Genomic DNA, 72,089 nt, shown 5'->3' with positions numbered 1-72,089 from the left:
TCAAGCTGAGCTATGTATAACATATGAAGCCACTGTAACTGGATTTCCTGGCTGAGTGGACATTCACTTAACTTATATCACAGTTACATTGTGTTAAAAAACATGTCTCATACATTAATGGAGTCAAACCATATGTAGAGTGGGAATTTACTTGTTTTTCTGTTGTTGCACACTTAGGGCCTGATTTACTAAGATCCCAAATAGTGGGTACTAAATTGCGTGCACAGTGCAATAGATTTTGCGGGTTTTGTGGGTGATCTACTAAGAATAAATGATAAATGAAAACAGGTGCACTTGCTTTTATCCGGTGTAACAGGCGTGTAGTGTAGAGCGTTTAGGTGGCATCATGGCTGCTGAACTGCTGCATGCTAACTCAAATTCACCACAACTTCACCACCACAGACAGGTTGTAGCTACTGTGGCAGTGGGCCAATCACATGTCGCATTAAACCGAAGAACACTTGCGTTGATTGGCTGTGAGCAAGTCCATACAAATAGTCATATTTTTTAGCTCTGGGTGCAAAAAGGATCGATTGCAGGTATCATTTGACGGGAGATTTTACTACGATGCCTTAAAGGTATCAAGTACTGATACCCAGCCCTAGATGCAGTAAATTCTCATAGCAGATGAAGATTAATTGTTTAGCCAGATTAGCTATCACTTTATACCATGTCCAATCATCTGACTGCTCCTGTTGACCTTTTTCGAATGACATCACTATCTTCCCACAGCTCAGCATTTAACTCAGGAATGATGGTCAGAGCTGCAAACACAAACTGCAGTTTGTAATGAACATCCTTTAAGTGCTCATTGGGACAAGCCTATAATTTTATACACTGTATTTCATGTGACCCAAAGGGAAAATTCCAACATTCTGACATTTTTTCAGAGCTCCTTCTTCACTGGCTTTATCAGATCAGCAGTGTCTTTTGTCAGAGTGCTAACAGATCAGTCATTGCAAAGGATTGGAGACAAATCAAAGAGTTCATCACTGTGATCTGTCTTCCAGAGACAGTTATCGTTTTTTGGCTCAGCTCCACGTCAACAAGACCTCGTCCTGTCTATAACTCTCTCCTGTCCCAGCACGGCTTTGGCACCTGGCACTGTACGCTTCCACATCCAGTTTCTAATTATAAGAACTCTAATTATAATGCTGAGGTCACCTTGCAAATACATGAAAGTCTGCAATGTTTAGGACTGTTGTTACATTACTAAAATAAATAACTGGAGGAGCTGAGGACAGACAGTTTGTCTCTGACTCTGTTGCCAGCAATTTGAGCCAACACCTGAAAGTAGCTTCTTTCAATACCAGGTTTGATTTTAAGGATAATTTGCATTGTGTTTATTTGTAGAGACTATCATTAGAAATGAATCATTAGTGTCAGCAATGGAGAAAGAGAAGAAGTCAATAAACAAGTTGGTGACATTTTATCAACTAAATGTCAGGTTTTTTCTCATTTCTATTTCAACTCATGTAGAACAATAGTGATTCTTTTAGAGATTTTTGTATATTCTATTATTAACACCTGCTATTAGGTTGGCCTCATAGTTACAATCTTTCTATACACAGGAAGTGATGTGTTTTACATTTTTCCGAGTTGTTTGGAATAACCGGGTAGTTAGCATGATTAGTGTTAGCCACCTTGGCTGCACAAACAAAGAAAAAAGGCTCTGGTTACAGAAAGTCTGAGTCTGATCAAATTCAGTCTTCTCCATAAAGTATTAGTGACCTACAATATTGCAATGTCTTTATGTGCTCTCTGTCTACGGTGTCTCGTCAGGACTGGTCTCCATCTCCACTTGCCATCATGCCTCTGTGATTTGATCATTACCTCATACAAAAGTGAGAGGCTTGAGCCCTTCAACAGGCGCTTGCGGTGCTGAATTTATGAGTCTTGATGTTGATACAGACATTAAAGATATATATCACTCGGAGACACAAGAGCATAGAGTGGAGACACTGCTATTAGTTTTGGCAAACAAAGTTTCAGTGTGCTGTCACATGCTGTAATTTTGTGAGTACATCAGATTTTTTAGGGCAAATTTCCAAACAAGGCTTAAAAAACAAGGAGAATCTTGTAAAGGTAATTATAGAAAGGTATAAAGGCAGTTTTGGTGCTTTTGTGTGAGGATTACAAGGTCTTAAGGACTCAGGTATGACAGGTGTGGGAAAACCAGTATCAATAGTTTGAAGGGCAGGGATTTAATTTCACAATATTTCACAATTTTCATGCAAAAAAAAAAGATTCAGCATTTTACCCCAAACTTTATTCTTGGCGGGATGACAGAATTGAGATCATTACTGAACTGGGATTACCGATTAGAGTTTTGAATGAGTACATTGACTATAGTACAGTAATAGAAACTGTGTTGTGTGTGTGTGTGTGTATTTGTATTGGAGCCAATGTAGCAGAATAACTTGGCTTGGTGAAAACAGCAGTGTCTGTCTGTTGGGGTGATGCATTCCAGAAGAAGTCACTTACTGCACTGATGTGAAATAAACACACTGTGGCAAGTATATCAAAAACAACACATCGCACAGTTTCATCCAGATGGTCACATAATCATCTCTCATTATCCAAAACGATTTCAACACAGCATTGTTGTTTAGCTGTTTCAGCCACTCTTTCATTGTCAAGAAAGGCAGTTTTTATAATGTATCTTCATTTTATCTATCCTCACTGTCAGGTGACTTCGATGATTTGAAGTTGAGGTATTATGATCAGGTTTTTGATGCTCCACAATAGATCCATTAGATCCAGATCTATTAACCCATTACATACTGTTCATATTCTACACCCTCGCAGTATGTTCTGGGTCATTTTTGACCCAGCCTAAGAATCCCCTCATAAAAAGTGTCTATACCAATTTTTTAACCACAGATATGTTTATAAAGTATTAATATTCTATCTGACTGATCAATATGTGTGATTAAACCTTGATAAATGTTTCAGAGAGCAGAGAGAGTCTCATTTATGGAGAAAAAACAGCTACTATCACACAATATCATGTCCTATTTTACCTAAGACATGAAAATATAACATAGCAATAATGATGTAAATGTATTTTATGTAAAGTGAAAATGAGCAGAACTTTATGGAAGTGTGGGGTTTATTGTATAACCATTAGAGCCATCAGTCTTCACTGCTGCATCATAAAAAGAAATCCTCATAACGACTATCTTATTAAAACTATTAACTATTAATTTCACTAAAACACATGTCAAAAGATACAGGTCAAATTTACCCAAAACAGCCTCAATGAACACAAATTTGTAACATATTTTCATTTGGGTGCATTTTGGCCCACTTTAGGAAAAGTCATCACATTTCAGAGTAAATGACATTTACTCCGTTTACAGCTGACAAATGTCAAAATGGGTCAAATTTGACCTGAACTGTATGTAAGGTTTAGTCCAACTCAAAAATGCATTACCAAAGAGGGTTGAGACATGATGTCACAGCCAGTCTCTCTTTAGAGTTTCTTGCATCATCCTTTCTGATAAAGTAAAAGGTGTCTCTGGGGTGTCCAAATAGGATTTTAACAGCTTATTTGTCCCAAAGCTTTTAGGACAGGATGTTTGGTTTTGTACATAGCTTTAATCTTTTTCATTTAAACCAAATAATTACTGACTGTCAAATTAACCCAACAGTCTGCCGGCAGAGCATGTTTCTCCATAGAGAGAGCTCCAGCAGGACAAATAAAACAGCAAAAAAGTTATACGTAGGTCAAGTTTTGCCTCAATACAACGTATCTCAGCCTACATGCAAGCTGACATTCTCAGCAAATTACTTTTGTAATGCGAATGCTCCATTTCTACATTTAAGTAAAAGATAAAGTGTTGTGAAATCTTGCCTGTATTGGTGTCTGAGAAGCCTTTGTGCATCTATTACTCAAACTGGACTTTCTGGGCCATGTGTCATATCTGTCCCAGCAGACAAAGGCAGGGAGCCAGAGATCATATTGTTGAACATGCTGTTTGGATTTTTAGAAATATTCATGATTGCAAATGTCATTATGATTTTAAGGGTTTTCCCTCTTCTGGGACAATTTTTTGCATTTCTGATAGTTGCTTGTTGCAGAATATTTATGTCCTTTATAGGACTCCATATAAGCTGAAATAAACAAGGTCCACTCTTGGTAGATTGACCTTTGCCAGATCAAGCTATTGAGGTCAAAAGGAACCCCTAAATGATGTCAACGAGGCTCAGCAGCCAGCACAAATCATCAGGCTCTTTAATAGTGTTGCTGACAGTATTGACTTCACTGAAGTAGGGTGTCAATAACTGTAAGGCGCTCAGAGCAAAAGGGCACAAACCCAGTTATTTACGATGTCAGTGGAAGCTCCGTCTGATTATCAGCTCCAGGATGGATGACCCTCAGGTGTCCTGCCTCTGCACCGTCTCCAATCCCCTGATTTAGCACAAGATCTTCAAGCGCCCCGAGGTTCTTTCTTTTTTTCCTATTCGAATTGCAGGTGTGAAAGCGCCATTACATGTGATAGATGGAAGGGTTCTATTATTGCTTCGGACCCAGAGGGGAGTCAGTATGACTCCCTGGAGCCTCAACAGTTCTTGCTTCCTGCTGTCCCTGGATAATACTGTTGTTATGAAGGTCCACTCGCCTGCACACTCCACCCCGGCGTCGGCCTGACCTACTGTATGACCCCAATCACCAAAACAATACTGCATTCTCTGCAGTTAAGCACACGGACTGCACAGATGACTACCTAGATATATGGGCCCCTGAAGACTTAATATTGCAGTTATGCTAGTGTTGTTGTGCATGGTGCATGAGCCAAAACGGTGTGCCAGTATTTACATAGTAGCCCAGAGAAAAATAATAATAATAAGGCACTGATCCTAACTTGGACCGATCCCATTTGTGTCATAGCAACATACTGTCTGAGCCAAATGTAAGGCACACAAAAGAACACGTTCCTTTACTTCCATTGCCTGCAGTGTTTTTCCTCAGTTCTGAATAGAGTAAAGCTCAGCTCTTGCTGAGTGTCTAGGTAGAAAATCAGAGGATTTTTTTTCATATTGTCATTGTTATTCCCAACAATTGAGAGAGAGTCTCTTAAGATGTCTGCATTGGAAGCAACTGGCATAGATATCGTGAATAATGGTTGATATTGATTCTCATCTCCTGTTATATTTCTTGCATATAACACAGCTTTATGGCTTTCTTTTACATATCTTGAGTGGATCTGCATCTCCTGCTTTTGTTGTCAGCTGATATCAGAGCCGTTTTGCTCATGGGGCTCATCTGCAGAAAGCAAATCTTCTAAATAAAGCATAAGATGATGTAGAATGGGACCCTCATCTGTCACCGGGGTTGCTCCTTATCTCTGAATGTTTATGGCGAGATAGCTCTGGTTATGATCCCAGTCATGCTGCTTTCAATGCCTCCTTCCCGCGGTAAAGCAGAGCATCAAGCAGCTAATCATGCAAAAACTGTATTTGTTTCCGTGTTTATAGAACTGAAGCGTGGCGACAGAGTCAACAAACACTTGGATCTGCCATTGAGTACAAAACAAAATCTTTGTTTCGTCTTGAGAAGGAGTGGAGGTGATTAGGGGAACAGAACACTGTTATTTTTGCAGCTAATCAAAGCAACAAGCCCTCTTGTAATAACATAGTTTTGCAGAGGGAGTGTGTGGAACTGTTGGAAGTTGACGCTTCAGAACTGGAGCGCTGTGTTTTGCTGCCAATGTGCCTTTTCCAAGCAATTTCATATATTATATGTCGCCTTTAATCGATCAGTTTTACCCAAATTAGAGGAAAATTGTTTTATCATTTAACTCATCATACCCAGCCAGACAGAGGGTTTAGATTTCGTCTGTCCAAGTTCTTAAATATCTGCCTTAATATATTTCCTCAATTTTAATACAATGGAGGTGAGTGGAAATATGTCTGTGGTTTTCACAGCATTGAAAATTGATATTTAAAAATTCAATATCAACATCTCTTCCCAGAAACAGTGTACTCATTATTCTGAATAATTCACATGTTACAGTAATTGAACTTATTTGCTTTCGACTGTTTGAAAAGATCATCTCGGGCACTGGAAATTATGATGAGCGTTTTTATAGAGCAAACAATTAATCATTATTGCAGCCGTGCTCAACATGCAAAATTTAGAAAGGATTCAGTAGCCTAAGGGCCATTTCACAGGCAGTTAATAAAAGGCAGTAAGGAATTTTGCATCAAATGAGCACAAAGATCAGCAAGGGTTTTGAATCATATAGTAACAGGGCAAAAGTCACATTACAGCAGCTGTATAAAGGGCTTTGTATAGATACTATGAACAAATTGTATGCATGTGGTTTGCAATTGAATCAAATGGTATGGGTACAGTAGCATCACCTTTCAGGACATCCCCTCCAACACATTAAATTAGGCAGTTAATTAATCACATTAATTTGATGTCTAAATCTAAATTGTCCATGTCTGCTGGGTAGTTATGTGATGTCTATCTGATGTCTTGTGAAGAAACACACAGCAGCAGATCTATTAAACTGACTGTAGTTGAAGCATCTGGCACTGACAGTCAATAGCTGTTTTGGATAACCTGTATTTCATGTGTAATGATGATAGCCCTGCAGGTGGTAAGGGTCCTTTATTATTATACTTGCTCTTCTGTCTAAAACAATATGATGTTTCATTGCAAGCCCTTATAGTAAATATGGAGTATGACAATATATGTTGGTAGAAATGTGTAGCCAGGTCTGGATTAACCATAAATGGGCAAATAAATAACCAGGGCCTTCAGGGACTCCTGTTGCCTGCTTTAGTGTGGAGACATTTAACCCAAACAAACCTTTCTCACTTCCTCTTATCTTCTTTCTTGATCACCTTCTATTGAGGTACTTTGGCAAACAGCAGGCATAATTACCCCTTCCAGAAAGTAATATCAGGAGCTCAAGGTCTCAGGGAGTTTTTCTCTCATATGCCAGGTGTCCACTGACCGCCGAAATGCCTTTTTCTTGCTGTTGGAAGAACATTCAAAATGGATTTATTTCACATCTTGGACATTGGGACCAAACCTCCCCACATTGGGGCTGCCATGACTGGCAAATGTGAGAGGTTGGTTTGAAGGGGAGTCTTGGATTTTGTTGCCAGGGGGGCTGCTCTTTCAAACTTTCTAGGCCATGTCTGGTCCTCAGCTCAGATCATATCCAGACTGCTGGAGGTGGTGAATTCCTACCAGAATGATCTTGGCTGGTGTCGGTAGCACTGAGCATAATAAAGTCTGACAGAGAGAGGATGTCCCAGAATATAAAGGAAATGAATCATTACTCACTTTTGGTGCAGCTTTATGTTATGTTCAGACTTGAACCTGGCTCCAAACCATGTTAATGAATCACATTAGTGCATTGGCATGGTAGCTTTTTATGTCATTTTTCCTTTAATAGCTATATCAGGTGCATACCTGCAAAAAAAGTGCATACTATCAAAAAGTGTAATAAAGTTTTGAAGCCAAATTTGGAACATTGACCTGGGCTTTATGTTTGAGCCGCCCTGCTGTCCCATATTTGGAAAAGAACAGCAGTAGACATTTCTCACAAGGCAGCCAGAGTCGGGCCCATTGTGCTGCTGTGGACAAGCTGCTGCTGACGGGTGTCTGGGGCTGATAGATTGCCAGGCGTGAAAAGGGCTGACTGGTAGTGGGAGACCGGATGGGCACGCTGGGCATTGCAGGAGATTAGCATTTCCAGGCAAAGAGGAATAATAGTTGAGAGCAAGAACAAAGCGTCTAGCTCTGTTGTTCCAGAAACAAGAGGCTGAAGGTGCAGTTTCCTCTAGGTTGACTGATTCAGGACTCCACATTTCTCTGTTCTGTTTAGGGGAATAGCTGGTCTGCCTTTAAGGTCAGTACACCTTAAGTGAGCCTGGTCAGGTTGTCGCTGTCTTCAGGGTTAACCCCTTCACTTTTCCATCAGTTGAGGAAACTCAAACAAGAATTTTTTTGGTCTTGAGAAGCTGCAGCATTTATTAACTGACACACTGTAGTCTGTACTGAACATTTACTGCCAGATTGACAACTTACTGCTCACATTTTCCTCTGCTTCACTCACATTCATCATCACTTTTCTCAACCACATTGGCTATGTACACACACCAGGCACTGCCCTATTCCTTAAAGGAGCTATGTTCCTCTTATAACAGAACCTTTAACAGAGATGTCCTTTGTAGAATGAGGAAAGGGAGGATGACTCAGAACAACTTTGGGTGTTATTTTGCTGGCACAATGTGTGAGTGAAAAACATTAATATTAATGATTGTGTGAAAATTTAAGCAGGGGCACTCATAATTTAATAATTGTAGGGGAAACACCAAGGTGAGTAGAAACTGCTGTATTTCTGGCTTTGCCCCTGAAGACAGCAGAGTATGAGAAAAAAACAGTGCAATGTTGTACTGTACAGGCCTTTTTTTTTCATGAGTGAAAGCACATATTTCAGCGACAACCCTGACTCAGTGTAAGGACAATCTTTTCAAGCCTGCAGTCCATTATATTCCCATCTGCTTTACAGATGAGACCCGTGGGGGCTGGGTTACACGAAAGGCAGAGGAAAAGAAATGGAGATGATTCTCACATATCACTGCGGTCATGTTAAAACCCCCGGATCGATTTGGGAAATCATCTGGCTGACCTTAAAAAAAGTGTGACTACAAAGCAGGGTTGTTGTCCATGGTTGTTCTCCAGGTGACATAGTAGAGATACAGATATTCCACAAGAGACAACAACACACTGATTGACTATCTGTGCATGGAGCGGTTATTTTTAAAGCGACACTATGAGTACATAAAACAATAAACACGTCTTTTCAGCCAAATGAAAGTGTCTTCTAGCCAAAATGAAATTACTTTGGCAGATGTGATCATTGGCAGGACGTGTTTCCCACACACAGGAAACAGTGAATTAAAACTTAGTGAATGAAATGAAGACTCGCGTGTGAATTCACTCAGAGACAGATGAACTTAGCAACATGTCTTTATTAAGAGCGCAACTCTCAAAAACTCAGTTAATCTGGTTTATGAGGACTGTGACTGTTTGATCAGATCAGATTTGATTGACAATAGCCTGCCAAAAATACTCAAATATTATCAGATTCTGATCCAGATGTTCCTAATCCTGATTGGTGCACAAACATATGTGACATCACCTTTTTTTAGCCGAGTCTTTCCCACTTCAGTACATTGATTAACCATGCAGAAATAGCTTATGAAATAATCAAAACTGCTCTAAATTTGGTTGAAAATTAAATGTTATGTTCATGAAGAAGTCCACTGCTCACAATAAGCTGGTTTGTGGGTAAAAAAGTGTTCGGGGCCTTTAATAAATTACATTTTAATAAACTTGTTCCAATCCAGAAGCTTAACAGCTAAGCATCACTTTTTGATAAGTAGTTACATTTTTTCCTTTATATCTTCCTTGTTGTTATCAATTGATTTCCTTTTTTTTAAATGATGATGAAGCCATAAAATGGGGTTGAGTCCATACTGATTTCTATTTTCACACATCTCATAATTGAAGACATTCCTCACATTCCTCCACTCATTCCAATGTGGTCATATTGGAGGTCACCATCACAATGCTTTCAATTTATTCTACAACCTTTCCAAGAACTTTGTATTACAGCAACTTGAGATCTAATGTGCCACTGAATACTGAAGGATATTCCTGCCAACGTGCTGCATTGTTTGCAGTGTATAATTTTGACAGGGTCTTCATATTGTTCTGGAGTAAGTCAGTTCTGTTCTGTTCTGCCTGGTCTATTTGTTTAGGCAGCATATTGATGAATGGCCATCACTGTGTGTTTCAGGGCGAGAAAGGCTTGCCACTGTGCCAGAGAGGTGGGAGCTGAGGCAGTTAGCATCCTTGCATTGTTCTAAGCCATTACCAGTACATGCCTGCTCGTATTATTACATCGTAAAAACGACACTCCCTGAATGCCTTGAGTGCCTCATCAGTCCATTCATACTGGTTGCACAAATAAACACATCCAAACAGAAAGCACTCAGAGGCGGAAGGATAGAATCCATCATGTTATAGGTCTGTGGAAGTTCCGCAGGAATGAAGGGAGTTTGAATTAGCTTTTTCTCCAAAAAAATGGAGACAATGATGTTTGTCTCTGTTTAGCTGGTATGTTTGGAGTTGTAATGACAAAAAATTCAACAATATTTCATATGGTCATTCTCAACTGACACTTCTCTTTTTTCAAATCAAACTGCCATTCTTACATAGGTGTTCGCTAATCAACTTTAACTAAACCCCCTGGTGGCCAAAAATATGGTCAATATTATACATACGTTATTTTGATACTTGGGGGCAGTAAACTCCACAATGAGCTGAAAATAAAACATCTGACAATTTCTTACGGAATATACATAAACAAAGAATTGCATTTACGCATTAAGCAGAGCAACATTAGCATTAGCTAGTTGCTCACTTTGTTAGTTGTTACTGGGTGGGCAGTGTAGTTGTTCAGAACTTTTTCTGAAAATGTGCACCTACTGCAGTTGATGATGGTATTGAAAAAATCTACTTCTATCACATCTGATCCACTTTTAATATAAAAAAAACCTTTTAGTGCAGCTGTAAAAATACTAAATTATCTATTTAAAATCAAGAAAACTCTGAAATACATCAACGTCTTTGAATGAAGAACAGATTGAAACACTATCAGAAAATAAATTGAACAATATAAATACATTTTATAAAGATAACAACATTTCACTGCAGTTTTTACATAATGCTTTTACAGTGAGAGAGAAAAGAACATCCATCCTATCAGCAGCGGTTAATATGAATGAGGTGATATATCTGAACAGACCAGCATCAAATATAATTATAAATCAGCTAATCAATATACCGTCACCTCATTAGCACAGAGTGCTCATACAGAGACAATACTGTCACATGCTGCAGTTGGTGCCTGGGTGTTGTATACAATCTCAGTCGTCTTAGATGCCTCTGACATGTGTCTCAGTGTGGTGTGAGACGGGTCTGTGTTTGGCCAGACAGAGTAATGATGGTGAGCAGTGTGAGGCAGGACTAATCAGTCCAGACAAACCCCATGGGAGCTCCTTAAGTGGATGTCTCTTATTCTCGGTCTATCTGCTACATAACAGCCTGGTTTGGTGGAGAAGCAGGGCTGCCATCCCGGCAATGGTTTTGACTTTTGCATCAACTGGCAAAAGTGTGTGTTCCTGAGCTATTGTTTCTCAGGTAATTAGACCTGTCACGATAACTACTTTTGTTGGACGATATATTGTCTCAAAAATAATCGCGATAAACGATAATATCGTCATTTGAAGATAATTTTATACCACTAATATAATGATAATATAATAGCATAACAATGCAAGGGGGGTGGGGGGTGAGATTGGAGAGTGGGCGCTACGCTTCTGTAAAAACACAGAGCGCCATTATGGGCCGGGACAGAATTATTTACCATTAATTCCATATATGCGGCGCAGCTCACTTCTGCAGTCTCCAATCAGGATGTGCACAGTGAGGAATGGAGGCAGCTACTTGCTTAGCCAATATGACATGAATAGTCTCTTAGCTGCTAATGTGAAGTGTGGCAACACTGAGGTAAAAAAATGATCAAGGTCATGTTCATGTATCATATGATAAGTCCATATATAGACATGATGATGTAGATAATTATATTATTGTATGATAAGTTGATAATGGAATTATTGGGACAGACCTACAGGTAATTAGTAAGCTTCTCCTTATTGGTAAACTGCATCTGACCCTCTGGCTGAACCTCATGTTTTGGACTTTGGCAATGATTCCTGGAGCATACTTCACATAACAGTGGCAAATTACAGTCACAAATTTTCAATTTAGTGTCAGTGCGAAAAAATGAACCTGTGTGGCTGTGACTTCAGATCTTGTCTAACCGTTTTTCCCCCTCTCTATAAAAAAGACTTGGTTCCAGTCTTGAAACAATCAGAGGCTTTATGAAATGAACTAGAGGAGATGTTTCTCCTCTTGTAGTAATTATACGTCTGTCCTCAGAGCTTCTGTAATAATGAAAGGAAACATACCTAAATCCTCATCCTTTCTTCTTGTTGGGATTAGAAACAGATCTAACACAGACTCATCAATAAAACATTGGACATGTCAGCTTCAAATATAACTTATAACAGGATCTCAACCAGGATGTGAATTGTACAACGCTAATGCTTTACAGAGCGTCGTTTCAGAGTGAAAACACAAATGTTTTGAGGGTAAAAATAAGAAGTTGCTTTTACTTTCAAGCGTCTCCTTCTCTTAACATGACGTTATTTTCTGAAGACAGTGCTTATAAATTATGCACTGTAAACTACAGACAGCCTTTGCTTCAAATGATTGTTTACTGAGCTTTAAAGCAGCCGGGGTTTCGGGATGAAACTGAATGCAGTCAATTGAAATAAAGAGTTTAAAAGCGAAGCTCAAAGCGGAGTTATTTAAGGCATTCCTGGCTCTATGGTTCTTTTTTTATGTGAATGTACACTGTGCAGTATGAGATTAGCATAGTTTAGATGTATTATACTAGGAGGTGAATACAATGGATGTTACATTAAGGAAGTTGATGCATGCAGGAAATGGCAAGATCTGATCAAAAATGCTTTATTTGATGTGGAGCAAGTTCTCTGATGTGCTCGAGCTGCTTTTAATTACAGGAAACAGGCTTCATGTTTCAACCTGAACTCATACACTGTAGTCTAAGTGTGTGTGTGTGTAAACAAGTGTATTCATGTCTGCTTTTATGCATCAGAATTGTATGAAAGAAAGTAGAAGTATAAAACAAAGCTTCATTTCATACCGTGTGAATATGAAGAATATTCAAATGTTCTGTTCTGTATATAAGCCTACAAAGGTTTATTGAACTGAAAAACAAAAGCTCTTTGTCGGTGGCTTTTCTTCAAAGGGCACAGAGAGAAGTTTGTGTCAGAGCGTGTGTGTGTGTGTGTGAGAGAACGTGTGTGCGTGTGTGTGTGTGTGTGTGTGTGTGTGTGTGTGTGTGTGTGTGTATAAAAGCAGTGGGGTGAGACGGCTTTGGGTCTGACGTGGAGGCGATGGGGAGGCTGACGAGCTCTCTGTGCTCTATAGGGCCAAGCAGCAGCAGCAGCAGTAGCAGCAGCAGCATGCTTCATGGTGTGATCATGCATTGACTAAGCTCTTCGCAGAGCAGCCGGGGATACAGCATTTCAGTCTCTGTGGGAACCGCAATGTACCGAAGAATGTCAGTGATCACTGCGACAGCTGCCCCCTTGACGTAGGCCGGGGTTTGCTCCAAATCGGCTCACTTCTAATTGGAAGCAACAAAGTGGCATTGATTTATTTCTTTATTTGTGGCTGGTTTAGGCAACAACAGAAATATGAGGTTTAGAAAATAAGAAATGCTTTCATTCCATTGGGGATTTAATGGGTTCTTGGTTTAACACGCGTTTGATGCTCATTTCCTACAGTTGATAACGTTGAATCGATGCCATTTTTCCTCTGAAAATCCTCTGAATGGTTTTGAAGAGGAGCCATCACTGAAACTTTATGTTGGTATTCTTTTACTGAATGACTAAAATAGCAACTTAATGACAACTGATTTAATTTACAGAGCCACGAATAAACCTATTTAACATCAAATCAACTCTGTCTCAGTAAATGAAGAAATGTCTTTGCTCCACGTAGCATTTTTCCTAAACCTCCTGTCATGGACTAATAGAGTCACAAAGTGTGCTGATGGTTCTGGAAATATTCTTCCCACACTGTAAAATCTCATTTATTTTAGTTGAAAGAAGCCTCGTCTGTATCACCGCATCCCCGACTTAAACTGCTGAATGTTTTATCGGGTTTCAACAGAGCGTGAAACTTTAGTTTCTGCCCACTGTCAGCAGAGCGTGTGACAGAATTTTAAGCTTAGTGATTGGATGGTTTTACTGAAATACTCGCCTTATAGTTATATGTACACAGACAGAGACACAGACCTTTGCCTATTAGAGTATGGATAGAAATGTCAGTTGGTTCACCACTTTGGTCCAGACTAAAATATCTCAACAAATCATGGATAGATTAATATGAAGTGTGGTACAGACATCCAGAAGATGAATGTTATTTGATTGACACAACATTTGTCACAGACATTCACAGTCCCTATAGGCCGAAAGACTAATGAAAGGATTGTGTAAACTTTGCAATCCCCAGACTTTTATGTAGCATTGAACATTTCAGTTTGTTCAATACTTTAGTTTATGACCAAATACCTACAGAGCTAATAACCCTGCCATTAGTGTTAAATGTTATCATGCTAACATGCTAAACGAAGATAGTGACCATGGTAGACATTTTACTGTAGCCTACCTACTAAACATCATGTTAACGTTATTATTGTAGTTTTAGCATGCAGTTGTTATTATTTAGCTACACTAGCATGTGTGTTCAGACCGGTCCATTATACTGTACTTACTAAACATCATGTTAACCTTAATATTGTGAGCATGTTAGCATGCATTTAGCTCCAAGTACAAAAGTACCAAAGGCCTTACACAGCCACTAGCATCACTGTGAACTTTCAGCATATATACAGATAGATCTTGAAGCACAAGTTCAGTTGTACTTTCAAGTTAATACTAACTAGCTAATGTTATCATGCTAAATTGCTAAACTAAGACAGTAACTATGGTTAACATTATACTGTACCGACTAAACATCATGTTAAGATTATTATTGCAAGCGTGTTCACATGCAGTTGCTAGAATTTAGCTCCACTAGCACAGCCACACAGCCACTAGCACCACTTTGAACTTTCAGTGTGTGTATAGACAGGTCCCGAAGCACAAGTTCAAAATGTTTCGACTAACTTGAGCGAAACATTTGAATGTATCTCAGGGCTTTAAGGACCTGCCTTAAAGACAGAACAGAAAAAGAAGACAAAGAGAAAGAAATCTGTGAGAGAGTCTCTCCTGAGTTCTAAGTTCAGTCAGAGGTTGAACTGAGCACACTCCCACAGACAGACTCCCACAGACATGTCAGGGGCCCAGCACAAAATAAATTGTGTGAACAATGTAAGGTAAAAATGTACTTATAGCTTTCTGTCTGAACACACTTCTTAGCAAAGAGCCAACTATTTTCTAATACAGTTGCTCATCTTTAGGACATTTAGGGTCCAACTGCCAGTCACCTGACATCATTCAAGCAGAGAAAACACAGGACTTTTCACTTTCTGAACCCTGAATACCCCAAAAACGTCCTCGCACCTTGGGGTACTGTTGTAGCTTGTGTTAACCTACATACACCAACATAAACAATGACTCTTTGTCACAACTCTACCAGAGAACTGCCATTCTGCTTGTGAAAACTACCCAAAGATTAAACTGTAGCGTGCCCCAGCTGTGTAAAGAAAGTTTCCAATCATAAAATGGGCTACTGTATTCTGGTAACCTGACTGCACCTCTTTACTCAGCTGCAGAAACCTTAAAGGTGCCTTTGAGGCGTCTACCATATGTTTCTGTCTGACTGCTCACTGTATTCGCTGCGTAGTTTAAGGCCCATGTCTGGTCTATATGGAGTGACTGTACAGACAGAGGATTTACTGCACAACTGTTTTTGTTCCATCAGTCTTGTGAGCTGATGTATGCATACCTGCATGTCTCTGTGCTGCAGGTCCAGGTGTTTATGCTGAAGACCTGCTGCAAAGCTGCTGTGCTGCTGGTGAGAGCTGGGCCACACAAAACCAACACTGCAACCACATGCCTCTGCTGAACAATGACAAGAACTCTATATGCAGGTAAGTGACATGGACTCAGGTTCAGATTATTGCAAACAAAAATATTTTTGGATGCTGCTCTAGAGGCAGAAATAATTTGTGAGATCAGGTCATTGGTTGGATATAACTAACAAAATAACCACAATTCCAGTTAGTAGTATATTGCTGTATTACTACTGCAAAATACTAGTTTAGTTTCAGCCATAGCATCTGATGTCATATCATTATTATTTTCAATGTTACTAATGGAGTCTATTAGGATTGAAATGGTGTACGGAGATGCAATGGATGCAAGTACATACTAGACCTGATGTGAGAGACACAAACAAGTCAGTCATGTTCATGCAATATGGAAGACAGCCTCTGCTAGCAATTTTGTTATTTGGTTGAAATTGGTAATTTGGTTGTTTTTTGGTCTTTTAGTCTTGACAGTTTATATAAGAGTGCTATAACCCATAGATATATTAAGAGAAATGGAAAATATTTAATGTAATGCTCCAGTATGACATTCTATTAATTCCAAACAGAGTTGTTTACCAAAAGCATATACTGAAAAAAAAAACACTTAGTCACTTCATGTATCTTGGGCGAATCATATAGCTATCTTATCTTAAAAAAGCAGAGAATAAGTGCATCCAAAAAAGCATTCAGGATGGACTGAAAGCTCCAATTCTAGGTTTTGTTCTCTGTGATAACAGAAGATGAAAATGAACCTGAAATCAGCCAATGATATTCCTGTCTAATTAAAGCAACAGGAAAAAGTGACTGCAGCCATTTCAACACATACAATCGAAGAGAAAGCTTAACAAGCTGCTGTAGCATTTATTTGATCACTGATCAGTTCAACCATTGAATGATCTGTGTGGGTGAGGGACACACACACACACACACACACACACACACACACACACACACACACACACACACACACACACACACACACACACACACACACACACACACACACACACACACACACACACACACACACACAATCACAGCAAGCTACCATGCAAGGAGCTGGCCTAATGCTTAAGGAGGACTTCAAACCACCCACTCTGTGATCAATGAACAACCCACTATACCTGCTGAGTCATCCCTGATCCAAAGACAACACACTTGAATTGACGTTGACATGAGTGTAAATGTGTTAAAAACAAACCCTGCGTACCGTGAACAGCACTTTAACAGAGCAGCTTCAGTTGTCTGTCTGTCTACACAGAGACATTCAGGCACAGTAATGGGTGTAGGTCGTCCTCAGACCTCAACACACAATCACTGCAGTTACACACATGCATGAAAGGAAAGAAAGTATAACAATTACACTGTGGGTCATGGTTACGTGCCTGTGTAGACAGTTGCACTGATGAAAATATAAGCATATCTGTTCCTTCAGGCATGCATGAAACAGAGGATTGAAAAACACAGATGACAACACTTCCTGTGTAGACAAGGCTTTAAAGTTCTGCTGAGCTGGCTGACTTCCTGCTGGCTCCCTGCACACTTTCATGTCATCAGAATAATTTGCAGATGCAGCTCTTTGAGCCTTTTCCAATTTTTTTCGGGATCAATGGCCCATATATGACAATCCAAAAACTCATTTGTTACTCTTTGAAAAAATGTATAGTTTTGCAATTTCTCATTCTGTAATTATTGTGTGTGGGAAAAGTCTTTTTGGGCCAGTGACTGTCACATTAAGAATGACATTTCATTAGAGATTTGAAAGGCCTATCTTGAGTTTGAGTAAACTTGACGATTATATAAACTTCAGTTACATTTATTCTCAAGTTTTCTTTGCTTCAGTCTCCATTGACCAGTTTCTCCTTTGCCAATTCATGCTCACGAGTTTTTCTTATAGGGTTAGTCTTATATCACGTAAAAACTGTCTCTTTGGCTTTGCTCTGCTTTTTGAGTTCAAATCAATCATATTATCAGCTCTGGCTTGCTTGTACGACTAAAAGCTCCCCAACTGTGCTGCATCTTTTTTTGTAAATATCTTCAGCTCAACATATCATCAATCATTTGGTGATGTAAATAAAAAATGTGTGTGTGTGTGTGTGTGTGTGTGTGTGTGTGTGTGTGTGTGTGTGTGTGTGTGTGCACTTGTGTGTGCACTTGTGTGTGTGTATGTCAGTGTTGCTCAGAAGCAGTGCTGCCTCAGCTCACTTAAAGAGAACCAGTGTGAATTAGGTATGACTGCAGCCAGAGGAGGGGACACATGTGAAGCATCTGAGGAGGACCAGTGCGCGGGCGACTCCTACCAGGCAAGTTTTAAACCACTGTCACTCTTGTTAGGCCTGTCACAATAATTACATTATTGACTTATCGTACAATAATATAATGATCAGCATCATCATGTCTATATATGGACTTATCATATGATACATGGACATGACCTTGATCATTTTTTTTACCTCAATATTGCCACACTTCACATTAGCAGCTAAAAGGCTATTCATGTCACATTGGCTAAACAAGTAATTTCCTCCATTCCTCACTGTGTACGTCCTGAGTGGAGGAATAAAAGGTAATAATAATTCTGTCCCGGCCCATAATGACAGTCTGTGTTTTTACAGAAGTGTAGCGCCCATTCTCCTTTCCCAGACCCCGCACCCCTTGCATTATTATACTATTATATATCATTATATCAGTGGTATAATATGATCTTCAAATGACAATAATATCGTTTATCGCGATTATTTCTGAGACAATATATCGTCCAATAAAAGTCTTTATTAAAGCATGAGAGGGAAGATAAGACAAACAAGAGGAGGATGGTTGAGTCATGACTGAAAGACATGACATCATGGGTGGATGGCACACATGTTCTCTTACTTCTAAGCTCTCCATAAAATAAACAATGAACTGATTAAAGGTTGTTAACATTTTCCTCTAGAATGGGAAATGAACTGTTTTTTGTGAGTCAGGTAGAGTGTGACTCACTATTTCAAACGGTTCATGGTGATAAAATTAGACAGTGTTTAAGCTATCCAAAGACAGTGGTGAAATACTGTGGATCCTTTGGAACTGCCACAGTAATACGATGTATTTTAGACTTTAAATTGTTTAAACATCCCCTGGAAGGCATCTTTGTTTTTGCCCAGAGTGAGATTTTAATTTTAGATACCTGTGCCAGCAGAGAGGCTTTCATAAAGATCAGACAGTTTATTTGTGTGTGTTGGCTAACACAATGAAAAATACTTTTAAAGAAATGCCAAAATCTCTCATTTCTGTATGCATCATTCCAACCTGTGAACGCTTCCATATGGAAATGGGAATCATGCCTTTGCTCAGACTCAGCTCAAATAACATTCCCCGTTTCTCCAGGAGGAAACCCGGTGGTTTGGCCCTCCAGCAAACTGTTCATGTGTTAACACAGCTGAGCCAAACCATTGTGCCAGGTCATTGTCTTAGAAGAGAATACAAAAAGGTGAACGTCTGGTTTTCTTTGCATGACATGTGGTTCAGCTTGAGGCGGTAGATAAAATCCTTTGCTGTGTGTTCATAGGGGTGAACTAGCCTGCTCGCCTGTTTAGTTCTTATGTCTCCCCTTCCTCTGCAGTTGACTTAACAGTGGAGGGCCATAAAGAGAGGAGTTGATTAGAGATGTGAAGGGCACCCAGTGACATGCTCCTAATAGGCTCTGCTGTTGTGTCTGGATGGGCAGGTGTGCTGCAGCTGCTGTGCCCTTGGCATACGTGTTCGCAATGAAGGACGTGGTTGTGATGTCCACCAGTACCTGGGTTACCCATGTGGACATGTCTTCCTCACATGCTGCGAGGAAGAGGAAGGTCCAAGCCAGACCCCACTGAGGAGAAAGCTGAAGCCCAGACCTACTACTATACCCAGAAAAGGTAACACTTACCAACCGCACAGCATTTTTTTTACTGACCTGGGGCTTTCAACATGGAAAAACACTCACATGCCTTTCTGTATGTGTAAAACTAGTTGACTTATGATATAACTGAAACAGGGCTTCTATAATGAAATAAGCAATATGTAAAATGGGAAGTTAATGAACCTTGCACATTTGCTAATGAAAAAACAAACTATTAAGATTAGATGTCCTCAAAGGGATAAAAAAAAACAAAAAAACATCTATAACTTAATGACTTCCTCGGTTGAAGATCATGTGATTGGTTAAAAAGCTCCAGAACAGTTACTTAAGGGACCTTGAGCTCAGATTGATTTGCCACCTTCTGTTCAAGGGTCAAGAATACATTTTAAACCTTCAAAGATCGTAATTTTATCAGCATTTATACAGCATGTGGTCCTTGGATTGATCCCTGTTCCATGATGATCCTGTAGATATACTGTTACCATCTTTGATAAGAGAGGTCAACGGACATGATTCATGAAAAGTACCATATGGGGTTGCTAACTAGCGACTTTGCTGAAACTAGCCAAACTAGATAAACAGTGGTGATGGTGGAGATCTGAGTGGAGGATTAACAAGATTTCACGTCCAAAAAAACTTTAATAGATGCTGGATCAAAAATCACACCAAAGGCAAGAATCAAACTAAAGATCCCCACACAATACTAGCAGCTCCCAGCAATTTTAATAGAGCAACGTTTCGGTCTACCAGAGGTCTTCATCAGACATTGTCAAATCACCATCACAAAGTAAGACAAGCAATATGTACTAGACAGAAACACATTCATTGCTCCGGTGATCAAGAGAACTGAGTGGTCCATAGAATTTAGATGAAGCTGCCCATCAGTCCAGTAGGTCCGGCCACTATATCTTAGCCTAAGAAGATACATTGTAGATATAACATAAGTCAAGCTGCCACGTGTCTGCTCTTTGGTTGGGTAAGAGTAGGATTCAAGGGGGGTGTCTAAAGGTATATAAGGTCAGAGAATGTTGTTGGAAGTTTTCTGATACAACCAGGGAAGATATTAAGAGGCTTCAGCAGTTAGACAAACCAAGTGCATAACTGCCAAAGTTTAGTCCAAAGTCTTTTAGTACTAAATTCCTGCTTTGTGTTACAATTCCTCTGCCATGGCTCAGCAAGCTAACACAGTCTGTTGAATCCATAGACTGTATATAAAATGGACGTAACATCCGTGACGTCACCCATTGGTTTGTGGACTGCTGCTTGGAAGCGAATAGTATCGGATTCTGAGCAGCGCCATCTTGAAAATTTCAGGTGCATGCTGGGTAAAAAAACACGGATTCTACTTATATGGGCATCAGGAGCAGCATGAGGCGCCCTCCTGAACCTGTGAACCAATCAACCTGTCAATCACAACGTAGCCACGCCCTAATGCATACCCTGCTTTATCGTCACATATAAAATCAGGGAGGCCAAAATGTCCCAAATTAACATCATACTGCATTGAAGAAGGCTTTAAACTAGCGATTGAGACCATAAACACATTTTGAAAACGTTTACTGAGGTTATAAATCAAGTGAGAAGTTGGTGAATTCTCCATTGACTTGTATAAAGACGGAAGTCCTTTTGACACCAAAATGGTCGCCGCCTGGTGGCCTTTTGATAGAATGCAGTTTTAAGTTACTTCCGCGTTCGCATCATTTCAGAGGACCGGAACTCCCCGCCTGGTTGAATCTCAGAGAATTAAATTCTTAAAAGACTTTGGAAGATCCCCACTTGCTTTGACAGTCAAGTTTGATTTCAGACCTCTGAAGTTTCATATTAGTTTCAGTGGCACGTTGTAATTAATTTTACACAGAACAAGGACGATGTATTTTGTCCCATATCACTTCAATTGAAATCGCTTTAGCAAGGGATTTATTTGCAGTGAGTACAGACAGGAGGAACAATTAAAGCCATATTTTAAATAACAACCAATAATCCTTTAAATAGACATATGTGCATATCAGTATTGTCTTAAGATATCAAAAAATAAAACACTTTGAATTTGGATACTGACTTGTTTGAGTATACTTATGTTTGTCTCTTTCAAGTGGGAACACACAACATACTCAAAACCCACTCATAATTAGTCTGTAGCTTTGAAGTAGGACACAACTTTGGTACCTCAAACTAAGGGCCTGATTTACTAAGATCCCAAATAGTGGGTACTAAATCGCGTGCACAGTGCAGTAGATTGCGCGTTTCGTTTGCGTGCGTTTTGCGGGTGATCTACTAAGAATAACTGCGTAAATGAAAACAGGTGCAACAGGGTGGAGACAGCAGTATTTAAATGAGGGTTTTGCGTGTCTGAATGGAGAGTTTGGACGAGCAGAAAGCTGCAAGCGCAAAATGAATGTACCAAAATTACATTCAGATTTGGTAAATCACAATGCGTGTGCTAAATAACATATTTGCACTCCTCCCTGTATTTTGCACACTGAGGTTAAAACGCCCCACATTGCATATTCATTATGACAAACGTATCAAATGGACAGTGTGTATTATCTCAGTGCGCTGCGTTAGGAGATGCGCTTATCACTTTTTTTGCGGGTGATGTCATGTTTGCTCACGTTTTTACACAACCTTTAGTAAATCAGGCCCTAAGTGTATTATCCAACTGCTGTTAAGGTAAGCTACCATTTTTCTTCAAACAGTTGTCATGGTCTTTATTTACCTGAAATGCAGAGGGTACTAGGCCTTTATTAGAAGAAGGCTTATATTTAAGTCAGGCCTTTACTTCTAATTATCTCTGTTTGCTCATATTTCTTCATATTTTAGTAAGAAGCATCCTTGTTTTATGATTTGTTTCTGTTTGTTACTGCATTATCGATAATCCACTTACTCTGATGTGTGGAACAATAGTTCTAGTGCCTGAGATCCATGCTCATATATGTATGCTTCCTCGCTTACCCAAGTTACCCTGGTTACAGTGGTTAGTCATGCTCACAGTGTCACTATTAGTGCCATTATTATTAAAATATGCACCATTATGTCTGTATTTAAACAATATCACGTCTCTTCCATCCCCCTCACCTCTCTATGACGGGGCTACACATGTACTCATAGAACTGGAGTTAAATCCGGGTAACTATTAATGCTTAACTGGTATGCACATATATAACAGGCACGAGGAGTTTATCCACCCTTTTTTCCCCCTCGGCTTGTTCTTGGGGCTTGCCTTCATTTGTTCATGTCAACTACACCCCCCAGTTAACTTGAACACAGAAAACTTGATTAATTCCAACTCCAAAGGAACTGTTATTTCAAAATACTTTATATTTATAACTATTTTCAACAGATTTTGCACAGTACTGGATTATAGAACAGTCCTGGGTTGGGCTATCACCATTTTTTTCCCTCATTGAAGTTTATGTCAGAGGTGGAGCATGGGCTGAGTTTGATCTTTCAAAAGACAGATGCTCAAGGATGATTGGTCAGGAGTCACATTACCATTCAGAATAATGGGAAAAGATGTATGCAAGCTGTGATGAATCAGGAACAGATGGCCGCCCGGGCTGTTGTCTCTTTACTTGTGCCAGCAAAGTTTTCCTCTGTCTCTGATCCATCAAGTACCGAGTGCCAGTGACATTTACATCTATGAATTTTCAAGCAGCGTAAGTTTAGGTTAAACATGTTTCATGCAAAAGTATTCTAAAACCCATTTGTATCCGTTTATATCAAAAAATGCGGCGGACACTTCTGCTTCTGTTCAGTGGCCTCTGAATATGACCTATATATTTAACTTTAAGCTCCATGAGAAGAGATATGCATGTTTTTCATCAATGACAGCAGGTGTCATGTGTGAAAAATACTTTAAAAAGATTAGAGCATGACACCACATTAGTGTGTTAGTCTTTCTGTAGTGCTCCTGCAAAGTTAGAGCATTAAATCCCTATGAGAGAAGCACAAGATTTTAACCATGAAACTTAACACTGTTCATGATAAGTATACCATAACTTAGTCTGGATTTGGTAGACCTCTAGTCAGCTTTTTAGTCTTTATATTGGGACCAGATATACACAGCATGAAATCACAGTCCATTATTTGTAAGCCGTCTTGGTTGTCCTCTAATGGGAATAGTTGTATCCAAGTACGATGGTGAGGTAAGTTCAGTACTGTTATTTCATTCACAACATCAGAGGAATTCCTCCTAATCCCGCCCTTTAATAGGCTCTGCTCTAACCATCGACTGCAGCTCATTTCCTTCAGCTTTAAAAGGGAAATTTGAATGATGTCATTCTGAAGTGGGAATCAATTAACCTGCTGAAAGCTGTGAAAGGTTTAGGAGCTGTAAAAACTGTTCAAGCTCTCAGTCAGTGTGTGTGCCCCCCCCCCCTCTCTCACACACGCCCACACACGCAAATACACACACATTGTCTCAGGATGCATGAAGGATGCCTTTAGTTTGTGAACGTTTAATGGATGAAAAAAGGGATGAGATGCACTGTAATTATTTCCATGGGGGATATGTTTTCAGTCTTATGACTCACCGCCTTTTAATTAAAACAAGAAACATTTAATCACTTTGCTCCTCTGAATTTAAACCCCAGGTAATGATTGTGAGAAATATTTACTTAAAACCAACAACTGGACAAATGTTACAGAATACTGCAAACAGCCTTGTGTATGTTTGTCTTCGGATTCTTTATGATACAGAACAGATGCTGTACAGATTAAAGGGGAACTCCACTATTTACTATTAAAGATTAGTACTACTCAGCCTGTGAAAACGGTTATATAATATTTTCATTGGCTAAGGAGGGAAGGTTTGTTAAAAATTACTTTAAGTGACATCACTTTTGGTCAACATTTTGGTGAACAGAATACAATGTTGACTGAGAATGCGCTGTGAATGTGTTAATAAAATAGACAATTAATATTGCCGCCATGTCTTCCCAGACATCTGCGGCTCCTGTACACAATTATTTCAGTGAGAAAAACAGTTAACCTTTCACAAAGCTCCGTTCCCCTCATGTCTGTCAAAAGTTTCTGTTCTCACATGTGCTACACAGTTTGAAAGTTGCACAAATGTTTGAAACAGTTGATCTTATCACACACAGTAAACAAAATTAGGCTTCTTGTAGCCAAAGATTATAGATTCACTAACATGAAAACTGTCGCTAGCAGATTATATCTGCTGTAGCTTGCCAATATAAGCTGACGCTAGCACTAAAACAACCTTTTTAATGTTTTCAGCAGATTGGTTTGGAAACAAAAAGCCTGTCAGAGGTTCTTAAATACAAAAATAAAGGCTACATATATGATACATGTTGAAAGGTGGGGGCTAACATGTTTCAAGCAAAAAGTTAGCATCCTCACCAGATGCTAGTCCATAAAAGACATGTATATGAATGTGCAAATAAAATTTAAACTTCTATAAACCAACATTTATTTTCTAACATAACCTGTATCCCCCACAGAATGATATAGTTTGGAAGTAATGTTAGCTTTTTAGCAAAGCATGCTAGCATTTGTGTCTTAAAATGGAGCAGATAGACATGCATTTGAATCCATTCCTTGTATTTGTGCTCTTATGTTTTTGGTTTTGGAAAGGAAACTGTTGCTAGACACCTAAGCACAGCATTTCATTGTGGAGCAATTCAAAGCCTGCCGTGCCTAGTTAAGGTTGCTAAGTAGAGCTTTTTTCAGTACATACAAACAAATCTTTAACACTGACTGTTCAAATTGAACTAACTGTGCTGAAACACCGGTGTTACTGAAAAAACTACTAACTTTTAGCAGTGGACCTCCCCTCACTGGAAGCACCTTTGTTAGCTCAGCCATGATACATAGTTTGTCACTTCCTGTCCTCATGATAAGAACAATCATGATGGGATAACTCTGTTGTATCCTGTCATGACCAGTGTTAGCATATGTGTTTAGGCCATGCAGAAAGGGTGACTAAATATGTAGTGTGAGGTAATGTAATATTACAAATTGAATAAACCTTACAGTGCCTAAATTGGACTTATTGAACAAATGTGACAGAGGCAGTGTGGTATGTGCAGTAAAAGAAGCTTTAAGCTTAAAACAACTTTTCAGTAAGTACCTCACGTCATTCCCATTTTTGCTAAATTAGTTTCATTCTCTACTCCTCTATGCGGTCTGTTTCTTTTCCCAACATTTCACTCCTCTCACATTTGTGTCCTTTGGTCACTTAGGTTCTATAAAGGCATTAAGGTCCTGACCTTTGCACTTGTCATTGGTTGTTCCTGGTAATGATGGTAATTTAGGAATTGAAGCTCTGGATAAAAAAACACTCAAACACTCAGTGTGAATGCAAAGGAGGAACAGATGTTGTTTTGTGTCTTCAAGTCAGTTTCATGAGGTAAGTGTGTGGGATAAATTATACAGGCAATCTGGTACTGTCTCTAATTTGAGAACACCCCCCTCCAACCTCAACACACACACACTCTCACTCCCTCCAGTCTCAGACAGCAAGTTCCCCAAGGAGGCCTTTTCCATCAGTGCCACAGATGAAGCTGCCAACGCAGTGGAGGAACAGGAGGATGTGGATGAGTGTCAGCTCTACCAGGGCCAGCTGTGCCAGCACACATGCACCAACATCTGGGGCTCCTACCGCTGTGGCTGCCACCCGGGCTACATCCTGCAGCCGGATGGACACCTCTGTGCCCCAGGTACTGTAACTCACCTGGGGAGGTTAATTCCCAGGTATATTTTATGTATGTGTGCGTTTTTTATTTAGCTACTGTGACAAGAGAATGTCCCCAGTATTAGGGAATTTCATTCCATATTTAGGGTCAAGCATGGGCCTTGAGGTCACAGTAGAAACAGCACTTAATCTTGACAGAGAGAGACACTGTCTTCTCTCTTTGAGACGCTGAGCAGCTGTCTATGGTGTTTGGGGAAAGTGGATGTCACTCGTGATGCGCGGTGATGCAGCGTTACTGTGGTAACCAAGGTCAGATAATATGGGTGTCTGAACTCCCTAAACCCACAGATGGGTTACTATGGTTCCTTGTTTGTAGAATAACGAACCAATAGGCTAATTCGATATACTGTGTAGTATTCGTAGCACTATCTGTGAAGTGCTACGCCTATCCACAGAGGAGAGTTCCTTCAGAATTAAGGCGGCATCATGCACTAAAGAGTGTACTAATAATTCATTCATTCTCCTTGGCCAAATATCAATAAACACATTCAGTGTAAGACATCCCGGACTCCTGTGCACATTCTCCACTGATAAGTGAACCAGCTAATAAACAAAATTCTCGGTATCGGCCAGTGTGGAATTAATAAAGTCTATCTTAACTTATCTCATCTTCATGAAAAGTTATGCTGGATACAAGGGCTCTAGATGTAGTAGATGGCTTTAGTCATAAAGGGGGTAATTTGATTGAATTTAAGTCTGGTTAGCTCAAAGTTAAAATTTGTGCTCTTGTAATCCATGAGTTTTGATGTCAACATGGCAGAAATTACAGTATCATTAGTTTTCCTGTTGGGACTACATTCTCTTCATTTCAATAGTCAAAAGATAACGCTGCATCTATTTTAACACCCTCCTATTGGACCATTGAAGGGATACATCAAGTTGGAGCACTCAAGGCTGAGACATCTCTTTTCCTATAATGCAACCCAATAGCATCTTTTCATTACACCCTTCCTGCTTGTAAACCACTAAATATTTGAAACTGTTACAACTTGGTGCTCCAGGGGAAAGGAAAGCAACATAAAACCAGCTGCAAATAGGAAAATAAGTTAATTATTCATATGTCAAATTTAAACAGAGTATATATGATAATCTCTATGCCTGACTAAAACAAAAACATATAACCTCAGCTGCCTGAAAAACAAAATAATGGCAACTACCTCTTCTGTGTAGTGTCTCTAGACACTAAAGTGTGTAATTGTGAGAGCTTGATTGAAAAGCTTAACCTGGCCAATTCTAAAAGTGTCTAAGGAAGTATCTCAGATTCACAATTTACAAGATACTTATATAAACAGTCTGAATCAATACATAGACAAAGACAAGAGACACAATGGCCTGCTTATACCAAATCACACCCACCACGAGTGTAGCTCACTGGCAGCAACTTTGTAAATTATGGCTTGGTGAGCTGTTTGAGGTGCTTCTCTGATTACAGATGTCATGGCGGCAGTCAGGAAGGACAATTGGTCCAATTGGCCTCAGCAGTGAGGTCAATTGCAGACATGGAACCATACATCATTATATACATATACAAACTGTCTGTTGCAAATTTGAAGTTACAAACCCATATTGCTCAGATGACATCATCAGGCTTGACAAAGTTCTTCTAGAGCAGAAAGGAGGTGGGGGAAAGTCACATAAAATTCTCATTTTCAGCCTGCAATTAAAATTCTTAAATTATGTATGGGAGTGTTTTGCACTGCACATTTGTGGAATATTTCTCATGTTATTCAGCATTAGTTCCTTGGGATAATTTGTCCAACAGTCCATCTTATTGTCCACTTTTTGCCATCAGTGTGATGCTAAATTACTGACCTCACAATGACAACCATACAGTGTGAAAATAGTTCTTATCACATAGAGTTTGGTCTATTTGAGTTGTGTTGAATATATATGGTTTGTCCGCAAGTTGTCTCCTTGACCTCACATCATACTAAGCTGAAGGAATTGCTGCTCGATAAAACTGTAACCATTTTACTTTTATTAAAAGCTTAAATCTAGTGATGTTGTTTTTATTGTATGCACATTTATGGTCATCTCACTATGATTATGCCGTGGTTAAACCAACAACAGATTACATCATCATACTTATGGAACTTATGCAAGAGCAAAACTCTGAACTCAGGCTCATCAACATTCTTTGTAACCTCAAGTGAAAGATCATTTCTTCACAGACCTCTCTCTCCTCTATAAAACTGTTTAATGACAAAAACATCCTGCATGGGTCAAATTATGTCTTGTCATTAAGAAAAAGAGATTATGTGGAATATTACTCCTTTTTAAAATTAGGGAACATGTGAGTCAACCTGCTTTCATTCTGCAGTATCTTAACTCGATTCTAAAGAAGGCGACTGAATGACTCAGCCTTCATTTGGCTGCAGTACTTCATACACGTCCCTCATGGTGTCTGTTGTGTGTCCATGTGCAGTGAGTCCTGACGAAGACAACAGAGTGAGAGAGGAGGACAGCCCTGCCCTGATCCCGACACAAACCACCACCACCACTACAACCAGCACGACCACCATGAGACCTGTCCACCTCAATCCCTGTGCAGGTAATGCTTACATTACAGATGTCAACTACAAAGGAGTCAACACACTTATACCTCTCTACAAATGTACATGCTCCAGCATTCAGCATGGTACATTCACATTAACATCAACAAATACATCAAAACCAGTGTTGGGCGCGCAGGTGGTCGAGTGGTTAGAGCGCATGCCACATACAAATTAACAATACACTACTATAGCACACTACTAATACTATTGCTTTACTAATGAAATTAGCGTCTGGAGAGTGTCTAGGCTGAGCTTTATAGTTCAGACATCCGGGGAAGGTTAGGAGTAGAGCCCGGCTCTTTCGAATGATAAGCAGCCAGTTGAGGTGGTTTGGGCACCTGGTCAGGATGCATCCTGGACACCTCCCTCTACAGGTGTTCCAAGTACATCCAACTGGGAGAAAAACCCAGGGCAGACCCAGAACACACTGGATTACATATCTCTCCTGGCATGGGAACACCTTGGGATCCCCCAGGAGGAGCTGATGAGTGTTGCAAGGGAGAAGGGTGTATGGTTTTCATTGCTCAGCCTAATGTCACTGAGACCTGGCCCCACATAAGCGGGAGAAAATGGATGGATGGATGTGTGCGAGGTACACGTTCCACATTAAGAAAGTCAATTAATTACTGTAAAAACCGGTGTATAAGTCACATGGGAGGTGTCACGCTGGGAAAAACGCTTTTCTATTAAAGACTGGTTTATTTCAATGCACCAGTAACTATTCAGTTATAAACACATATGTTTATACTCCAAAACTTCTCCAGTTTACCTTTATTAGAAACACAATAAAACATACATATTACAACTGAAACAGTGTAATATGGTTAATGGTCTGGTAATGATTTGCTTAACTGAACTGAACCGGTATATTAACTCTGACTGTGTTCAGGTTAGGCTGGGTTTCAATTAAACCTTTTAAAAGATCACAGTAACTTTACATATTTAATACAGTGTATACCTGTATGCTTACTCGAGTCCCAAAAACTCTTCATTAGAGCTGTCACTGTGCGCAAAAAGACTACTGCACCCGAGTCGCGCTTTTGCACATCGCGCTGTAACATCAGTTTGGTCTGTAAATACTGAAACATCACAGCAACTAGCGTCTGAAATACTTCTGATCAACACACAATCATCTTTCCGTACAACATAAAGCATTTACAGGTCTATTTTCATTAGCTGCTGACACAGCTGGAGTGCGCAGTGCATGCTTGACACCGCTGTTAATAGGACGTTATAGTTCATAGGTGTGATCGCTCACATAATTGTCTTTACAGTTATAGTTATTGTTCTTAGTGTGGACGGCATTTACATACCTATAATCATATCCAGATTCAACCTCTCTCTGTATTTTACTGGTGAACAGGACACACCAGTATATAAGACGCACCCAACTTTTAAATGAAAAAATACTGCGTTAAAGGTGCGTCTTATACACTGGTTTTTACGGTATATTTGTTTCAATTAGTATCTTCATTAATAGCATGTTTCCCAGCGCATTGTACCACATTTGCGCTTGTATACCTTACTAGTTATCATAGAATGACTACTTTTTATATACGAGCCATCATTCATAAAAATGATGATTGCAAAACCAGAGCTTCTTATGTGGAATCTCTTATGGTGCTTTTAAATGCTAATGCCCATAAATATTGACATTTATTCAAAGGTTACACTACATGTGTAAAGCATAGTGTACATTTTCTAAGTTTATGCCAAATTAGTCAATTATGAAATTAATTAGCTTAACAGTCAAATTTCATCTGCAGGATCAAGATGATCATATTTACTAGCCGGAAATGTTTTTCTGAATGTCAACAAATCCCATGTGCAGAGTCAGACTATCAACTGATCTACTTCCAAGTATAAGTGACATGTTCCTTCACCCTGAAGAGTTTGGGCACGTTCCTTTAGAAACAGCTCCAAAGACTAATAACAGCAATCACGTTTTCAGTCTCTGGAGAGTAGTTCTGTGTGAAGGAACTTGGTTCTGTTTACAGAGCTTCACTAGCTTTGCTGCTCCCCAGAGACACAGGAATAAGATATATCAGACTTTGGATACACACACATAATACTTGTAAGTAGATCAGGTTGTTGTTGGTTTGGCTGTTGACAATAAAAAAATAAAAAACCATCAGCCAAATCCTTTAAAGCTGCAGATATACATAAACAAACATTATATTTAGTTCATAGATTGTCAGTACCTGATAGATTGGACAGTTAGTTTACACTTATCAGTGTTATCAGAGGAAATCTCAATACTTGAGTAAATAGAGGTGGACAGGGCCAGAGAGCCATAGTAACAATCCAAAGACAAAATAGCTAACATTTGAAAACTAGCACTCTTGTTACTAATTTTCAAAAGGATTGTAGCCATTCATTATTTCAATGCTAAGAGCTAGTTAGCATAGCTGACCTCCCAGTTTGAAAAAAGTCAGTAGCCTACATCTACAGTATCTATACAAGCTAGCTGTTAGCTAGCACATTTTAATCATGTGCCAAGTAGCAAACTGACTTTAAAATTAATATTAATACATTTGATGTGAGGTGTGAATAGGTATATACACCAACAACATGAAAGAAACTAACATTTTATTATACAGATGTTATGAATAGGTACTCTAACAGTTAATACATGTTCTTTTCTCATTCCTCATTTCAAGTAAAATAAAGGCATTTAAAAATAAAATCACGTGCATCCTAAAATAAAGTGAAGATTAATTGATAAAAGTGTCACTATTTTCTGTGCCTTCAGTTCAGATGCTACAGTTGCTACAAAGATTTGTGTTTTGTCTGTAGTGGCGCTTCACAATCACCATGGTTTCAGAATATATTGGACAAACTGGTTTTGAACTGCCAGTTGAAGTATTTCTTTCATTTTACTTGCTTAACCACAGTCATTGTGTGTAGGACTCTGAACGCTTCCAAAACTTGGATCACCTATGCTTAACAATGTACCTGAATGCCTCCTGTGAAGCTGCTAACACTATGCTTTCTGTCTAAAAACAGGATCAGTGTCCGTTCTTGATTAAAGCTCTGTTTTCGCTGTCTACTTTTCTCCCTTTAGAGCACTTTTCTCTGACTTGTCTCACGCCTCGTCTCTGCTCTCTCCCTGACATGCAGGAGTCAGTCAGTATAGTCATGAATCTCCACCGTGCCCCTGCACAGAGGGGTGCAGCTCACTGATCACTGGTGTATTCAAAGTTTATTTATATAAAATGTATCACTTGTCCAAATTTCAGCAAATTTGCCGAGCCATGGGGTCGATGTGGAGTTGATCAGATGACCGGTTCGAGAGATACACGAAGGACACACATACATGCAGAGACTCCAGATAGTACATATTGTCATCACACATGTAATTTGATCTCATGGTGTTTATAGAAAATAATATCTTCCATCTAAATGTGGCGCACATTTTAGACATTAATACATGTTTCCATCCAGTTCTGTTCTTAAGAGTTGGGTGCAATGAGATAAACATTTAATGACGGTAATTTTCCACTATGCTAGTATCTTCATTCAGGTTTATTGTGCATAAACTGAAACTGAGCATAAAAGCAGGCCTATGGAAATGCACATCATATTTTATCTTACTGAGGAAAGATCACAAATCACATTTTAATGGCAGGTATGAACATTTCTTAAAAGGTGTTTGGAACAGCCAACAGTATACATCACTGTCAATATTAGCTTTCAATCCATGCTAACTGAATAACAGTTGACCTATTCATAAGGAATGAATCCACATGGACATCATTTCCAAGCTTTGACATCATTCCCCAAAAGATAGCTGCAAGGTAATATATTAATGTAATCATATCAAACGCGATGTCTAGATTTTTGGCTCTGATCTTCACTCCCTGCTGTGACACACGTCCTCATGGATCCCTCCCTTGGCTGAAGGTGTGTTACAGCTTAATGTGTAATGGGTGATGAGAGTGTTTTGGGCTTTGGAGAGCGTTTTATATGAGGCGGTGAAGTGTACATGCAGTTGCTGGTGTCCTGAGCTTCTAACTCCATGTCTGGAGCCCACTAGGCCGGATACATCTGCTCAACGCATCAACTCCGCTTTTATTGAAACAAAGAGAGAAGGCCGGGCTGAGACACATGATGTGTCTGAGCGCTGCCTGACTTTCCTGAGGCGAATAACTCCCCGATGAACAGAAGTGAAAACAGGGACAGTTGCCTTGGTGCATGCACTTTCACTGATAAACTGTTCGGCCATGGCTGTTGTGCTGTGTTCACGCTGCTGCAGGTTCATGAGCTGAATCTTGATCGAGTCAGGAGACCAGCAGTGCAAACCCTTGAGCTGCCAGAGTCTCTACTCCGGGCTCTAACAAAAGTATTGCTCCTTCAGTGTGTCTCTGATTGTTAGTTATAAGAATATCCCGATCAATTTATTGAGTGGGCCTTCTGACAGTTCACCACTGCTGAGCTTTGGTGTGGAATGTGTTGGTAAGTAATTGTGGGGAAACAGTTTCTGGCCCATGCTTCTTTCTTGCAGGACTATTGAGCTGTTAAATAGGGAGAATTGATTCAGTTGTGTTGAATGCGATGGCTCATGAGAGGCTTCTTCCTGTGGGAGCGATGATCAGTGTTAGGTTGAGAAGGCGAGCTACATACGGGCCTCGGGGAACAAGACAACAGGACAATGAATTATTGGGACATCATAGAAACAGTGCGAGGACATTATGAGTGAATGACTATCCTGGAGGCGTAGCTGTATGACATCATACTCATGCTTATATTTCTGTCTCTTGCAGAAAATGGTCTTTGCAGTCAGCAGTGTACAGCGGTGGCAGGTCGGGCTCACTGCTCCTGCTTCCCAGGGTTCCGGCTGATGACAGATGGACGCACCTGTGAAGGTAAGGCCTGCCGCTCCATCTCATAGTGCTACTGCTGGCCATAATTGGAGCGATTCACAGAGCTCATATGTATCCCTTAAGCTGTCTCCCTCAATCTGGGTTTGCACAAGCTAACAAACAACCCAACACCACCAACAATACCACTCACCGCTGCTTAAATTTACAACAACAAACACAAACAGCCATGACAACAGCACAAAAGTGCAGCGGAGTAGTTTGTCCAGAGATCAGGACACTTTTTAATTGGATGCAGTCACTCATGAAGGAGGAAAATGCAGGTCTTATGATACAAAACAATGCATTGACTGATTGGGCTTCCACTTCCTGGTGGTGGAGACTGTTGCCTGGAGCATGAGTCAACCATAACCAATTACTCTGTGTCAGCTGTAGCTGCAATAACAAATACTCCACATAGCATGTCGGTACTTAGCTTCCATCTTTTCTTAAAGCTCAGTGTGACATGGTGGCACAACAGTGACACCTGAGACATCATTCATGACTGCAATGTGTTGCAGTTTAAATGACAATAAACAAGTGTGTGCTGTGTGGTGTCTGCAATTCAGGATGAACAATATTGATTGCATCTGCTCACTATAAACCAAAACTATAAATAATTTCCTCAAGTAACAAAAATAATAAAGCCTGAAATATTTTTTGTTATTTTCTACAAATCCCATGAAAGGACCAACAATACATGAATGTTCCTCTTAGTATTTTTCGACTTCCCTACAATGTCTATGGCATTCATCCACTGGTTATACTGAAGGCACAAACCTGTGTCAGAAGTATGTAGTGTAATCTTTTAATAATTACGTAACATCTTGGCACTGTAGTTTTTAGCAAACGTTTCTCAGACAGGAGTAAATAGTGCAATTGTTGGGGACTATTTTCAACGGCGGCTTAATATACACCTGGTGCTCTTTATCTTTCCTTAAAGAGTATTTTTTATTTTAGGTCATATTCTAGTCTACATTTCAGTAACATGTATTTAGTATTCAAATAATAGATATAGTTACTAGTCATTTTTGCAGATTAAAACCAGTCTACATATTATGTTTTATATTGGCAATACATCAAATGACTGTGTGTAATGTGAAAGGGGTCACTTGTAATGACAAACCCAGAGGGAATTAATAGTGAGCTCATTGTTTTGGTTTCATAGCCATAAACTCCACTCTTTCAGCAGCAGTAAGCAGCTGCTTTCAGTGAGAAAGCTCTGATAAACTCAGTGTGCAATACCTGCCCAACAGCAAACAGCAAAAGACAAAGAAAGCAACTAGCTGGTGAACATAGTGGAAAATTTAGCAGCTTTTGTCAGGGTTTCGTTAGACAAAACAGAGCTAAAAGGAGAGTGAATATTAGACTGATATTCAGGTGGACACAGCACAACTCCAAAAAAAGATAGTATTGGTCTGTGTCTGCTGGATGTGGAAAGATGCAAAGGTCTAACAATTGTATAAAGTGATAATACACTACTTGCCATTTTATTAGATTCACTTAATGCAGCCCTGCAGTAAGAGGGAAACACCTCGCAGTATGACACAATACAAATTGACAGTACTGGCAAGTATAACCGTCATGAAGGTCAGATTTATTACAGGATGGTAAGTAAAAGAACTAAATACATCTGTCACTGCTGCTATCCAGGAGACATTATCAGTGTAGGTAGTTTGTCAAGCTTCATTATATCCTAAAGGAGTCACCCACACACCACTAATAACAATGAAAAGTTCACAATATAAAGACAATTGCGGGGGGATCAATGTCAACAGCAAAAAAAATTTGCACAAAGTGGATAAATAAAAATAGAGATAAACCATCAACATTAAAGGACCAATGTAGGATTAACTTGAATGTAGCAAAGGTTGAGGTTGTAGATTGCAACCAAATGAATATCCCACCTTCCCTTCCAAGTATGTAGGAGGACCTACAGTGGCCACGAAACTCGCGAAAAACACAATAGGCCCTTTCCAGAACAAGTGTTTGGTGTGTCCGCTCTGGGCTACTGTAGAAACATGGCAGTGCAACATGGTGGGCTCCACAGAGAAGCAACCACTCCCTATGATGGTATAAAGTGCTCATTCTAAGGTAATAAAAAAACTAAACGATTCTTATTTTTGGGTTATTATACACTAATTATGAATTTTTTATTATATTTCTGCCAAGTCTCACTAGATGCCACTAAAAATGCTGTACTTTAAACCTCACCCCAGAAAAGAATGTAATTGTTACAGTGCCAACGGCTGTTTTCCACGAATGGCCTTACAGTAATACATTTTCTGTAGCAGTTAGTAAATTGATCCATGAATTTGCAACAAGACTAAACCTTGGCAGCAGTTTTCAGGAAAAAAAGTGATGTATGGTCCACCTCTGGAATTCAATGCACAACCACCCAGTAAGTGCTATTTGTTCAAATCCCTGTCTACATTACAGTGTACTGTCCACTGGACAAGGTACCATTACGGAGGTGGACAGGTAGAGAGTGTGTGATACTAACATGAAAAATGTTTGCTTAACTGCAACATCATGTAATGTTTAAATACTGCTGTGAAAAATGGGTTTCCCTGCAGTTTTAACAGTGGAGGTATACATTAGAATTGCAGGTGTTCAATTGGCCGGTTTTATTTAATCTGTATGTCTGTCAGCAGACGGGATAATACCTCTGGATGCAAAAGCACTACATAAGAGTTAGTGTTTCCCCTCCTATCACTTCATTCAGTGAGCAGAGACTTTCTCTCCTAAAGTGTTCCCACATGTGAACATGTGGGTGGGCAACATTTGGATCCGACTGGAATGAAACAAAGCAAAGCAAAAAGCAAAACAAAACACCACTAGATCTGAGCGTGAGGGGGGAATTCGAGGATTCGACAGACTGTAAACTATGGAGTGCTTGTTGTAGATATATCGTAAAGACTGTGAAAACACTGTGACAGCATTAACACCTAGGATGTTTGTAGTTAAGTCCTTGGAAATTTGTTTAGCAAATGTAAGCACTCCTATCAGTAATACTGAGGAGATTAAAATTGGCTGTGTGATATTTTAATTTACAAGTTTACAGGGTAAATAAATCTGATTTTATCTGCTGCTCTCCCAGTGGTATGCTTTATATGAATGAATGAATAGAAAACACACAATTGTTCCCATGGAGACGTGTGTGTGTATAAGCAAGGACCTTCCAGTGTTTCAGGCAGGATGGGATGTGTGCAGAGGACTCTATGGACAACCTGCATAATACATTTTGTTAGATGGTTAATCAGCACTCTGACATTATTTCTACTCATCACCAAGCTGTGAATGGGTATTCTTAAGTTTCCCATGCAGACATACACAGAAACACTGTTCAACTAGACACCATAGTGGTTTGCAGCTCTAATGCATGTGGTTGCCACCTTCACCCATTTATGAAATTCACTCTGCGGACTAAACAAACCATTGCGGGCATGGTTAGATTTGTTTTGCATTCCTCTAAACAGTGCAGGAGGATCAGCTGTCATGGTTATTACATGGATGATAACTGTAGATGAGACTCTGCACTAAATAGCAATAAAGGCATGGTGCATTATCCTGTCTGTGGTCACATTGCTAACATAATCTTTGGGTTTGCATGGCTGGGATTGTTGGAGAGAGATGTTATTGTACTCAGCCAAACCTTGTGGAAGATATTAACACTGATTGACCGTATCGTTTTCATAGTCATGGACTCACCCTTTCAAAGAGAGAAAAGCCTTGAGGTCCAATCCTGGCTCAAAGGTCATCTTAGCTGTTTCATTCAAAATGGAAACCCATTGAGATCATTATTTCAGTAGAGATGTTCCAGTAGTCTGTTCTTTAAAAAGTCTAAGTGCAAGTCTAGTGCTTTCATGGCAGGGTAGAGACTAGTGTAAGCAGCACTATTGAATAAAGTCCTATATACCAGGTTTGATTTTGCAGCCAATTCAATTCATTCCAATGGAATCGCTCCAAAGTGGATTCACTCCTGGGGGTAAATGAATGTGGATTTTTCTTATTAAGTTCAATTTTGGTGAATTTTGACCTCCAAGTCATAACCCACTTCCTGACAGTGCCTGAGAGTCCAAAATTGCGGAAGGTATCTTAGCTCATTATCTTAAATGGTAAATGGAACGTACTTATATAGCGCTTTTTTAGTCTTTCAACCACTCAAAGTGCTTTTACACTACAAGTCACATTCACTCATTCACACACATTCATACACCATTGGCACAGCCATCGGGAGCAATTTGGGGTTGAAGTATCTTGCCCAAGGACACATCGACATACAGACTCGAGGAGCCAGGAATCGAACCGCCTACCTCCTGAGCCACAGCAGCCCCTTGAACCTCTTCTATCAAGGGTAATAATTGTTCCCCACGCTATGAGAGAGTAGTCAGTTAGTTCATCAGTTGCAGCAGTTCACCAGCTAGCCCTGTGAGTAGTCACTATGTCACCAAGCTTTCCATCCCACCTATTTCACATGGACAATGAATGTGACTTTGTGGTGTGACCACCAAATCACAGATTAATGATGTTTCCACTAACCTTGAAAAGCTTTTTGATATTGTAGAGTATACATGGAGGTGAAAGAGGAGTTCCATATCAATTAGGGAATTAATGGAAATTTGGTTAAGTAACATAAGGTGGTCATACTGTATATGGGAGGGGGATATTGTAAACCCTATCTCAGTTCAAGGATGGTCTCTGGTGTCAGATGTGGATGTCCTCCCAGATCTTTGAGGCTACAAATCATGGTAGATGACATTTGACCCCTACCTCCCCTCAGTCCATATTTAGAGTGGTTTTGGTCTGGTGTTCACAGACAACTGAAGTCTATGTCTGGTCTTCATTCAGTCTCCTGTCCAGGGTCCTTCCCATTCCTTGCCAATAAATACTTGCTGCAAATGCACAGCAGTTGTGGAATAAAACTAAATAAGGTAAACATTGTTAAAATAGAGGTCCTGAACACAGGTGTTTTGAGTTATTCTATTAAACCTTGTTACTGGTTTAAAATGACAGGCAGAGCTATGCCAAGAACTACATGAGGTCACCAACCTCCTTGCACCAATGACTGTGCTGCATTGACCTATGCCAGTGTGTGACTTGTTAAGTAGCAGCAAGGTTGGGGAAAGCAGCTTAAATTTCAATGCAGGTGGCATATAAAGCAACAGGTATGACCTTGAATCTCTCTCGGCCGACGGCAGGTAATGGAGATGCTGGTATACACTTGAATGTAATCTTGATATAAAGCAGAATTATGATTGCAATTGTTTTGTTTTCATTTTAAAGGGATAGGTCTAGCAAGTAATATCCATAACTGTCTCTGGATGATCATGTGAACAGGATTAATATGAATATAAAGATGAATATAAAGTACTCCTCACAGGCTAGAATTGAGATGAATGAAAAAGGGATAAGGTACTGTATTGTCGTTGTATACATACTACAACATTTTGTGTGGTGACTCAGACCAGCATTACCAGAACAGGTAAAAGGTTAAAAATGTCTACTTTAAAGCCATTGCAATATGAACAACTATGTGCAATAACACCATGCACTATGTTGAACTTTCAAAACCCCCATCTTTTATTGTGTCATCTACATTTTGCTACCTCACTTATTTATATTAAAAGTTGTTTGTCCTTGTTTTCACTTTGTTTTTTTTAACCTTTTACTCTGTCTGTTACTGCTGGTCTGAGAGTCACCAAATGAAATTGTGTTGTTTGCATGCACAGTGCTCAATGATAATAAAGTATCTTATCTTATCTTATTGCCAGGGAAGCAGGGAATGGAGGTTGATATAGTGGGTATGAAGCGGGCTGATGCAGAGGGCTGGAGGGCAGGGACGAGAGTGGGAGTATAGTGAGGGTGGGCATAAGAGAGCAAGTGGTAGAGGGTTCAAGAGTGGACTGGCAGGTAAGTTGTGGTCCAGAAGCAATAGAGAGAAAAATAACATTTAGCAATGACTTAAAACTTTGAAATATCACTACGAAACAAGCAAGAGGCTTGAAGTGTAAGCTACCAATGAGGTAGAAACAACAATCTGGCAAAGAGTGGGTGGACAAGTCTGAGTAGATATGCTGCAGGATGATGAGCTTGATAGAAGACAGGTGTGTGCAATCAGTCAGGAACTAGGAGAGTCTGGGAAGAAGTGCTACGCCCAGGCCACACAGACGCAGACAGACAATCAGTGGAACACACAGAAACTACATGGAAACAAATAGAGGCAGTGCCACAACCCTGACATAATTAAATATTTGAAACTAATAAATATTTACATTTTCATAGTTTTTCTGGATTTTTCAAAATGAGAGAAGGATAACATGTCATTTAAAGAATTACATTTCTTGTGATACATTTTTATTTGGCATTTAAACATGATTATACGGAGGTGGGGTTACGAGTCGGTAGATCACAAATAAAAGTAGATGAATGAAGTACTCACAAATGTCCATGCATTAATCAGCTCAAAAATGACAACCAATACGAAAAACCCCCAGAAAAATAGGAGCATTTGTTTTGCAACCCATCCCCCCACACATATCCTTCTCACCCCACCCACCCTTGACCTTATGGACACAAAGAACAGTTATATTAAGGATTTTATTATAGTAATCGCTTGTTTCCAGTGTGAAATATATTCTGTTTTTGTTCCATACTTGCTATGTATCTGAAGTCTAGAGACCATTTTTGTTCACTAACATAATGTGGAGCTTTCCATCTACAACATGATTATTTGGTTCCTTGGCAGCTTGTAAGGCCAGCTAGCCAGAGATGTCTCTGCTTAACACAGAGTTCCAAGTTGGAGCTGTCATTTATTAACACGACTTCCTGCAAGTAAGGAATTGTTTTTGACAATATGTTTAATAGCATCTCTAAAACCAACTTGCAGAACTCTGCAACCATTGGGTGCTCCCACACTATATGAAAAAATGTATCCATCACAATTTGAGTGTTTGGTTTGGTGAAGGTTAAGCGGGGGGTATAGGGTCCATGGGTATAAGGTCACGACCACATGTTCCAGAGAAAGGGGAAAGCAGGCAGCTCTGATGGGAGCTACAGGCTACAGGGAATTGTTAGAACAGATGTTCCCCACCATAGCAGTGTGATTTGAATAAAGAAATTGAATCACAGCAATGAAATTATTACCAAAATCCACCATTTCAAGGTGTTCAAAAGCCTTCTGCGCATCAAGAGAAAGGACAACTGTTGAGGAGTCAGTATTATTGACTAGTATAGAGAACTCAATGATATATAGAAGCCAGCATATGTTGCCTGAGGCAAGGCAGTGTTTGATAAAAACCTGTTTGATCATCATGAGTTAGAAAATTCATATATGGCTCCTATCGAGAGGCTTGTGCTTTGGCATATAGCTTGATATCAGTGTTCAGTAATGATAGTGATTGATAACTTAAGCAGTCCTATGCATCTTTACCTTTTTTTTAAAGTAGAAAGATAATGGCTATGTTACTCTTTTTAGAGAATGAATGCTTTGAAATAGTAGCAAATCATATCCAGCAAGACAGGTCCTACCTGGGGCTAGAAGGCTAAATAAAATTCTGGAGATAAATCATCTAAGTCTGGTGACTTGCCTTTATTCACTGACGGAAGAGCTTTATGGAGTTTGGATAAAGATAAAGGAACATCAAGATCAATGTGATCCTCCTGAGAAAGCAGCGGAAGCTGCAAAGGGTTTAAAAGCTAGAGCAGGATTGGGTGTCATAACTTATCTCTGAGTTATATAAAGAGGAGTAAATTGTACAAAAGTTATCATTGATTTCTATTGGATCTGAACATAATAAACCAGTAATGGGTCTGATAGAGATTATATTTTTTAGGTTTTCAGTTTCATTGCTAGAAAGTGGTTTGGTTGTGCACCATTTAGATAATAATTTTGCCTTGCTCTATTCATGAGTGAACTTTCTGTCTGAACAAGTGATTGAGGTAAAGTGCGAAGTAACTCCCTCTTAAGCACTTACCTCAGGTGTAACATTGCAGGCCATAATGTTTCCTCTTTCAGATGTGTCTTTTTCTGAATATACCGTAGTATGAATATATTTAGACTGGAAACAAACCCAATTGTTTTATCCCTGATGCAACACTACAGTGCCTCCCACAGAATACTGGACTCTTTCACTGAAGGTTTATTAGTTGCAATAAATTAATTTAATTGTTCTTTCATTCCTTTTTCTTCTGAAACTGAGAAGATAGAATGGTTATTTTACCTGTCACAGCTCTGTAGTCTGAGAGAGACATGGGGAAATCTGATCACAAAACTGTATTTAGACAAAAACATAGTCAATCCAAGAAAAAGACTGATGTCATGAAGACATCAGGACAAGTAAATTCTCTCACTAAGTCTGCCAAACATCTACTATAGAACAATCTGTAGCCCATTTCCTTATTGCACTAGATGCCAGACATTGTTCTCTTGACCTACCGATCCCAGTTATGTACAAAGAGTGTAGTCATAATGCATTAAAGTCATCCCCTATTATTAGAGCAAATTCAGACGATTAACGTATGGTATTAGTTAAGTAGTTATAGAATTCAGCATCAAATACATTTGATGCATCAACAAAGAGAAGTGCTGTTTTTGTCTCATTTAATACTGTTTTTATACAAGCAATTCTCCCCTCAGTATCTTTCCCAGATCTGTATATTGAAAGGAACATTTGGCAAGGACTATTCTTTTTATGTATTTGAAGAAGATGCAGTAACACGGTAGAATCTATTCTGCTTCTTTTTATTAGTTTATTGAAAAAAGGCAACCTCTACTTTTATTGTCCATAGGAAGTCCACGATGCTTATTTGATTCTGAGTGACATTTTGGCTTCACCCGCTCCAAGATAGTGGCACAATGATAGTCATGAATGTATAGAAGAAACAGTGGTGCCACCAACTGATGCTCAAAAAAGTAAATACAATTGTTCCAGAAGGTCCTGCCCCACATTTACCCCCACCACGCCCCCTGGTTTCCTCTTGTTCCCAGCCCCGTATCCTTCTCCCAAAGAATGGCGACAGGTGTCCAGACAACAAACAAACCCCCTCCTGCCACCCAATAAATAATTGACTGTGAAAAAGACAGGTTGGAAGGAAAAAAAAGCAACCTCACCCCCTCCTCTCTAAGGTAATCCCCTATCTTGAGCAAAGGCAAAAAGGGTCGAAACCACCGAGCTTCAAGACCGAAGTAAAAGGACAAATAAACAAACAAAAACATCTTATAGTTATTGTTAATATTCAGAAAGGGTATGAATAAAATCAAGAGAAAGTACTGGATATCAAACATAAATAGATATCTTTTTGTGGAAAATACTTAAGTAAATAGCTGAAATAATAGGGAGATTAAGCAGTTGCAGTGGATTTAGGGTGGATTTTATGTGGAGAGAGCTCAAGTTATGAGCCATACCAGTCAACAAGGTTGGACACTATTCCTCTTGGCCTCATGTGAAAAGACAAACTTCTCTGCAAAGGATGGGTTGTTGAAAAGTTGCTGCTCAGCACCATGGACCAGTTTGATGGTCAGGGTTCTGGCATGGCTGGGTACCACAGGAAAGCTTCAAAACCCAGACTCCGAGCCAAGTTCATGACTGAGTAGAGACAGACCTCAACATGTCATACTCTGAAGACCACGCCCACCTAAGGGAAAAACAGTCGGCGCTATAATATGAAACCAAGGGCTGAAACGGTAACAAAATGCCTGTAGCTAGCTGAAAACATTACATTTCAGCCTTACCTCAGGGATGTTGGTTGTCAGGTAGGGCAATGCATTTCTCCTCTCCTCTCCCTCTTTTAGGTTGTCTCATCTGCTTCTGTCCTCAAAAGACACCAATTCGTTTTCAAGCTGGTTCAGTATTTCGCTGGGTTGCGACGTGATGTCTTCAGCATTCTTGATGCGTACAGTATCTGCAGTGTTGATGTGATTGACTGCTGTGTCTTGATATCTTCGGCATGTTTGGATAGGGTCTCTTGTATGGTTCCCAGTTGACTTCCTAAACGATGAAATCTCTCTATGGGGGTTTTTTCAGCCTGACTGAAGAACCTTTCCAAGGTAGATTCCAGATAGGTCACTGTCAGCTGGCACGCGGTAGTCTCATTGTCATCCATTTGTAGATTGTCAGTCGACTCTTTGGTTTTAAAATGTCATGATTACGTCAACATTATATGATGCAATATTACAAAATCATAATTACTTGGGTCTTTATTTTTTAATTTTAAAAATGTTCAACAAGGTACTTTCCCTTTTTTGTGGAACGAAACCATCCCAGACACAAATTATTACTCAAAGTATATCTTAAAACATTTCTGTTGGGGATTTACAAATGTGATGCGATCATTTTAACTTATTGTTCACCTTTTAATGAACAAACTAACTCACTCACAAACACTCACAGCAGTGGCTTTGTTGTCAAATATAAATGTAACCAAACCCAATTAAAAGGATTCTTACTAATCTCAAACAAGCTTGAAGCAACCAACAGCCTGTAACAATTATTGAGTGGATTATCGTGTTGCAAAATAAACCAACACACCACACTAATACAGCTGTTTAAACGATATGAAATGACTGGATATTATAATCATGACTTGTCACCACACCCTCTGGTTTATATTTCACCTCGCCCAGCATTTTTTCTCATAGCACTCTGCAAACCTGCAGGTGCACTAGGATCAGCACTCAGTGACCTTGTGCACATGCCCTCATGGTTTGTACTGGTGTCTGTATTTAAAAAAAGAACCCCATATATTTTTATACTGTTCATCTGCACGCTTTAAGTGGCACATACTCCTGAATTCATGTTTGTCATTGTTGAACCTAACCCTATCCCTCGAACCCTTGCTTTCACTCAAGTCCCATCAGTCTGCATCTGTGTAACCCTAACCCTCCTGTCTCAAACCAAGTCTGCAATAAAGCCATGTCTGACTTCATCTACCTCAGCTTGAACTTTTCAAAAAAAGTCTTGTTTTCTTCTTGCTTTTTCATAATAGTGCTGTCTACCAGACATCTCCCTGTGCACAACCTCCTCTGGTCTCTCGACGAAACCCTTCTAAAACTGCTATCGCTCTTCTCCGCTCAACTAAGCATTTGTATTTTTCAAAAAGTAGACTCTTTGTTTCTGCCTTGTATTGGATCACTTCACTCCTCACAACTGTGTAATGTGGCTGTCCCCTGGGACCAGTCAGGGAAGGTAGGGACCTTGAGGCAGTAGGCACTTTTTCCTTTTCCTTTTTTTTCTCTTTTCCCTCTTTGAATGACGCACTGGAAATAATGCTGGCCACCAGAGCCCTGCGGTAGAAGGAGAAGGCGACTTTCTGCACCAATGGCAATACGCAAACATTGGAAACAGGCCTGTCCATCCCTAGGCTTGACGGAGAGCAGGGCCCAGAGGACGGGGTGGACTCAGAGCGCAGTGTGATTTGCCCCTGGAAATATCCTCCCTACAACGAAGACAACAGATGTCTCTCAGTTGGGGAACAAACAGGGACATTTGCAAAGGCAGGCCCCTAAACAAAAGTGCGTCACAACAGCACGAGTCCTGCAGAGTCTACAGAGTGTTAGACAATGCCAAAAGAGAAATTTATGAATTTTAGTAAGACAAATGTGTTCCCTGTAAATCTACAGAGGCTTCGTGTAATACAATAAACTGTGCTCTGTGCTGTGAGAGGTGATGCCTGTGCAGTGTTGGTAGGTGAATTAGCTCTCAGCAAAAGAGCTGCGGGGTGTTATTCACACACCAGGTAAACGCCAAAAACCTCAGATCAGTGTTTTTCCTCCTTCTGCACCCTGTGGGAAGGTGTTGTAAGGCGCACAGTTCATTCAAATTCCCCGTAGCAAAAGCTTTGAAAGCAAGGGACCGCCAACAGATACATGAGCAACACAGGAGAATATGTTCCTCCTTTTTGTTTTCAGCCTTGGCTCCTTCATGCAGATTTGTACGAGACCTTTTCGTCAGGTTCCCTGTGGAATGAGCCATATTTCGGGGTGATCTTCAAATCTGGATGACTGCCACACTCTTGCATGCACACAGATACACACACAATAATCCCAGTCCAACCCTATTAGTGCATCCAGCTAATCGGCCATGCACTGCGATGCATGATAAGGGAATGCAGCAGTTTGATAAAGATGAGCCACAACAGAGTCGCAATCCACTGTCTCGGCATGAACCCACTAATGTCATAAATCAACAGCGCCTGTTTACCGGCTGTGGTGCTGTCTGACTGATAAAGATTTAAAGGTTTGGAGTAGTGGATTTATTTTTCCCCAAACAAGCATGACAAGTGAAAAAATCACTTTGTTTTTTGCCAAGATTTGATATTTCAAATTTGACCTGGGATTTACAAAGCACTGACAATCCAAAGTTGATATAGTGGCCCACCAGACAGCATCGCAGGACACAGCTTTGTGTGTAGTGTCAGTGGTACTAAAAACATTCAGTCCAGCGAAAGTTGAATTCCCTGTTTTTTTTCTTACACTTCATATATCAACTTGTAAAATATGTCATGGTCTCTTTTGGGAGGAAAAACCATAAAGCAGAAACTTATATTTTACTTTTTTTTGGTTTAAAACACAACCACCATACCAGCACGACTTCCATTAATTCTTTGTCTGCGGCCAATCAAACAATTTCATTTTAAACGTATTTGCATAAAATGGTAATTGTTACCATTCTACACTAAAAAGAACCGCAAACTTTCAATCTCAGCCCATACTGGCATTGTAGCTCATGTCTTCTTCTTATCTACAATCGTTCACATTTCCTGCTGAAAAGGCTACCAAACATCAATTGCTACAGTACATCATTTTGCAGGCTAGGTAGATAATTAGCCAGCTTTCTGCTGTGCTTTAAACAACTTCAAAGCATACCTGTAAATGTCAACATCAGCCAATCAAAATGAAAAATGTTGTGGTCCTTAATCAGTGTTACTGGGTTACTTTGGCACTGCGGAACAACCTATAAACACACTATTGATATATTATCATCATATAAAGTTGTTAGGATGAAAGTGCGCCAAATTAAACAATGTCTACCAGACAGAGAATTACATCAGCATTCATTAAGACCCATGTTTCTGGCCATCTGATGAATCTAAGTCCAATATCTCCTGTTTTTCTCTCCTGTCTCCCTCTTCTCCCTCTCGCGGTCATGACAGATAGCCGCCGACCTAGAGTCCGGTTCTGCTTGAGGTTCCTTGTCGCTGTCGCCAAGTGCTGCTCATGGGAGAATGTTGGGTCTCTTTGAATTAAATGAAAGAGTACGGTTTACACCTGCTCTATGTGTAAAGTGCCTTGATATGACTTTTGTTGTGATTCGGTGCTATATAAATAAAGATTGATAGATTAATTGATTATTCACTTGCTCCTTATAGTTCTGTTTTGGTCTTCACCAACAGCGCAGACATATCCGTCTCTTCAGTTGATACGTGCTTCTGTTCACCAGAAAGTGACTAACTTTGTCTGTGTGCAGTCTGGTGCTGAGTAGGTATCACAGAGTGGATTTATCTGCTATTTTGCTTTACACAGCAGTCTGCTGCTGAAAATGAGGTTGATGAGACACTGAACTAAAAGAGTAAAGCTACACCAAGTTCAACCAAAACAATGAGCAAAAAGACAATAAAACACTTTATAGACTTGAGCAGAACTGCAGATTCAGGTAATATTTCTATGTGGGTTCAATTTTACAAGTGACTCCTTTACATGACATATACTGTAGTCATTTGATCTATTGCTAACATAAAAATATCAGTTAGTGCAGCTTTAATCTTCAATACTAGAACATTCAAAGGTTTGTTAAGGTGGTCAAATGTTAGTGAGTCATGAACATCATTCTGCTTACTCAGAGGTTTTAACGCTTAAGGAGCATTTCTGATGACTCTGCACAGACCTTTTTCCATTGTTTTTTCTTAACAAAGAATTTGAAAATCACTTTCACATTATATGTTGACCACAAGAAAGAATGACTTGATTTTTCATTTGCATGGTAAAGCACGATCATGGCCTGAGACTCTCAGGACGGTACATGCAGCTTCATTCTGTTTTGATTTTCCTGCTGGCAAAAAGCACAACATGTAATTTTCTCGAATGCCTCAAACTCCTAGATGTAAGAATGACTTCCTTTGTTAATTTCTTCAGTTTAAAAAAAAAAATGCTGACGTACATCTGCTGCTGACTCATTGAGCCACATCAGGGTGGCAGTCGGGGAGCAGCAGTGAGGCCAGTAAGCCAAGCCCTGTCCATCACAAACTCCAAGACTCAGCCTCACCTCCACCTCATAATCATACACCTTCTGTCCGTCTCATTTCAAACACAGCCACCGTTGTTGTTCTTCTTCTACAGACGTGGACGAGTGCATGACCAACACCCACAGTTGTCGACCCAGCGAGAACTGCGTGAACACGGTGGGCTCATTTGTATGCGAGCTGCAGGTCACTTGTCCTGCAGGCTACCAGCTGAGGAACAGTGTTTGTGAGGGTGAGTTCATTGTTGCTGATGTATTACATTAAGACTATCTCCCACGGCAGTCACACAGAGCCACCAAAGTAGTCAATGGAAATTCTGATGCTGTCTTTAATATGCAGAACATGATTTATGTTGTTTTTCAAAGCTTTTTTTTACTAGAAGATAGAAAGGACAGGCAGCGTAAAGGGTAAACTGTGAGGTCGATATCAATGAGATAAAAGACACTGGATTACATGCTGCATTGTTTCATTTGAGTCCCTTATTTAGAGGTAGGTCATTATTATGATTATAAAGAAAGGTACATTGGCTATTTTTAAACAAATTACGGCCCCAAATACTATCAAAAGTGGGATTTGATTTCAGGAAAATATTAAGCCATATAACTTTAAGGTTAAGACAACTTAAACGGTTGGCGAAAGTTAAGGAAAGACTGCGGTTGCGGTTAATACAAAGGCAAATGTCAATTTCAGGTCTGTAACAGAACACAAACTGGCATGAAATTCAGACTCACTACAAGCTTGCCTGACCTCCACAATCCACACTGTTTGCCTTCTACATATAGGGCAAAGCGGAAAATACGAGTTCCTTCATTGGCGCTGTAAATCGTGAGGTGCTGATCGTCCAATATTGATGTAATTCCTGGGCTGCGACACCCGTAATGTTCATTCATACTGCGTGAAGTTGTAGTCGTCGTTTCGTGAGATTCTTAACATTCAGCGTATTTTCACCTCCTAACACGACTCGGCTCAGTTATGTTTGGCCGATGCTCATGTGTGTGTTTTGGAGTGTGATACTCAGAGTCGCCGCTTTCTCAGCAGTTTTAAAGAGGATCCAGCAACCATCAGTACTCACATCCAACACCCCTGACTCAAACTGGCACTGTGGAATAGATGCGTGTACATGCACACACACAGGCTATTCTGGTCCTAGTGTTTGTCATCTCTTCCCCTCTATTGCTCTCTTTAATTGTACTGTACAAAGTCCAAAAATAATTCGTCCTTAAACGGCCTCTTAGGTCTCACAAATCCATCAATACAAGCCAGCAGTGTAGTACATCATAAATAGGTGTTGTGGCTAATAGAGTATCCTTGCTTTATCGATGGCACACAGTTGTTTTCAGAAGGGCTTTTTAACAAAGACATGCTATATTTAGAGTGCTCATTTTTATCCTCGAGCATTGTTTAGACGCAGAAGAGCACAATGAACATTAGTGACATAAAAATCCATACAAATCCCCAGAGCGATGTGTAGAAATCAGAGAAAATGGGCGGATTATTTCCAATCATTTTCATCCAAAGATTGCTATCTCATTTGTGTGTCGGAGCTCATGACACGAACCCAGCTCAGTCAGCAAAGCTTCATTAAGATTTATGCTAATACCTCTGGCCCCAGTAGTGATGTTTTTTGCTTCAGCAGATGCCCAGATTCAATATGTGACAAGATAATCACCCAGAGAGGCAGCATTGCACAGGCGGTAAAGCACTTTGAAGCTCTGTGACTCGTGTCATCAGCACTTGGCACCAGGGAGGACTAATCAATGTCGCTAGATGATGAAGGTAATATTTAGTCGACCATCCAACGGGGGAAAAAACTAATTAGCTGCGTGAAAGTAGGAGAAGTCTTCGCCGTGACGTCAGGTGGTGGTGGAGAAAAAGCTCAAATTAAGACATTCCGCTTGTGTACCACGGAAAAAATCTCAAAGCCCAATATAACGTGAACTCTTGAGAAATTGGCTCGCGGCACAAAGAAAAGAGAAAAAAAACGAAAAGAGAACAAATCTTCCATTTAAACTACATCCATCGCTCATGAGATTCAATAACTGTCATTTAAGAAGTTTTGTTCAACTTCTGTTAATTGCAGAGTCGGAACAAGTGATATTTTTTATGGGGGGGGGGGATTTTTTTATTTAATTTTTTTCCTCGAGTGAAACACTGACAGAGTGGAAGTTTTGATTTCAGGGATGGTTTCAAAGGTTTAGTCTGTGCTTGAGTCACAGTGCCACCTATTGGACTGTTAACCATCTGAGCGCCACACTGAAGCTGAGAGAGCTGACAGCAGATTTACAATCACTGGATACACTGAATGTTGTGTGGATTATTTTTGGTTTGTTGGGATGACTCATTGCATTTATGCTTATCTCATAAATGTACTATCTGTTCTTTTTTTTCTTCCAGACATTGATGAATGTGTTCTGCAAACCCATAACTGTCCTACAGGCCTTGTGTGTGAGAATACATTGGGCTCTTTCCTGTGTAGTCCCAAACAAAAGTGCATGACCGGGTTCACGCAGGATTCCCATGGCAACTGTATAGGTAAGAGGCCGTCAGTACTGCTCTCTGCTGGCTTTCAACTTCACGACAGCACAACAGTCATACAACATGACCATTAAATAAGTAATAGCCAGTACAAAGCCAGACATTGTGTTCAGAACAGATTTAGTGCTTCTAATGTCTGTCAATGGTCGGATTAAAGGACATGTTCACAATTTTTCATGTCCTCCTTCAGTCAGGTGTCCATATGAACAGTGAAAGAGGTATTTCCTCGTGTAATCATTCCTTCTGTTCATACTGACTGATAATGACCCTTCCTGTGCTGATTCTGGAGTACCCAATGAAAAGGCAAGACTAAGATCTTTCTTCAATACAAGCTTGGGTCATCCCTATACATGCGTAAGGTGAAGACAACGAACGGACCGAAAAGGGGCAGTTTATATAGTTGTTTCATTACATAAGGCTGGCTTTCCCAAAATATGATCTGGGGCTCCTTAGAACGCCTGCAAATCAGGACAAAAATATCTATCAGTCAAGTTAAGAGACCTCTCTCTATCTCTGAGACTATTAAAAGAGCCCTTTAATGTGATTTCAATCTAAGTGATGGAGGACAAAATCCACAGTGTGTCCACACAGTCATTTCAAAGTTGATGTGAAGCTTATATGAGGCTTCATCAGTGTGAGTTAGTCATATCAAGTGGATATCTGACACATTAACAGTCTTTTTAGCATCAAATTCCCTCTTTGAGTTTCCCTGTTGAGCTGTGGTGGAAGTATAGTAACGAAAAGAGGGACTTTGGTACCAGAAACACTGTAACAGATGGGTGGAAAAAAAATCACTTGAGAATCATGATTCTTATCTTAAGAATGGATTCACAAATGCCAAAAATGTATTGTGCAGTGTTAGTTTATAATGCTACAATGACAGACTGAAAAAGGAAGAAATCAACTACAAGGCAGAGTTACCTTGAGGTTCATCTTTATAATAGGTGAGCATTTGGGTGCATTTTATATTTCATAACTTATTAATTAGCATCATAAAGTATTTAGTGGATATTTGGTACCCCATCACCCAGCTAACCCACATGTTAGTGGAGCACAGCTGACTAACACACACTACAGAATTTCAGAAAACTTCAACTAACCACTGCTGGAGACACAACTCTTTTCTTGATCCCCCATTCCTATTTACCTTTATCTATATCACAAATAGTTTTGAATAGAGAACCAGGACACCACAAATCTGAATCATATTGCGAAATTCTCACTTCCATACTGTTAACATAGTAAGTGGAGTAAGGAAAGTCTGAAGTGGTGTTTATAGCCCTGGTAGTTGGTAGAGGCCACGGAACACCCCACTTATCTTTAAATTACTTTACAAGTTGTTAAACAGTGTGTAGGGAAACATAATCATCTTGGAATGTGGGAATATGATGCCCTTTCAGCACCCCTGGATGCCCCTGATATCATAAAAGTGTCTCATATTCCTCGGCTGATATACAGCCACGCAGCGCAAATATCATCAAGCCTAATGACACCCAGCAGATGATTGCACTTATATTACAGATCTATCATAGAGGGCTGAAAGGCTGCCTTTGGCTTTCTTTCCTTTTTGGAAGTTGTCGGGTTTTTCAGTGTTTTGGAAATGTTTCAAGATTGACCTACTTCACCACAAGTAGAATTTGGCAATATCTGTGTCTCATACACCTACCTTTCAAGCACTGTTTTAGTGAGTTAGTTAGTTAGTTAGTTAGTTCCCTCATGTCAGCTCACTTTTCAAATCAGACAGATACCACTAATTGCAATTCAACTCAAATGTCTTTCTCATGTCTCTGGTTTTTGTCCACCACCTACATCCACATGGTCACATACTGTACACATGTTTTCTACATTCACCAAGTACTGGAAGCGCTATATGCTCAGAAAGCATGAATACTGCTAACAAGTCAACACTAACAATAATAATACTGTGATAAAAATCAGCATACAGTAGGCAGCAGGTCTGTCAGCCCAGATTAAATGTGAAACAATCACTCTCCTGTAGAAGTGTCATTCTTGAGGCTTGATTCTCTCTCTGTGTGTGTGTGTGTGTGTGTGTGTGTGTGTGTGTGTGTGTGTGTGTGTGTGTGTGTGTGTGTGTGTGTGTGTGTGTGTGTGTTTGCAGACATAAATGAGTGCAGCAGCCTGACTAAGCCGTGTAGCTCAGGTTTTAACTGTATCAACACGGTGGGTTCCTACACCTGCCAGCAGAAGGTCATCAAGTGCAACCAGGGCCACCAAGCCAGCCCTGATGGAACCAAATGTGTCGGTGAGGTTTACCTCTTAAACACACATACAACAAATACAGTATATCTACAGTATATTATATGGTACACTTCTCTGTAGTACACTATGTCATTACTTGCATGGTGTGCAAAATTGGACAGGTTACTGTTGTCTCAAATCAAGCATGACTGTTAGCAAGCTAATGTTAGCGTTTGCCTTATTGTTTGCGGTTTATATGTTACAACAGTATAGTAGTGCTTAGTGTAAATAACACATGTATAATGCATTTGTATAACGCTGCAATGTTCACCTTAGTCACAACGTCCTCGGCTTCCATTTCCTGTTTGAAACCGTTTTGAGTGTACTATCTGGGCACTCATAGTGCACTGCATTTTTCCATACTTCTCAGTGTGAACACACTTATGCACTCAAAATAAGTGTAAGTACAATGGTACGAGATTTGAGACACAGCATTAGTTTTAGTTTTCCACAACTGTTAGACCAAAATCTTACAAAGTTAATGATATATAATACGTAATCCTTATACCCAGACAAAGTATAAAACATAACCATAGAATTGTTAAGAATCCAATTATTACATCCAACTCATTACTGTGAAATATTATTTCCAGTTACCAGTAGTTTTCCTTTAAATGTGCTTTTTTCTGAAATTTCACAATAGCATTTTTCCAAATGATGCAATTTTCATTACAAAATCTATGTATGTCAAGCAAGGTAAACAGGAAAGATGAAGTGGTGTGATTGGCTGTTTTCTTAGTCTCAATGAGCAAACAAAAGCTTATCATCATCATATCTCATCATTGAGATATTTTCATATAACATATTTTTGCATTCTCAACAATATTGCAATGTGCCACCTGATGTAGATACATGTACAAAGTTCTTGGATTAGGTGAAACAGTCAATGCCAACATAGCATATAAGACTATAAAGTATATCAATCAATATGAATTAACTTCCCACAGCCCAAGGTCACATTTTAAAATGTCTTTTTAATCCAACAGTCCATAACTCAAAGATAATATAAACTGCATACAGTAATAAATAAGCATCCTTAGACAGTAGTGTGATTTTAGTGACACTGCTTAAAAGAGGGAGAGGGTGAGCATAAACAGAAGCGCATGGGGTTGTAACTGTGCGATTTGTACTATATTTGATGTTGGCAGCAGGCGTTTAAGGTAGAGCCAGTCAGGTGAAGAGAGGGTCATTGCTGAGGTGCTTTATCTCTCTCTGGCTGTCTAGACATTGATGAGTGTCAGATGGGGACACACCGCTGTGGAGGGGGCAAGATCTGTCACAACCTCGTTGGCAGCTACCGTTGTGACTGTCAGACGGGATACCAGTATGACGCCCTGCGTAAAGTCTGTACCGGTACGTATATATATCGCTGTGTCACGGTTGCGAGATGATGACAACAGATTGGAGGTTTAGTCATCCAAACAGTTTTTGAAAGCAGAGACATTATTTCACTGGTTCTGTCAAAGCTCAGAGCCGCAGAGACAAAAGCTGTCTGCTAAATGTGTCAGATTTAACTAAACAGAACAGGAAGCACACACTGCCCATCAGCTTTCTACTGATTTTTCTGCTGTTTATAAAGGGTTCTATTTTTATATTTGAATTATTTTTGGATGTGAGTGTTACATTTTAATAATATTTAGTCTAAAGGAGAGGTTTAGAATTCTTAGAAGCTCCACTAATTTTAAAATTGGCGGTTCAAATCCCGGCTCCTCCGGTCCACATGTCAATGTGTCCTTGGGCAAGACACCTAACCCCAAAATTGTTCCCTATGGCTGCACCAACGGTGTATGAATATGTGAGTGAATGTTAGTCTCCTCCTGATGAGCAGATTGGCACCCTGCGTAGTAGCCCCTGACATCAGTGTATGAATGTGTTCGTGAATGAGTGATGTGACATGTAGTGTAAAAGCCCTTTGAGTGGGAGACTAGAAAAGCGCTAAATAAGTACAGTCCAAACAGTCTAGTGTAAACACATATTTTCTCTCTATTTTAGCCCTCCATCCACTCTTTTTTTCTTGCCCTAACACCAAAACATGAATGTGTAATTCTCCAAAAAATGTCTTGGCTTGTTTCCTGTGGAAACAAGGACAGGGACTATTAACTGTGCATTTAGTTACAGTTGTGATATAGGATGAATTGTACTATAGTAAACTGTATAAACAAAATCTACATTAGCACAATAGTAAAGTCCCTCCGGTGAGCTTAGCCCACAGGAAACACTTTTAATGTGAATGGCTGTCTTAAGCGACACTTGTCCCGCACCCAAAACTAATGACAGTATTAGTGTTTAGTACTGGCTGCTCTCTGCTGGACAACACTGAAATGCAATCATCATCCTCCTCACTGAGTTTTCTGTGTGATTAGATGTTATGTGGGATGGAAAATCCACATCACAATGAAAAGCAACTTCACAAAAGGTGAAATAATTATAATTATGTGTATTGTATTTAACTTAATTTCATTGTTTGATTTTAATTTATTTAGGCATCAAAAATCTTCCATAGTGTTTAGCTAAACTAAGCTAAGATAAGACAATCCTTTATTAGTCCCACAGTGGGGAAATTAACAGTATTACAGCAGCAAGTGGATAACAAAAATAGAAAGAGCATCAATAAAAAGCAATAAAGAACAATACATAATAAGTAAGTACACATACAATAAAACAATAGTAGTAAAGAAAATATAATAAAAAAGTGACATTATACAGTATATCATACTATTTGAATATATGTAAATATTTGTAAATATGTGGTTATTTGAATACATGGCACTATGTTTTAAATTTGATTTGAAGCACAGATTATAACCACAACTTAATTATTAGCAATCTTACTTTATATTACATAGATAGATATCTATCTACTATCTAAAAAATATATAAAAGATAGAAAACTTCTTTCATCTACATAATGTGTAGTTCATAGAGCAGTCAGTTGGGCAGGACTAATTAAGGGAGGGTTAGGTGGGCCAAGAAGCCGTGTGTGGAGGAGGAAGAAAAGTAGGTTTTAAGTTGTGTTCCAAAATCCAATAAGATAATACAGTGTTTGAATGTTCCTGTTTCATTGAGGTTTTAATATGAAAACCACTGCGAAATCTTCAGAATACTGTCACCCTACTGTCTGAATGAGAAGCGGCATTAGAGTCTGTAGTGGCCCGGAGGTATCTGTCTTGTGTCTAAAAGCTGCTTCTCCTGCACTGACAGATGTAAATGAGTGCTGGCGCTATCCTGGCAGACTGTGTGCCCAGACCTGTGAAAACACCCCCGGCTCCTACCACTGCTCATGCACAGCCGGTTTCTCCCTCGCATTTGATGGCAAGAACTGTGAAGGTAAGCTCAACCATACGACATATTGGATATTTAAATGCCACCTCTTTTAAATGGATTATCTTATTTTGCTTGAAGAGACAGACCTTGGATATTATATAAATGTATTGATGGAAAACTGTTCATGAGTCCTTTGTGAGTTTTTGTTATGAGAAAAAATTGTTTTCTGTTGGAATTTAATTTAGTCTCCATCTCTGGGCTGCGGTGTAGTCTGGTGGTGCATACATAATGGTTCACAGTGCTGTCACTCATCAGTGCGTTGAAGGCGTGGTAGTGCCTCAAAGAGCAAAGCTGGCCAGCAGCGTGACTACCTTCACGTTCAGCTTGTCACAGCCATTTTTCAGGGAACTTTATCAGGTTGTGAAGGTTTCTGTTCATGATACAAAGGTGAAGCTTTGCATTTATCAGCATTTATTATAAAAACCATGTCTGTGTGACATGATTAGATTCTGATTAGTGCTTTTCAGATTAATTTGTACCAGACACTTGAAACTTGTCTTTCTTGGGGAATCAGCATAATAACAAATAGCTTCAGAAGCCATCATTGCACTGTCAAAATGGCTGAAGTAATAATGTGCAGAAAATCTGTGCAATTTTCATGTTTTTTCTCCATCTTTGGTTCTGAGCACTCATTGCTGATGATGCACTTGTAGGAAATTGCCTGTCATTCAAAGAGTCTTGAGCAAGCCCACAGGAACAGCCCTGAGCTTTGAAGCCAATTTCACATAGTGGCCAAATCATGTAATTGCAGCTTCCAGGTCTGTCATGTGATGCATGTTAGCCCAAAAAGCTATTTTCCCGCACACCATCATAGGAAAAGGAGAGACTGAAAACATATTAAAAATATGACTATCTGTATGGACTTGCTCACAGCCAATCAACGCAAGCATTTTTCGACTCAATGCGACATGTGATTGGCCCACTACCACAGCTGCTACAACCCATCTGTGGTGGTGAAGTCATGGTTAATTTGAGTTAGCGCACTTTTAGTTAAGCACACAGTTCAGCAGCCAAGATGCCACCTAAACACTCTAAAGTGTGGCTACACTACACGCCTGTTACACCGGATAAAAGCAAGTGCACACAATGTGTAGTGGGTATTGAATGAAGTACTCCATTGGTATCGGTATCACTTCAAGGGTACTTGGATTGGTACTGGTATCATTTAGAATTTGATACTTTCAGTGCGATAACATTCGACAAGTCTGGAAGACCTGCACTATTTAATTATGTTATCCCCACTGAAGTTAGTTGAGGGCTAAACCAGAAGTTAGCCAGATAATCCGGCAAAAATGTCTGGTGTACTTGCGGTTAGGAGGTGGAATGAAAGGAAATGCTAGTGAACCTTGCTCTATGGGCTGCATAGATGCGGAAGATACGGGTCACCTCAAGCTTTTTTGTATTCATGCACTACTGAGCAACTCTTATAGGAATGAATGGGGCCCCACCTCCAACGCTGTATCCAGTTCTTTGTATACATCCATGCTCTGAAGCTATTTTCTGATTTCTTTCAATGATGTTTAAAAAGCAACTTAACAGTGTTGTCAGTACACTGTGAAATCACTGATGGATGTCAGAGGTCACCTTACTACTTCTGTAGTTGGAGTTCATTTCTTTGTCTGTTAATTTTTGCAGTGGATTCAATTAAATACATAAAAAATGGGAATAATTCTAATCGTGTGTGTGATTTTTCTTTGCTTAGATGTGAATGAATGTGACAAAAACCCCTGTAGCCAGGAGTGCGCCAACATCTACGGCTCGTATCAGTGCTACTGTCGGCAAGGCTACTTCTTGAAAGAGGACGGACACACTTGTGAAGGTAAAATAAAATTTTCTTCCAATAAGGTTTTTCTAACAAGGATGGAGAGAAGGAAACTAAAGGTAAAGCTAAAAAGAGAGTGAATACTGGAGTTATATCAGCCAGTTAGGACAAAAACACAAATGAATATTTAAGTTGCTCCATGTTTGTTAGATGTATAAATATGCAATGGAGGGCTAGCATGTAAGTCATAAGTTTATACTACAGTAATAAGTTAAATGTTTGTGTTTCTTTACTTATGAAATTGTTCTGCTGCTATGAAAGTTTAAAAAAAGCATCTTTAATGTTTGTATGTGTAGCAGTAGCAAACAATGCATGGTCGAATCATCTAATCTAATCATTATCTCATCATAATTTAAAAGATATATGATCACATAAAAATTCTGCACACATTGGCTTTAAAATTAGCTTTCAGCAATAGTTGTTTTGGTCATCTTTCCTCAGTATTTTTCCCTTTATCGAGACAGCAGAAAAACACAGTGAGTGATGAGTGAAAGTTGGCAGAGGAGCCAATATAAAAAACAACAAAATGAAGACTAAGTGTCCAAAAACAGAGTGGAATGTCAATATCATTCTAACAGTAAAAGGTAAAGCAGGAAAGGTATTGTCAGTCCTGCATCTACAGTTTAATATTCTATTAAATATACAAGGTTTATTGAAGAAAACTAGTTGACACAGTCTTATAGTCTGGTCACATCAGCAAGTGTTTGCATTCATAATATTGAGAGAAGTGGAACCTCTTCAGAAAGCAAATATACACATGCACAGTGGACCACAGCTGACTACAGTAAAAGTGTATAACAGCTGTGAAGCTTTCTGGCTTCAGCACACAACAACTTCAGCACCAAATGGTTGAACTCCAATTGTATACATCAAAGTGTGTTACTCAGTGTTGGGGAGTACTACTACATATGTGAAAAATGTTGTACTAAGCCTTTTGTGTCTTCAGAGGGAGATGTGTGAAAGATTTTTTATGAAGCCTAAAGTGATGTCATTTGAGGTAAACATACTGTACACCATGCAGTTGCTTCAACTAGTGTACCACTTCATTCACAAAACAAGGAAGTGCTCTAGTATTGATTTAGGCCAAGGGGAGGACATTTCTCTTCACTTGTACATTTTAAGGTAAGGTTTTGTTATTTGTTGTTAATTGTCATTTCAACCAGCGCCACAATTTTTTTCCTCATGGGTTTCATTCGTGTGATCTTGGTTCGTCAGATGCCGTGGAAACGACTGCACAACAGGGACTTAAGCGTTCCAAGTTCAGTTCCTAGCATGAGTTCCTCTGGTTCCAAAGTACCTGGAACTTTTGGTCAAAATGGGGTTTTAAGGAATAACTCCTAAATCAAATCAAAAGCTTAATATTAAGACTCCACTGATCTGAATAATGATACAATTTTTGCTTCAGAAACAGATTTTATTTTGTCTTGGTTGACGAGGCCTTAAGATTGCTCCTGTTGTTAATCCCTGAAACACGAAACCTGTCACACACACACATACACACAAAGAGGAAAAGTCCTACTGCCTCATTTGAACATGCCTGTGGCTTTTATTCTGACTGATGTGTGTGTGTTTTCGTCCTTTTCAACAGATATTGATGAGTGCTCCCAGAGCATTGGGAACCTTTGTACCTTCCAGTGTGTGAATGTGGCTGGCAGCTACCAGTGTGCCTGTCCTCCTCATGGATACGCCATGTCCGCCAACGGACGCACCTGCAGAGGTGAGGCCATTAAATGTACTGGAATACGTTTGGTTTTTGGGTTTTTTTTAGGTCTAGAACAGGCTTTTTATTTCTTTTTGTGAACATTTACAACTTAATTATGTCAAGAGAAAAACACAATTGGTTCCCTTCATTTAAAGTATTTTTCCACAAATTGGAAACTGGAGGCAGACAGATGTGAAACTCTGCCGACATCCAGCATTAAAATCTACTTTAATTGGTCCCAGCCAAATTAGAAATGAAATAGAAACTGTGCTGATGTGTTTAGTGTGCAGCTGAATTCATTGGTGATATAAATTACTCTACAATATGCCATTGCTTATTTATCTAATGCCATGTCTTTAATAGAAACTTTCAAACTTATTCTAAAGAGAATAAAAATAATGCCTACAAAGTAGCTTTGTTAAAAATGCATGAAGAGGCTGCACTTATTGTGCCTGCCGGAGTGACTCTGACAGTCTTTAGCCTCTTTTATGTTTCCTGTGTGTAAAAAATAATTTAAAATGAGATTAAAGCCTGTTTAAAAGAATAAAGAGAACTAATGAGAGCACAAACACCACACTTCCCCAAAATCTGCATTTGGCAGGTTGACACATAACATTTACAGCTTTTACTCTGCGGACTGAGTCTGTGAGGATTATATATTACTACTAGTAATATGGAAGAGTTTTAATGAGTGCGCTCCTTCCAATTTGTGTGTAACTCATTCATCTTCAGAGACCCGTTTGATTCAGTTTCACCACAATCTCATCTCAAGATCCGCTCTTAATTAGCGGACAGTGTTTGCTCAGTTGTCATGGAGATCTGTTGACATGCAAGCTAAGTAATTATAATTTCATACATACCAATTTACCTTTAGTTAATTTGACATTTTGGGAAATATGCTCATTCACTTTCTTACTAAGAGTTAGATAAGAAGATCACCACTACTCTTTTTTCAGTCTGTTAAATATGAAGCTACTGTTAGCAGGGAATTAGCATAACTTAGCATAAAGATTGGAAGCAGGGGGGAAACAACAAGCTAATGAACATATTGAGCTATAACTTAAATTTCAATTAACACTGACAAGAAGTCTTAAAGGACCAGTGTGTAGGATTTTAGTGGCATCAAGTGGTGATGTTGCAGATTGCAACCAACTGAATCCCTCGTCCCTTCCCAGCATGTAGGACAACCTATGGTGGCTGCGAAAAAACTTGTGAAAAATGCAAAGGGTCCTCTCTAGATTCAGTTTTTTAGATGACCCTCTCCCTATTTAAATATAAAGGGCTCATTTTAGGGTATCAAAAACACAACAATTCTTATTTTCAGCTGATAACGTCGGGATGACAGATTCCAGTCCCGGACCATCTAACTTCAATGTTGATTCTCAATGTGCTTCTCTCTCCTATCCTTCCTCTCTCTCCTCTCTACCCCAACCTTTCAAGGCAGATGTTCTCCCACTTTGAGCCTGGTTCTGCCTGAGGTTTCTTCCTGTTAAAAGGGAGTTTTTTCTTGCCACTGTCGCCAAGTGCTGCTCATGTGGGAATGTTGGGTCTCTTTAAATTAAACTTATGCATATTATATTCAATTTCTACCAAGTCTGTTCCACTAGATGCCACTAAATCCTACACACTGCACCTTTAAAAGTGCCATTGCTGACATCATAACTATCTCCATGACCAATGAGCAAACTCTATCTGCTGAAGAACACCACGATATATTCTTGAAAGCTGTCACAAAAGTATAGTAATAGTGTAGTAGATAGTAAAAGTTGACCTTGAAGAGGTTTTGTGAAGATAAATGAGTTATGTAATTATATGAAGATGCTAAAAAACTGTTCAAAATAAAACTTCCAGATACTATCAGTGTGGTTATTCCTATTATTTATTCATGGGGTTTTTTTTCAGATATTGATGAGTGCACAGCTGGAACCCACAACTGCTCAAACGGACAGAACTGCTTTAACCTGCAGGGAGGCTTTAAATGCCTCTCCTTTGACTGCCCTCCCAACTACAAGAAGGCATCAGACACGTGAGTCAAGGTTTTTTTTTCTCTAAACAGCAACTCTCATTTTGATTGCATATGGGTATTTCTTATTTTGTGATAAACAGGAGCAATAAAGTCCCTGCTCACTGTATATGTTAAGGTTGCTTTGCTATGCCACCTTTTAGCAGTGATCTGTGTCCATGGGGTTTTTCGATAGATGTCCCTCCCTGCCTGTGCTCCTCTAATAAAAAACACCATACTTCCATGTCCTTGCAGTGCAGTGCACTGTGCTGTGCAGAAGGGCCTTATTAGCTGTGAACCTATGGCAGATACTGAAGCTAACTGAACATGACTCCCATTGAGCTGCACGATGGAGTCAGATGGCTTTGATCAGCTGGTTTTTTCCAGCTCTGCTCACTCTGCGCTCCAGTGGACAGAAACAGCACACAGACCAGTCGGCCCACAAGACCTTATCTTATCAGTGTTATCGAGAGAGACCTTATTAACCCAAGTGTGAAGTGGCCTGGCTCGGCCTGGAGAGACATCTTTCATTCCCGAGTAGACCGGGCAGAGGCTAAGATTAAAATGTATCTTGCCTTCAGTTACCTCCCTGTGAATCATCGGAGCACAGTACATGACAGTTTTGTTTTGGCTTGAGCTGTGCAGATTTTATGGTGCACTACACCAAGCTTTACTCCAGGCTGTAAATTCTTATGTGTGATGGATAAGCAGTCACAGTACAGCAGAATACAGACTGGACAAACACTGCAAGTTGCCACATGAAAAGGAAAGGACCTGGGAAGGTTTCTACTGGTATAGTGTGATTTTTGTTTGGTCTATTGGGGGCAGTGGAACAAAACACAACATCTGATGTACGGTGTTATCACTTTAAAACTTTGTTGTAGCAAATGTGCTAGCAAATAGTTGCCTGTTTACAGATCCACATTAGCATACATATTAGCATTCCTTTGGACTTATGTCTATGGTAAAGCTCATGCTTCCTTTATAAGTTACTATTTTACTTGTTGTCCAATGGTTCTCAGGATGTCTTTTGGAGTAGTGGTCACCTCCCTTTAGGTTTGAGTGCATAAGCAGCAAAATACTCTTAAAAATGTATCGATTTTTTCTGAATGCACAGTCTTTTAGAACATCTGTCAGTCATCTAAGAGTAGCTACAGTTTTTCACTCACCATTCTTTTTCAGACGCTGTGAGCGGATGAGCTGTCCCAGCAACTCCTTAGAATGTCAGAACTCCCCCGTCCGGATCACGTACTACCAGCTCAGCTTTCAGACCAACATCATCATTCCCGCGCAGATCTTCCGGATAGGACCTTCCCCCGCCTACTCGGGCGACCACATAGTCATCAGCATCACTAAGGGCAACGAGGAGGGCTACTTCAGCACCCGCAAGCTGAACAGCTTCACAGGCACCGTCTTCCTGCAGAGACAAGTCCGAGAACCCAAAGACTTCCTTATAGACGTGGAGATGAAGCTGCTAAGACAGGGGACATTCACCTCGTTCCTCGCCAGGATCTACGTCTTCATCACATCCAGCACTATGTAAAAGCAGAGCAAAGTGGAGAGAAAGACTGATCGTTTCATATGGTGCTAAACTTTCATATGTGCAGACTTCAACAATCCCCTCCAACAATCAAGCATTAATCAAGGATATTGTAAAATGTTGCCAAAGAATTTTGCTTTTCTGTCTCATTGGCAGGTTGGTTATTCAATCAAGCTGCCAGACATTTTGCAGACTGTTATGACATCATCATCATTATTTCTGACAAACCTTGTATTTGTATTCACCAAATTATGTTTCATTTTGTATGACTCTTGCTAACATAACTTTTATGCTCCACCATTGTTAGGGTTGACTCAGGCAGTTTGTTGTTATGGACGGCGGCAAGGTGTTTGCAGGGGTCACTGCACAAGTCTGAGTTGGTGGTTTGTGCTCTGCTTTACTCTCTTTAAGACTCTCACTCATTGACCTCCCCCCAATGTAAATGTTAATATTCATGAAAATTATTCATGAAAATGTCTGAGGAAACCTTCGCAGCACTAGAAGATACGGGCACTTGTCTCCTAAGTAGCCCTGAAACTGACAATATGTAGTAAAAGCCTATTAGAAAGAGTCAAAACAGAACTGAACTAAATACATCAATCAATTAAACTTTTAATTAAATAATTAAAACAGAGTGTAAAAAAACCCTACATTTTCATTATTTACGCAACAGTATTATTTAATGTTTAATGTATTCACTAAATTTTTTTTATTCACTTCTGTCTGCTTTGATATTCCATATCACCACCATTTTTTAAAAATGCGGTTAGATAAAAGTAGCAGATGCTTCAAATAGTGCATTTTGTCTGCATTTGTTGTATATTATTTTTTTAAGATGTGATCTGATGAAATGTAAGTGTTGAAATTCAGTGCAAAACATACTAGGAAACATTAACAAGTCATGTACGGTCATCTCCAGCACTGAGAATATTAATGTAGCGTTACTGTTGATCATTTTATTATTAAGTGTCATATTCTCTCATTATTATTATTGGACATATCTTTATATGTTACTGTGTTGTAATTATCTCAGGGTAAAAATCACGCATCTTGTACTCATTAGACAAATTCCTGTGCAGTCTACAGGAATGAATCAGTCTGCTGGCTTCACACAGCATGTACAGTTTCAGCTGCCACATGACATTTATATATGTAAACCAATCAATAAATGATGATCAATTTCTCAATAAAACTACAGATCAAATTTGAGCAAGGTGTCAGAGTCAGTTTTTCCACATTAATACTTTCATATGCTGCACACTATTACTGTGCTGTCATTATTTCCATCCTAGGGTGAACAGTGAGCCAACACCTCCACCTACTGGTGAAAAGTGTCACCAGCCAATAGATAGAAACTCATCACCAGCCAGTAAATGAAAACTCATGTATTTTCCTCTTAGAACAGCACCCTTTTTAATGTAAATGTTATTTTGAATATAGACTAGTTCACACCAAGTCTCAGAAGTCCTTATCTTTAGTGTTTTCACTGCTTTATCTTAACTCCTGTGACACACATTGGGTGTGAGTTACACCCTGCGGCATTCCCACCCGGAAAGGGTGTGCTTTGCTACCACAGCCTATTAATACACAGTGCTCAACGGATCTCTACTGGAAAGTAGGGTGGGTGAATCTTTCACAGGTCACCACCAAATAAACACCACTGTGTGATAGATACAAGGTTGTGAAGGATAATATTGAAGCTTATATTTTTAGGATGGAGCTATAGATGGCTGGCAAAAAAGTAAAACCAACATTAAGTGTCTTTGTTATAGATTTTTATATGATGACCAAAACTGTCTAACACATCCAAAAAGTGTTCGGATGGGTTTTGTGACTGTGTTCATATGTTCATCCACACCAAACCATTCTGTGAGCCTTTGTGACCCGGATAGAATCATTTGCATTTATTATGTTGCTCTAGTCATATTTTCAGATTTTTCCAGGTTTTGTTACCTATTTGTAATTGATCAAGTCATTAAACTGCTGAAAGCATAAATGGAAAAGCTCGTAAATCTTACATACTGTTCATATTCTGGCCCAGCTTCCTTTATAATTACTGACTATACCAAATTTTGAACCACAATTGTATTTTGTGTCTCTGCGTTCTTTAGATTTGAGACTATTACGGTGAAAATACATTCATAATTACAGAACATTATCATTTCTGTTGATTTATTGAAAGTGAAGGATGCATCAACGTTTGAACGGTAAGCTTCATGATAACCTTTAACATCCTCTATGTGCAAAAATGTATACCAGCTATACAAAAATATATCATTTAAAAAATATTATATTTTTGGACATTCTAGGCCGCTATAGGAAAAGTCATAACATTTCAGGCTTATGTAATTTATGTGGTTTTTAATTGCTTTCTAATGGGTTACGTACTTTTCATTTATCCTCCAAATTAAATGACAAAATACAGTACTGTATCTGTCAGTCAGTCAGTGCTACCAGTGGCCAATTTGTCTCTTTGACAAATGTCAAAAACACATCAACTCCTGTGAACTAGAGATTTTTGTCCAGGAATTTTCAATTAGATTCAGAGATTCTTTCTGTTGAAACCATTTACCAGATCATATTAGAAGGGTCCACCAGTCTAAAATATTTTAAGAAATGAACTATACTCTTCTTTCTGGATCAATTAAGTAATGCAACATCATAACCGCTCTCACTGTCATATTCCATGCATCTGTAAATTGTCACCCTTCTTGATACATTTTTATGTTTTTGTTTAACTTTTGTATGTATTTGTCTGTATCTCTTTACTCTTAAGTATGTATGTTGTAAGTCTCACCATTGGATTGACACGTGACAAGCCCTTATGGGTTTTACTGACTTCTCCTGCACATTTCTCTTTTGTTAGTTATGTTTTCTTTTCCTAATCTAAAAAATGCTGCATTTATTTTATTTCTTCTACAATTTTATTTTATTTTATGTGCAATAAAAAATAAACTGTGATCCAATATTATGTAGCAATGGAAAATGATAAAGTTATACCAACTGAAATTTATGAAAATACAAAATCATTTGGAAGCATTTCAAAGGATCTTTGTCACAGGAATCAATTACCCACATGGCTCACAGTGTTCTGTATGACGTGATGTTTCAGGGTTTGTTCAGGAAACTGCTCAGCCAGTTAAGCAGTGTCACTGATCTGCACTGGGTGGCCTCTTTCCTCTCTGCTGAAGCCCAAACACATCCGGCTATTGAGGTAGCGTCCCACACATGTAGGGGTGTGATCTCTGATTATCTGTCTCCACTTCAAAGGGGTTACCAAGACGACTAGATATACTGCATGTGATGAAACCTCCAGTAACATTAGTCTGCTAACGCCTTGAATGCCGACAGTTTATCTCGTCTTACTGCACTGCTTTCACTCTTCTGTCATCATTGGTTAAACTGCTAAGATGCATTAACAGAATAATGTTACTGGAGGTCTGCTAATAGAGTTATTGTATAATTACACAACTTACAAAATAAGGTGTTTTTCTTAAACTTTATCGAGATATCCTAAAAAAAAAAAGGATAAGGCTTGTGTTATCCATTTTTCTTCTATTGAAACCCAATGAACAAAAACGTTTTTAATTTATTAATAATATATTTCTAAAACTTAAGAGCTTCTCTGCACAGTCTATGACTCTAAATGTTTCTATTGAATACATCAATCTTTAAAGTCACTATAACAAATATTTTTTATAATTTGCTTCACTCTCAGTGTTAGAGAAAAAACCTCCGAGCTCCAAACAGCAGACAGACACAGTTAGCTGTACACTGGCTGGTGAACATGGTGGATCATTTACCAGCCTATGAACCGGAGTTGGCAGAGGGCAAAAACAGAGCTAAATTGTTGGACTTCCACTGACCAAGTGGATCCAAAACACGACTCGAAATGAATGATAATGTTGCTTCCTAACTGCTGAATGTTGAAATAAGCAACTGTTTGCTAACAAGTTGATATGTTGAAAATCAGCTTTTTTTGGAACATTCATTAATTCCTAAAACATTTCAGTTTTTGTTCTGTTTTTGTTCTTTTTTGCTTTTATTGAATAGACAATGTTGGACAATGTGATGGACATGCAACAATCTACAGCTGGATCAAACAGGACACTGGTTACATGTTATCGGTCATAGACTACTATAAGTCCACTTAAGTGTGTAATGACTTTATAGTTTTTGGACACTGTATAGCACAGAGAAGTAAGATATACAGTACAGGATCAGACTTGGGATTCACAGACAACACTTTCTATTTCTATTGGATTTATTTATTATTGCTTTTGGTATTTGCATGTGTTGACAGCAAGGAAGATTTATATAGAAATGATCAGGTGTATCCTTCCAAGCCAAAGAACTCCACAGACTATTGTTATCAGTGACTCAATAAGAAAGGAAGTTAAAGTATATAGGAAAATGCGTGTTTACAGTAAAATAGTTATCTGGTTAATAATTAAAACACATTTAGGTTGATTGACAGGTTAAGTACTTGAATATGTGACCTTTTAACCGAGATACTATTTGTACAAACAACTTGCTTCTTTGGTTTTAGATCCAACAATAACTGCTGTCACTGCAGCTTATGAGGCTGTCGATGTTCAGTTGTCAGGGATTTAAATTCCTTTCTTCCATTATATCGTTCTGGGTTGTTTACAGAATAAAAATAAATTCATATTTATTTGTGTGAATAATGAGAAACGAGGTTTGTCATAAATTGTTCTTGGGTTTTCTTGGACTTGGCTGATGTCACGTTTGAAAGTAAACCTTGACCAGAAAAATCAGGGTTACAGTAACTATGTAGTGACGTATTTGTTAGCTGATAATGCCTTTAACTATATTTGCCACTTAGTGTTTTCTCTGTTGCTGGTTCTCTACTGATAAGAATGAACAGTCTGCAGCAATATTTAAATTTTTATAAGAATCCCATAAAATCGAGGAGTGTGGCAGATGACCCCACTTTACAGTGATGTCAGCAATTGAAAGATGAGGTTAATTAGTCAGATTTTACAGGAGGTTTTTATTGTATTATCTCATACCGGCCATAAATGTATATGTGGAATGAAAAAGGTGATAGAGAGGATATGACAGCCCATAAGGATCTAATTCTGAGTGGAAGGCAGACTCCTTGTGAAAGTGTGGCAGCAGGATTTAACAGCACACCCTTGAAAAAAGCCACACATCAGTAAAACTCTGATAAAAGCAAAGAGCTTAGGCAATGAAATGAAAGCAATGCGTTACAGAAAGTGATCAGTGACCCTGACGATGAGCGTTCAGGCCGACCGACTTTGATCTGACTGTAAATGGTGATGTGAAGAAAGTGGAGCTCTGCTTTTACCGGTGGATGGTGAAGTTGCTGGGAGAAGAAGGTCTGTGCTGAGCTGCTTTCACTTCAAACAGCTGGAGGCTGTAAGGGCAGTTTAGTAAATGAACTCCAACACTATATGCTTCACTACATCAGACTGTATGATAACCAGTACCTGCTAGACTACACCCAAACCAAAATTGGACAGGGAGACAGATAGGTAGGTAGAGGTTAGATAGGCTATTCACACACAACTCAACAAGACTGTGTAAAACCTGATTAAATATGTCTTATATCATGATAGGCCCTGATTTTCATATAGAGCCCTGCACAATCAGGCATCTGAGTACTTCTGTGACCTTCTCCATCTATACCCAGTAGGTCATGAGGTCTGCTGACCAGGACCTACTAGTTGTACCTCGTTCCTGCCTAAAAACAAAAGGTGATCGGACCTTTGAAGTAGTGGCTCCAACACTATGGAACTCTCTTACTTTAGGGTTATGACTGTAGACCATAGACTGTATATAAAATGGACGTAACATCAGTAACGTCACCCATTGGTTTGCAGATTGCTGCTTGGAAGAGAAGAAGAAATAGTTTCGGATCTGGGCAGCGCCATCTTGAAAATTTCCGGTGCATGCCGGGTAAAAAAAAACACAGATTCTACTTATATGGGCATCAGGAAGAGCAAGAGGCGCCCTCCTGAACCTGTGAACCAATCAACCTGTCAATCACGATGTAGCCACGCCCTAATGCATACCTTGCTTTATCGTCAAATAAAAAATCAGGGAGGCCAAAATTTCACAAATGAACATCATACTGCATTGAAGAAGGCTTTAAACTAGTGATTGAGACCATAAACACATTTTGAAAACGTTTACTGAGGTTAGAAATCAAGTGAGAAGTTGGTGAATTCTCCATTGACTTGTATAGAGACGAAAGTCCTTTTGACACCAAAACGGTCGCCCCCTGGTGGCCTTTTGATAGAATGCAGTTTTAAGTTACTTCCGCGTTGGCCTCATTTCAGAGGACCGGAACTCCCCGCCTGCTGTAGACCCACCTGTTTAAATTAGCCTTACTCTTACCTTAAACTGTTTTAGTGCTTGTATCTTTTGTATTTTAAGGTCGCCTGTTTCCCTGTTTTTTGGGTTTATTTTTTCTAATTGTGTATCTTTATGGTCTTTTCTGTTTTAATTGAGTTTTTATTGTTTTTCTTTCTTCCGCCTTATTGATTGTATTTTTTTATTGCCTTTGTTTTTGAATCTTTGCATGTTTTTATGTTTTTTTCTACATTTGCTACACTAAGTGTGGAATTTTGCATTGTTTTCTGCTTTTTAATCTTTATTTAGATTTAGTCTTCTTATTTTTTAATGTATTACTTGTATGCTTAAAACTAAATCTTTTTATATTCTTTTAGGGTGACTACTTAACATCAGTCCAGGGACAGCAGATGTAAAATAGCCTTTTGGCTAATTCTGGAATGTTTACATTTGTCAAAATGTTTTATTAATATGCATTGTCCCTGTTCATTAAACCTTTAAATAAATCAAATAAAAATAAGTAAATGTATTAGCATTCAAGATTAGGCACAGTTTCTAATATAGCAACATACAGCCCATACCTCTTATTTAGTAACACCTGGTTATGTAACAAGCTCAACCCCAATATTTATCTTGTTGGACAAATCAGTGTACATAAAATATAAACGTGCATACGCAAATAGCCATCTTCTGTCAACCAGGTTAAACTTTTACATGCGAATTTTTAGTTGTAGCTAGTATGAGTCTTCAGGAGTGTGAGATTTAGATACATCCAAGTGGTTACCTTACAATATTGCAGTATTTCTGGTACAAAATTCCTCCTTTTGCTTTCATGGATAGTGTCTTATTGAGCCACAACAGAGGGGGAGAAGTGGAAATTTGGTGCTAATATGACTCACTTATGAATATACTTGATTTGATTACTGCTGAAGCCTCTTATTAGGTTTAACTGAAATTAAGAATTTATCCCCCAAAGCTTACACTGAAATAGCTCTTTGTCACTGCCGTCAGAGTTCATGATGGTTTAACTTTTCCCTCTTGCTGCCACACTTTGCCAGGTTACCATGGCAACCACAGAAACGATACATAAGTTGATTTTACTGGTAAGTGAGTTTCGTTAAGTGTTCATCTCTTCACCAGCAGAGAACACACAGATCAATGAATACCAAACATATTGGAGCTCTATAAGCTTCGGAGTCTGATTATTCAACCAAGGACAATAAACAATGTTTTTGATACTAGTTAGCAAAAGTTATGACCCATTGTTCACCATTCTAAGCAGTGTAATGAGTTGGAGCCTGTAGTGTCGTTTACAGGCTGTGAGGATCACAGGTAGTCGCTGATGCAAAACACATAAAACTAAAGTTGCCAGGCGTTGGCCAAAATGATTACTGCTCACTGTGTGAAAGTACCTTTAGCAGTCACTGTGGACAGGAGAAACAATTACAGAGACCAGTAACTTGTTTAATGTGCATGCCAGCATTGTTTTAAATGTGAACTTATCCCTTAAACGTCCCAGTGGGACTTCCTTATGTGGCTGGCCAAAACCAGTCCCATCATGTACTGGGAAGGGGTCAAAGATCATCGACTAGGAGTTCATCTCCATGACTACTGAGTAAACTCCATCCACTGAGGAAGAAGAGATCCATTCAGTTGAAAGCTCAAAAGCACATGCTGTATGCTCTGGTCTCATTATTAACTCACAATCCATTTTCTGGAAGTTTAAATGCATCGTTTAAAGTCTGAGATTTTATGTATTCACAGCCCATAATACTTCTCCCCATATGGTTTCAAATGGGGTTCGATTCATAAATCCCCACACATGTTAATCCCACTGAGTCACTAGCTTAGCATTAGCTGGTAGCAGGAGCAAGCCATGGTGAGGAGAGAAGCACGTATTTCATTGAAAGCACTGCAAAAATAAACCACACACAAACCTTCTGCCACCAATATGACTCTCTAAAAATGTATTTAAGAAGTCGTTCATGCCAAGTACCATCAGTATTTTTTACTTCTGCAAAGGGAATGAAGCTACAGACATGACATGAACTGTTTTTAATGTGTAATGTCAACTTGTCTTTGTGTTTGTTATACTGTCTCTTTCTTTTAAGAGTCATGTGTAGTGCGTCTTCATGTTTTGGTGAGCTGAAGACAATTCCACCCTGCTGGACAATAAAGTTACATTATAACTGGTTACCATTGATAGTCACTGTATTAAGAGTAATTGTGGCTGTAGGGTAAGTGAAAGGAACAGGGCCAGTTGTTGAGTTCAGTGTCCAATGCAACAAGAGGACAACAGAACACAGATAACAAACATGATATATCACTTCTAATCTTCTGATGTCTAAATTACGAAGGCAATTACAGTCAGCCCACCATCACCTGAAGAATATACCAAGAATTAAAGGACTTAGCAGGATTTGGAAAAACTTGTCCATTCATTTATCTTCAGCAAACCTGACTACTGTAACAGTGTCTTTACAGGTCTCCCTAAAAAGTCAGACAGCTGCAGCTGATTCAGAACGCTGCTGCTCAAGTCCTCACTAAGACCAAGAAAGTGGATCATGTTAGGCCAGTTCTCAGATCTTTGCATTGGC

General features: G+C 39.3%; 1 protein-coding gene across 1 annotated transcript; it reads left to right on the top strand.

Annotated features, from left to right (window-relative positions):
- The first annotated feature begins 13,080 nt into the window (after positions 1-13,080).
- On the top strand, positions 13,081-63,524 carry fbln2 (fibulin 2). Its single transcript, XM_062416567.1, has 16 exons — positions 13,081-13,159; positions 15,662-15,785; positions 17,899-18,028; positions 19,432-19,618; positions 26,073-26,282; positions 28,743-28,868; positions 33,636-33,737; positions 48,067-48,201; positions 50,364-50,501; positions 52,624-52,767; positions 53,988-54,116; positions 55,965-56,090; positions 57,790-57,906; positions 59,498-59,626; positions 61,514-61,637; positions 62,796-63,524. The coding sequence occupies exons 1-16, from the start codon at positions 13,081-13,083 to the stop codon at positions 63,154-63,156; spliced, it is 2,361 nt and encodes a 786-aa protein (XP_062272551.1). The 3' UTR covers positions 63,157-63,524.
- The last annotated feature ends 8,565 nt before the right edge of the window (positions 63,525-72,089 follow it).

This window comes from Scomber scombrus, chromosome 3 (genome assembly GCF_963691925.1).
Source record: "Scomber scombrus chromosome 3, fScoSco1.1, whole genome shotgun sequence".
In the NCBI taxonomy this organism is placed as follows: Eukaryota; Metazoa; Chordata; class Actinopteri; order Scombriformes; family Scombridae; genus Scomber; species Scomber scombrus.
This window is presented reverse-complemented; position numbering and strand designations above follow the sequence as displayed.

Bases quoted from the DNA above. Each gene is read 5' to 3' on its own strand.
- fbln2 (XM_062416567.1), top strand. From the start codon at position 13,081: ATGGGGAGGCTGACGAGCTCTCTGTGCTCTATAGGGCCAAGCAGCAGC. The intron at 18,029-19,431 runs GCAAGTTTTAAA...CTGGATGGGCAG, and splicing joins GCGCGGGCGACTCCTACCAG to GTGTGCTGCAGCTGCTGTGC. The intron at 48,202-50,363 runs GTGAGTTCATTG...TTTTTCTTCCAG, and splicing joins GAGGAACAGTGTTTGTGAGG to ACATTGATGAATGTGTTCTG.